Here is a 71,829-nt window from a genome sequence, read left to right as displayed (position 1 = left end):
CAGTGACCTACTTCACTCTGTACCCACAACATTGAGTTATTTTTGGTTTTCTTCCCCCTTTACTTGTGAGTTCTTTGGGAGAAGGGCTTTCTCCAGATGGATCTCTGGCACGATCTCTTCTGTGCCTATGCATTTACTCAGTAAGAATTGCCTAAGTGGATATAACTGCCACGTTGATGGTCTTTTCCCCATGCTTGTCCCCAACCCCTTAGTTAATATTCTAGATTTCCCTCTTTCTAAGATATTTCTCATTGAGCAATCCTCTCATCTGCGCCGAAGCCTTCTAGAGAAAACCCCTTGCTCCCTTGCTGTGACTATAGCCCACTGGCAAAGCTTCATCTGGACAGGATCCTGCTCCTCGATTTTCCAGTGAGAATGATTAGGCAGGATGGGGGGAGGGTAATAGCACAGAGGGGCTGTTAAATATTCATGCAAAACGATCAAGAGGGCTTTTTAAAAATACCTGCGCTGTCGCAATTTAGTCATATTTCTATTTACTTTTATACTGACTCATTCTTTTGCTTATTCCATAGTTTTCAAGAAACTCCATTAAGAAAAAGATTAAACTCATTTTGATTAAAACAGCAGGAGGAGGAGGGGGAGATTTTGAGGATATTTTTATTTTATCATGTTTATTTATTTTTTAAATGTTTATTTTTTCTTGAGAGAGAGAGAGAGAGAGAGAGCATGAGCAGGGAAGGGGCAGAGATAGAGGGACAGAGGAGTCAAAGCACAAGCCAGATGCAGGGCTCCAATGCATGAACTGTGAGAGTGTGACCTGAGCTGAAGTCAGACACTCAACTGACTGAGCCACCCAGGTGCCCCGAGGATATTTAAAAAAAATGTTTATTTATTGATTTATTTTGAGATAGAGGGCGTGAGTGGGGTGGGTGGAGAGGGAGAGAGAGAGAATTTCAAGCAGGCTCTGAGCTGTCAGTGCAGAGCCCCACATGAGGCTCGATCTCATGAACTGCAAAATCATGACCTGAGCTAAAATCAAGAGTCAGATGCTCAACAGGTTGGGCCATCCAGGTGCCCCAAGGAGATATATATATATATATATATATATATATTTTTTTTTTTTTTAGGACTTTGGGAGGGGAGGTCAGAGCAAGCAGAGACCTTGGCGAAGTGGAAGGTACTGGAAGCAATTCTCCCATATGGAAATGTTAGGACAATACGAACTTTAGGATTGAGCAAGGATAGGAAATGGCTGAGGTATATAGCTTTCTCTCCTCTCCTTTAGCACAACTGGTTACTTCTCCAGACTGCATTAAACCTTACCTCACCTTAGAGCAGAGGCACCTTCAGCTATCACCCAGGGCCCTAATGCATGTGTTTTTGGTGTGGACTGTGAATCAGCAGCAGGAATAGTGCCTATAAGCTTGTTAGGCAAAAGAGGTTCTCAGACCCACCCTAAATCTATTGAATCAGCAAAGCCAGGAATGGGAACCAGATTATCTGTATTTTCAACAAGGCTTTCTGGTTATTCTGGTGTATATATTTAAGTTTGAAAAATCCTTCTCTAAAGGTTTCTCAACCTTTGCACTATTGACATTTTGGGCCAGATAATTCTTTGTTATGGAGGGTTGTCCTGTGTGCGGTGGGACTTTTACTACCATCTCTGGCCTCTACTGGGTAGATGCCAGTAAAAAATCCCCAGTTTTAATGACCAAATGCATCTTCAGACATTGCCAAATGACTCCTATGGGGCAAAACTGACTATAGATGAGAACCGAGGTCTAAGATAATGAATACAATTTCATCCCCCTGCTTAGTTAGAATAATTGGTTCATAGTGTGTATGTGACCTAATTTCATCCAATCCAACTGAAGCCTGAGTTTCTGTTTGGTGGTTGAGTGAAGAGGGGCTCTCTCTTTGTCTGGATGGTACGTTGCCTGCAAAGCTCAAGGTTGCAATGGAGTTTTCTTCCCAAAGTTAGGCTGGCCCAGGGTTGAAGTTCACAAATAAAACTGAGCAATGAAAACAGGGCCAAAGACCAGATCAGCTATGCCTGCAGATTGACCTCCCTCTGGGTATGACACCTGTAGGAGAAGACAATGGTCCCGAATGCTGGGTTTACCTTCCAGGACTTCTTTCCTTTCATGGATCATAGTCTTTCCATGCCACACTGTCTTGAGAGTTCTCAGATGTCTTTAAATAGATTATATTTTTCAAAATCTGTCTTATGAGCTGTTCTTATGAGCAGGGTAATTTTCCCCAAACAATATAACTCATCATTGCCAGTGTTATTCTAGAAGTCAATAAAATTGGTTAGGATTGACCTTGAAAGAATAAAGATTTAGTAATCAGGGAGGCAAATGGAAACTGATTGATTCATGACATGAGCACATTTGGGGGAGACATTATTGTTTTCTCAAGCTGCAGAGATCATCGTTGATGATGATTGTGATGGTGATGGCGATGATGATGGTGATGGTGACAGTGACAGTGATGGTGACATTGACGGTGATGGTGATGATGGTGATGGTGGTGATGGTGATGGCGATGGTGATGATGATGATGGTGGTGATGATGGCGATGGTGATGATGATGATGGTGATCATGATGATAATGATGGTGATGTTGATGGTGATGATGATGATGATGGTGATGATGGTGATGATGGTGATGGTGGTGATGATGATGATGGTGATGATGATGGTGATGGTGACAGTGATGGTGATGGTGGTGATGGTGATGGCAATGGTGATGATGATGATGATGGTGATGATGGCGATGGTGATGATGATGATGATGGTGATGATGGCAATGGTGATGATGATGATGGTGATCATGATGATAATGATGGTGATGTTGATGATGATGATGATGATGGTGATGATGGCGATGGTGGTGATGATGATGATGGTGATGATGATGATGGTGATGATGATGGTGACAATGATGGTGATGGTGGTGATGGTGATGGCGATGGTGATGATGGTGATGATGGCGATGATGATGATGGCGATGATGATGATGGTGATGGTGACAGTGATGGTGATGGTGGTGATGGTGATGGTGATGATGATGATGTTGGTGATCATGATGATAATGATGGTGATGTTGATGGTGATGATGATGATGATAGTGATGATGGCGATGGTGGTGATGATGATGATGGTGATGATGATGGTGATCGTGATGATGATGGTGACGATGGTGATGATGATGATAATGGTGATGGTGATGACGATGATGATGATGGTGATGATGGTGACGGTGGTGATGGTGGTGATGGTGATGATCATGATCATGATCAAGATGGTCCTGATAATTTTTATTGTTTCATGTGTGCTTTTTGCCCCCCACATTCCTCATTTAATCCTTACAATAGCCCTATGAGGGCAGTAATGTAATTGTTCTCATTTCACGTGTGGATGCTGTAATTCACGGAATTGTGCAATTTGTTCACGTTACATCCACACAGAGCAAGATGGCCTAATAATTCTCTTATTTCAATTCTTTTTTTTAATGACTCTTGGGGAAAAGATGAACTTACAACATGTTTAATGTAGGATTGGAATAAGGATAGAGATGGTTCTAGAGCTTTAATCACTCTCAATTTGGGAAGGTGGTTTACAAGGAAAAGTATGGAAATGGATAACAGAGACAGGAGTGGTCACTGACATGGGTAGGAGAAGAGGTGATAGTAGGTCTTAAAAATCCTAGTGAAACCCAGGGTGTCTGGGTGGCTCAGTCAGTCAAGCATCCAACTCTTGGTTTCAGCTCAGGCCATGATCTCATGGTTCATGAATTTGAGCCCTACTTTGGACTCTGCACTGGCAGCATGGAGTCTGTTTGGGATTGTCTTTCTCTCTCTCTCTCTGCCCCTCCCCACTCATGCTCTGTCTCTAAAAATAAACAAATAAACATTGAAAAATTCCTGGTGAAACCCAAAGTGCAAAATAAATATGCACAAGGCCCAGAAACATAACAAGTTATGAATAAAATTTTAAATGGGAGAAAAGGGATGCATCTTCCTTCCAGAAGAATTCCAAATTATCTATGTAGATATTTCCTTTCCAGAAGGTGGGGCTTGATTCCCTGCCCTGGAACGTGGGCTGGACTCACTTCCAATGGACAGAGTGTGGACAGGTAAAAGAGTAACTTTACAGTGGAAAAACCCGGCAGATGACCTTAGTCAAGTGATCAACGTGAACATTATCAGTCACAAGTCATGTTGATAGCACATTCCTCTAAGATCACGTGAAGACAAGGGCATGCCGCCTCTGTGGTAGTCTTCCTTCAAACCCACAAACCCAAACTGGTCACGAGAAAAACATCCAATATTCCCAAAGTGAGGGAAATTCTACAAAATCTGACCAGTACTTTTCAAAATCATCAAAGTCGTGAAAACAAGACCAGTCTGAGAAGACTAAGGAGATGTGACATTGAATGCAGTGTGGCTCCCTGGATTGAAACTTTGAACAGAAAATAGAAATTAGTGGGAAACTTGGTGAAATCTGAGTAAATCTGTCCTTTATTAATTGGGAAATTAATTAGGTTAATTTCTTAGTTTAGGCAAATTTACCACAGTTACGTAAGATGCTCATTTTAGAGGAAAACAGGTAAAAGATATATAGGGACACTCCATATGATCTTTACACCTTTTCATTAAATCTGAAGTTATTCTGAAATAAAACATCAAAGAAAGTTCTAGTACAGTCTTAAGAAAGCCCTGAGAAATCCAGAGTTCAGTTCCTAAAGTATATTCACTGATAAGATGTCTTACACAAGTGTAAGTGTAAGTGTCTCATGAAATAGCACTTGCTTGGAGAGGGTATATACTCTGGGTTATAAAAACTAAGAACAACTGAAAAAAAAATTTCCTAAAGCATGACCAGTAAAAAGAAAAATTTAAATTAGAAATAGATGGACAACACATTGAATTAATTGGAACAAAAACCACACAAGTTGAAATTCAGTATTAAACCTGTTATTCAAGTATTTTGTCATTGGAGGGGTGCCCGGGTGGCTCAGTCAGTTGAGTGTCCAACTCTTGATTTTGGTTTATGTCATGCTCTCACAGTCGTGAGATCAAGCCCTGCATCAGGCTTTGTGCTGAGTGTGAAACCTAAGATTATCTCTCTCTGTCCTTGCCCCCCACTAACATGCTCTCTTTCTCTTTCTCTCTAAAATATAAATAAATAGGGGCACCTGGGTGGCTCAACTGGTCAAGCATCTAACTTCAGCTCAGATCACGATCTTGTGGATTGTGAGTTTGAGCCCCGCATAGGGCTCTCGGTGCAGAGCCCACTGCGGATCCTCTGTCGCCCTCTCTCTCTACCCCTCCCCTGCTCTCTCTTGCTCTCAAAAGTGAAAAAACATTAAAAAAAACCCACTAAAACAGGGGCGCCTGGGTGGCTCAGTCGGTTAAGCGTCCGACTTTGGCTCAGGTCGTGATCTCATGGTTTGTGAGTTTGAGCCCCGCATCGGGCTCTGTGCTGATGGCTCGGGGGCCTGGAGCCTGCTTCGGATTGTGTCTCCCTCTCTCTCCGCCCCTCCCCAACTTGTGCTCTGTCTCTCTATGTCTTTCAAAAAAATAAATAAATGTAAAATAAAATAAAATAGCACTAAAACAATAAAAATTAAAAAAAATAAGAATAAATAAATGAATGAAATTTTGTCATTGGAAGTGTTCACGAGCCTACTGAGAAGTATCGGTTGTCCTGGCTGGAGATGGTCAGAGAAGCAGGAACGAAAGCAGGGTCACGAAAAACCAGCTTTATGCAATGGTCACTCTGTCTTCTACTCTACTTGACTAACTGTGCAGGGGGTGAAGAAACAGTCACCGTTAGCTATAGAGTATGAGATATCATGACCTTGGTGGTGGGGATGCAGGAATATAGGATGTTGTGGTGATGAATCCTCCAGACTCCTTAAATGAAGCACTGTGGTTACTGGTTAAGTTTGGGGGTGATGTGGGGGGGGGTGTCTGCAGCCAACAGCCAAGAAAGAATTCTTGAAGACGTCTTTGGAGCAGAAGGGTGATTTTATTAAAGTACAGGGACAGGACCCTTGGGCAGAAAGAGCTGCACTGGGGTTGTAAGAGTGACTGGTTATATACTGGGGGAGGGAGAGGTCAAAGGGAAGCCTCCAGAAGGACTTTCTTCTGCTAAAGAGGACTCATAGGATGCCAGGGGCCTTTCTATTATCAGGCTAAGGTTGTTTTCCCTCTAGGAAGGCATTAACATTACGACAGTAAGGGCTTCCTGGAGAAATGTTATGCTCTGCATTTGCCACAAGTATTTGTCAATGGGCTGCGGGTCAGAAGGAAATTTAACTTCACCTGCCATTTCCTTCTAGCCTTTGTTCCCACATCACTGTGGAGGGGAGGGTGATGTTGGGGCTCTAGGAAACCAAGTCTATAAGTTCCAGGAGATTAGGCTATTGATAAGATTGCCTTTTTCTTGTCATTTACTGAGACATTTGCAAACTGATGGAGTCTCCTGCATGACTGTGATCTCTGTCAGTTAACCATTTGTTTTCTTTCCTCTCCTTTGTTCTTGGGCAGCTGGGAGTGCCCGAGGAATGTCATGTGTATCCCACCTGACGGGGAGGGTGTGCTAGCTCGTGCTTTGCCTTCAGCCTGCCTTATGGTCCGTCATCAGTTCCCATGCCTGTCTTCAGGGGGCTCCAGTTTGGGCTGAACAGTGGCAAGATTCAGGATTCAGATGTGAGGGGAAGGTCTGGTTGTTCTGTGAGCTGGACACCTTGGAATCACTGAAAGCCATAGCAATGTGGATAAAAACTGCAAAATCTTACTTTGTACTTTAGACCCTGAAGCTGCACTTTCCAGAGTGAAATCGGATAACGTGGCGTCCTAGATAGCACAGAGCAGAACACGGCCATTGTGAAGGTAGTTCTATTAGAGACCACTGCTGTAAGATGTGCTTGGCATAACCTAAGACTTCTTAAGATGCATCAGTAGAATGCAACTGAAAGTGCGGAGAAAGACAGATTTCCATTTGAAGTGAGCACTTGGGGGGCCTCACGGTGTACTGTCCTTTGGAGCATGTGAGCCCAGTTCGTGTCAACGGCCACCACTGTCTTGGCACGTGACGGGGCTGAGGAGCTTGCGCCCAGGTTTTCAAAATGTGGGGGCTACACGGACACATTGGTGAGCTCACAGAAAATCACCACCATGCTTTTGGGAGACCTGAAGGCACAGCACCAAGAGGTAAGGGCAGGGATCTGAGCCATGTGGATGAATACGGCCAGGGTCCTTTTCGTGTCCTTTTAACTGCGGTTACCTGAGACAATGTCGGCTTCCTCAGTTCATGTGAATGGAATTGCTATCTAGGGGACTCTCTTTGAAAAAGAAGCAGACTCAGAGAGAAAATGTCCCTGGGCTTTAGAATTAGATTAGGGAGGAAAAGAGCTGTAAGCTATAAACCTCCTGGAAATTAGCCATCGGAAGGAGCTGGCTGTGTGGGCAGCTAGAAGATTAAGTGTTTGCTGATACCTTATAGGTAAAGAAGGCTCAGGAAAGGCTTAGCTAAGTGACCATCTAGGGCAGTCTGCACCCTGGTCCACCTTCCTCTTGTAGCTGGGACGGAAAGGCAGCCCCTCAGGATGGAAAGATGAGATTTTGTTACACAAAACTGTGGGTGGCGACAGACATCAGTAAGAATTGATGTTATTTTATACTTTCTGTCAACGTTTTCTTAAGTTTGCATTGCTGATTCCAAAATCACTGAAGTTGTAAATCAGACTTCTTTGCAGGAAAAACAGGAAGGTCATCAGATGTTGGCAGAGTTTCCAGAGTAGATTTAACATTTCCACAAATGTATTCCCAAATACTATTTTAAATCATTTCTAGGTGATTCCCACTGCTGCCCTCCAACCATTTTCTTACTTAGGAAGATTAATTTGTCTAGAGCCACATCTTATGGCTTCAAGGGAATGTTTCAGTTTGGGCAAGAAGGTTAACAAAAGGGATCTGGGAGTTTGAGGGACAGACAGAAGTGTAGGAGGGGAAATTTCTTCTTAAAAGGGACCTGGCCACAAACAGTAAGTGTTTTTAGTCAAAAACTGTGGTTACACACTAAGGAAATTTTGTCAAGCGAGGAGGAAATAATTATACCATTTTATGTAGCCCCAAAATAAAATTAATGTTAGATATTTTTCCTGCGGAACTTATCTCCTGCATGATTTCAGTTTAGAGGAAATCTCCTTGATCGTTTTGTTACCTGTTGTTGGATTGCTATCAGGAATTTACTTCTGCTATGCTCGGTCCATTGCTGTGACTTGTGGATTTGGTAACCCTCAAATTGCAGACTAGTTTGTGGTTATTTTCACCCATGTAATTGATGAGGTTCTGGAGTGGTGGTGGGGCCCCGAGCTGAGGGCCGACAAAGAATTCCTGAGATGTCCGTGGTGCAAAAAAGGTGATTTTATTAAAGTATGGGGACAGGACCCCTGGGCGGAAAGGGCTGCACTGGGGTTGTGAGGAGTGAGTAGTTACCTACTATGGAGTTGGGGGAAAGAAAGGCCAAAAGGAGGCCTCCAGAAGGACCTTCATCTGCTAAAGAGGACTCTTACGATGCCCGGGGCCTTGCTGTGGTCAAGCTAAGGTTGGTTTCCCTCTAGTGAGGCATTAACATTAAGACCAGAGGGGGTTCCTGGAGAAATGTTATACTCTGTATTTGCCTCAAGTATTTGTCAATGGGCTGCAGGTCCTAAAGAAATTTAATTTCGCCTGCCATTTCCTTCTTGCCTTTGTTCCCCACAACACTATGGAGGGGAGGGTGATGTTGGGGCTCCAGGGAACTGAGTCTGTAAGTTCTTGGAGATTTGGCTATTGATACGATCGCCTTTTTCTTGTAATTTACTAAGATATTTGTGAACTGTTGGAGACTCCTGTCCCCCATGACTGTGACCTCTGTCAGCTAACCATTTTCCCCCCTTTCCTTTGTTCTTGGGCAGCTGGGAGAGCCTGAGGAATGTCACAAATCCCCCCGGGGGGGGGGGGGGGGGCGGCTAGCTTGTGCTTGGCCCTCAGCTTGCCTTATGCTCCCTCATCATAACTGTGAGTTCCAGTGGGATATTGCAATTGCTTTATCTCTAACTTATTTTTGCTTCATTTTACTTCGTAAGTGATCCTAAAATCCCTCAAATTAGTACAGTTACTCATAACACGGGTGGTTGGCATGTCATTCTAATCTCTCAGAAGTAGATTTATTTGTATGAGTCTTTTTATTCACACTAAACTCTACCAGGACAAGGAGGTGATAACTTGCTTTCCTGCTCTTTTTTTATTTTTAATTTTTTTTTAATGTTTACTTTTGAGAGAGAGAGAGAGAGAGAGAGAGAGAGGGAGAGAGAGTGAGCAGGGGAGTGGCAGAGAGAGGGGGAGACACAGAATCTGAAGTGGGCTCCAGAGGGGATGTGTAGAGAGTGAGCAGGGGAGTGGCAGAGAGGGCGAGACACAGAATCTGAAGCGGGCTCCAGGCTCCGAGCTGTCAGCATAGAGCTCGATGCGGGGCTCGAACCCAGGAAGTGTGATTTCTTGACCTGAGCCAAAGTCGGCCGCTTGACCGATTGAGCCACCCAGGCGCCCCGAGACTTAAAAGATCTTCTAAGACACAGATAATAACACTCATTAAATTTAACTTCAAGATATAATTTGAAAGAGGGACAGATTTCTAGACATCTACACCTCTTTGGATGGCGGCACATGGTCAGCAGGTTTTGTGAGGTCCGAAACCGCCCCGTGCAACAAGGCACACGCTGTGAGCCACCCCAGCACCTGCGTCCCGAGCCTCAGTCTCCACATGCCCCAGACTCAACTGTGCACCTCCACACGGTCCGTCACACCTGCGTCGTCTGCCTTCGTGAATGGCACTATCTCCCTCTTCCCGATCACATCCCCGGTTTGGGTAATCCTGTCACCCCCAGGCTATCTCTATTGTCCCCACGCCTCTCCATACTCACTCTTCCTGCCTGTGTTCAGGTCACTGACATCCTCTGCCATCGTGGTGGCCTCAGGCCCTGATACACTCTCCTGTGACTCTCATTGGGGTTTAGGGAATTTTCCTAAATGTCATTCAACCACATCCCTGTCGCATTCGAAATCCTTCCCTTGCTCGAGAAACGAGACAGATCTTCAGTGAGGCACACGTCATAGGGGCTTACCAACCAACGACTGCTGGCTTGGCTCCTTTTGCCCTTTGGTGCCCAAGCTGTTAGTACCCACCTGTCTCATGGAACACATTTCTATACATCTGTGTTGACGCTAACTTTCTAGTATGTGCTACTGTGTGATAAGGCAAATACGCTCTTCATTACTATTTAGCAGAAATATGTAGGCTCTTACACTTAAAAAAATTTTTTTTAATGTTTATTTTATTTTTGAGAGAGACACACACACACACACACAGAATGTGAGTGGGGGAGGGTCAGAGAGAGAGGGAGACACAGAATCTGAAGCAGGCTCCGGGCTCCGAGCTGTCAGCACAGAGCCTGACATGGGGCTTGAACTCACAAGCTGTGAGATCATGACCTGAGCCGAAGTTGGCCGTTTAATCGATTGAGCCACCCAGGCGCCCCTAGGATCTTACATTTTTATTTTTTAAGATAAAATGTATTAAAATTTTTTTAATGTCTATTTATTTTGGTGGGGCGGTGGGGGGCGGGGGAGACGGGGGGGCGGGGGAGACGGATGGGCAGAGAGAGTGAGAGAAAGAGAATCCCAGTGCGGGACTCAAACTCACGAACCGTGAGATCATGACCTGAGCCGAAAGCAAGGGTAGGACACTTACCCGGCTAAGCCACCCAGACGCCCCTACGATAAAATTTAAAATAAACTTGTCAGATCCACCTGACTTTCCGTAGAACGAGGAGGCTGCTACTCAGATTACACCCCACCAATTTCCACTTTGCTGCGTTTGTGATGCAACAGATCTTCGGGGTTCTTGAAAGAACAAAGGAGCTGCTGATGGGGGGGTCTAGTTACCCTTGTCCCCCGACGGGCTTGTGCGGTGCCCCTGCGCCTCCCCGGGTGGACACGTGGCTCCGCTAAGAGAGCAGGTCCTGGGTCACTGTCCTACGACCAAGTGCTTCTCCAGCAGGAAGGTTCAAGAAGGCTGGTGTTAGTAATTCTCTGTCAAGTACGATCAAGTCCTGTGTTTGTTACCATATTTTGCAGACACGTTCTTCCGGGTGTGTTGTGTTTCTTCCGTGTGTGTCTTGGGCTTGGCACGTTGAACCCTTTTCTCTTGCTTTCTTTTTCGAAGGACTTTCAAGTTTCTCTTCGGAAGCTGGGCCTTTCACCATTTTCCAGCATGGGAATGGGTTTATGTGTCTTCTCCTTACATACATTTTTTCAACATTTTAAGTGTCTCGGGACTAGGAGCTAAGAGTTCGTGCTCCCTGCCACTCGACGCAATCTAGTTTCCCATAAATGTCATGATTTCCCCAACTTTTCTGACTCCATTTTGCATTGTGCTCTTGGCCAATAAGATATGATTTGAAATAAGCCTGTTTCTCTCTTTCTTTTCATCTCCCTGTCCCGGTTTTGGTGAGGTAATATGGAACTTGATCCTTTGATTATTACCAACTTTTTTTCTGAAATATTCCATGGAGGTGTTAAGTTTTGCAATTACGTTTTAAGCAATTATTTAAAGTTCAGTATATATTTTTAACACACTTTGACACTGGTATGTCTTGCATGATTTCTTGGGTTTTCCATTCAGGTTGATTTTGGTTTTACTCAGACAACTGGTTTTATGAAAGGAGTATGTGGCATATTTTTTGTGTTCTTGAGTGTTCAAATATGGGTTAATTTTGGCCTTGTCAGAGAATGGTAATTTATGAGTAAAAAAAACTTTTGGGTGACCTTATTACCTCAGAGTTCTGAAGTATTTCCCCGTGGCCTTGCGTGTGACGTATCTGAAGCCAGGACGATTCTTCTATGAAAGTAGCGAGCATTTTGTCTGAAACTTTGCCAGATTTATCTTCACCCTTAGAATTCAGAAATAATACCAGGATGAAAGGGGGGTGTGTGGGGGGGCCTTTTCCAATAACTGGCGACTATTCTCTGGTCCTCTCTACAAGAAAAGTAGAGCTTTTAGGTTGGGTTTGTTTTGTTTCCTCCAAAGGACTTCTATCTCCAACATCTTTGTGCCTGGCACATTTCTTGGCCCCAGCTGGGCTCTGACACAAAGTCAGTTGGCGAATATAGGAAAACCAAACAAAGGAACAGAATTCCAACTGCCTCCAGGCTGCCCCAGCAAGCACCAATGCAGGCAACAAAAATAGAGACCGCACACGGTAGTCAATTCTCCCAGTAACACGCCAGGCCCCTAGCGTTCCTTCCCTGCTCTCGTCAGACTCCTCCCAGGGATCACCAGTGCTCCCAGGCCATGAGCTGAGAGCCCTTCACACCCAGGGTGAGGCTTGCCACAGACCTGTAGACTAATCTGGAGTGTGGGAGGGCTCCAAGGCCACTGTGTGTTCCCTCCAGACCCGCTCACTCCCCAGTGCCAGGGCAAGCCCACCCTCAGACCCCCGTCAACAGCCACCGATGGTCTGATGGCGGAAGCCGAGCACGAGGGACTTCTCTTAGGTTATTGGGCCGCCTGCATTGGCACTGATGCCCCTCTTCATGGTGGTGGTACAGCTGCACCCGAGGTGCCCTGTGTCTTCTGACAGTGGCTTGAGAAGAGCGGAAGGTGGAGACAGAAAGGGAGAGCAAGCAGGGCAGCAAGAGAGGCGAGAGCAGACTGGAGAGGGGAAACCGGGGTTAATAGAAGATGGGGGTCGGGGGTCATGAAGAGGGAGAAGCTGCAGCGGCAGGACAAAGGCCTGAAGGCCACGGCCGCTCAGATCACCTGCCATGCCCTCTCTCCACGGGGGTGGGCGGGGAGGGGGGACACAGAGAGCCCAAGTGTGGACTGGGTTTCTGCAAGGCCAGAAAGGTCTACGTTCTCCAGCGGGACCACAGGCTGCAGCCTGGAGTCCTGTGACGGTGGCTGTGCCCAGGGGTGGGGAACTCGGGGAGAAAAATCTGGAAGCCAGAGAGTGGCAGAGAGGGAGCGGAAATGAGAGCCCCGTGGGCCCACAGTGAGGAGGCGGGAGGGTTTCTCTGACAGGGAAGTGGGCAGAGGGTGAGGGTTGCCTGTGCGGGCGGCAGGGGAAGTCAGATGAAGGCGGGAGGGCCTGGAGGGCAGTGCCATCCGGGTCCTGCTGAGGCATCCTTCTCCTGCCGCGCCGCAATGCCGCTCCCGCTGCTCCTGACTTTCCAGGGACTTCTTCTCCACCATGCAGCAGGCACTGGGGGTAGGAAGGGCCCTGGGAAGACCCCAGGGGCCAGGGGCTGCAGGGTGACCTTCTGGGGGGCCTTGCGGGTGGGGCCTGTGCTCCCGCAAGATGCCCTGGGCGTCCGCGCGCCAGGCTGGCTCTTGACACCTTCTCTTGCCCCACCTCGCTCTCTCCTTCTGGTTTTGGGGAGGGCTGGCTGGCCCGAGAGCGGCTGGGGTAAGGGAGTGCGTGCCATCCGTGCAACGGTCTCCGTCCCTCCCCCCCATCCCCATCCCCATCCCCAGCATCCCAGGCCCCGCGTCCCCCTGGTCCGGCCGCAGAGGAGCCTCTGTCCTTCCACGTACTCCAGGCCTCCTCGTTTGCCAACCACAGCTGGGCACACTCGCAGGGCTCGGGCTGGCTGGGCGACGTGCAGACGCGCGGCTGGGACACGGCCTCGGGCACCATCCGCTTCCTGTGGCCCTGGTCGCGGGGGAACTTCAGCACCCAGGAGCTGAACAACCTCCAGAGCCTGTTCCGGCTCTACTCCCGCGGGTTCACCATTGAGGTTCAGGCCTTTGCACACGAGTTCCAGTTTGAGTGTGAGTTCGGGGTCCCCAGCTGGGATTTGCCTCAAGGCTCCGGCCCCCTCGCAGAGGGGCTCTGACCTCCTCCGACCTTCCGGACTTGTTCCCTATCCCTGCCCCCTCCCCCCGGGGGTGGGGGGGGGGATCATGCTCTCCCTTCTGTGCCCCCCCACCGTACGCGCCTGACGCCTTGCAAGGACACAGCCCGTCCCACCACCGCACACACCTTCGCGTTCTGGTTCCTTGGATGGTTGTCTCCTTGTGATCTTCTGCCCTACAGCCCTCCCATCCCCACCCCCCACCCCCCCACCTCAGAAGACTTTCCCAGCCAGAACTCTGCCCTCTTTTCTCTCTGGCCTGAGAGTCCACCAGGCCCGGGTGTATCTAACCCCTTCCAAGTGAGGCCTCCCAGCCCGGCCCCCAACTTCCAGCACCTTCCCATCAGGCACCTGCACGTTCGTCATTCCTCAAGACCTTCTCACCTTCGCGTTTTCTTCCCACAACTGCCCTCCCTTCCCCGACCCAACTCCGGTGTGCCGTGTGATTCCCCAGCAGATTCCCCTTCCCTTGAATCCCTTTACTTCTAGACGGCTTACGCTTCCTCCCTGGGACGCTTTCCACATAGGCTCTGTCCTCCTTGTCCACCCCCAGACCCCTTCGAGCTCCAGGTGTTAGCTGGCTGTACATGGCACGCCGGGAAGCCCTCGGGAAGCTTCTTCAACGGGGCCTATCAAGGCTCAGACTTCCTGAGTTTCCAAGGAAACTCCTGGCAGCCATCTCCAGGAGCAGGGAGTCGGGCTCAGAAGGTCTGTGCCGTGCTCAACCGCTACCGAGATATTAAGGAGATCGTGCTGAGCCTTCTCAGCCACACCTGCCCCCGGTTTCTGGCAGGAATCCTTGAAGCAGGGAAGTCTGAGCTGGGACGACAAGGTGAGCATCCCCAGGGCTTAGAGCTTCCTATGGGACTTTGCACTCTTTACCGTCCCTTCGAAACGTATGACAAGAGGCTAGAGAGTGGGCTATGTGGGTTTCAGGTAGTTTCCCAGACGAGAGAAGGAAGTGATCAATCCACCTGCTACGACCACTGAGTCGCTCAGCTCGGTCCCAGGTGCCCCCTAAGATCCACGTCTCCTTATCTTCTCTCTGGTGAAGCCCGAGGCCTGGCTGTCCAGTGGCCCCAGTCCCGGTCCTGGCCGTCTGCTCCTTGTGCGCCATGTGTCCGGCTTCCACCCGAAGCCTGTGTGGGTCATGTGGATGCGGGGTGACCAGGAGCAACGGGGTACCCGGCGAGGCGACGTCCTGCCCCACGCTGACGACACGTGGTATCTTCGGGTGACCCTGGACGTGGCGGCCGGGCAGGCGGCCGGCCTGTCTTGCCGAGTCAAGCACAGCAGCCTAGGAGGCCAGGACATAATCATCCACTGGGGTGAGAAGGAGCCAGGGCCCTGCTGGGAAGTGACAGTCGTCCCTGGGTCCTGGGGCCGCTGAGTGAGGTGCTTGGGAGACAGGTGGGGAGGCCACGCACAAGAGAACAGAAGCAGGAGGATGGATCCAAACACGGGCAGAGAAAGGCTGCTGTTAAATTCCAAGCAAAATGGAAGTAGAGAATTTGAGGCCCTAAAGAGACAAAGAAGGACCTGGCGATTTGGGGGAAGAGATGTGGCAGGATGATGGGGGCACAGACATAGGAGGAGCTGAGTTGAGAGCTCCAGAAAATGCAGAGGGAAGTTTCAGGAAGGACCGCGCCCCTGCGGCCCCGTGGAATGAGTGGCATCCACGGTGGCCGCTGCATAGAGAACCCCGAGGCCTGCGACTGACGTCCTTGTTTTACCCCCAACGAGGTGGAGAATGGTCCCCGTTGACGCTGATGTGTCTCGCCGTGCTGGTCACCCTGCTCCTGCTGCTGGTCCTGTGCTCCCGGCTTAAAAAGCTCAGGTGAACCTCTTCTTCTCCTGCTGTCTCGTCCCCTTCTTGTCAACCCATTCTTCTTGCCCCCATCCTCCCCTCTTTCTCTCGGATTTCCCTTCATCGGGATCAATACCCTCTTCCTGTCCTACAGCTCAAATGGGAAAGCCGTGGCGCCCCGTGCACCCAGTCCTGACTCCGCCACAGCGGCCAGCGCCCAGGGACCCGGAACTTCTGGACGCCAGCTCCACGTGCCCCGGGAATCCTGGATCAAGAACAGACTTTTCAAGAAACTGAAAGCAAGCCTAAACCCACTCTGGCGACGTTAGCTTTCCCTCCCACAGAAAAGCCCGTTTCTGCTGCTTCTTATGCATGGTTCATACCTATAAACAAAGCATAATTTTGATTAAAAAAAGGCTTATTGTGGCGGGCATCTTGACCCCTTCAGAAATCTTTATTTTATTTTATGTTTTGCTTTTTCCCGTCTGCCAGCAATATCTCTTTCTGCATTGGCCGTGTCTTCATTGCTTTGGATTCTTCAAACTCTAATCCAGAAGCTTCTTTCTCATGGAAGTTTCCCTAGATTGCCCAATTGAAAGATCTTCCAAGATTGGAAAGATGGACCCAAATACGTTCATCTCTTCCTGCTCTGAAAAGTGATTACTGAGGCTTTTGCTTTTCTGTTTTTTTTGGGGTTTTTTTTTGTTTGTTTTTTTTTTTTTTTTCTCAGTTGCTTGAAAGCAGGATACAGGTGTTTGTACTGGTACCTGTGACCAAAATTCAGGGCCCGCTCCGTGGGCGTTGCAGTCTTGAAATCCTTAGTAAAACTTGGAGAGACTGTATTTTCATTTTGTACTGGCCCCACAAATTATGTAGTTGGTTTAGAGCAAGATGTTTGTCAGTAAATGTTGATTGAAATGAATCCATTGTCAAGTTGAATGATGCTTTCTTAATCTATTCCCCTTTGACATCACTGCATCGCCTGGCCATGTTCTTATTAAAACTCCTTCTGTCTCCCTGTGTCTCTCACCAAAGCTGAGGGAGGCAGGCGAGGGCTCCAGACTTCACAGTGATTGGGGTATCTGTGCGTCTTCAGAGATTTTTCAAGAAAATAATAACACAGGAGATGTCTCCCGTCAGAATGAGGGTGGGGCTGGCCTGCGGTTCCCATTTCTCGGAGACTGTGTTGTGACTACGTGTGTCTTCGTGTTGTATGTACCCAGGGAAGAAATTCCCACTTTGAGTGGTCGGTCAGTAAGAGGACATGGGGACCGAGGACGGGCAGAGCTAAGGTAGAGAAGGAAGAGAGTGATCAGACACTACGTGTTTAGTTTTCTTTATTAGTTTGGCTTATAATTATTGTCATTGTTATTTACAGTTTTCCCCTCACTTTTTAAAATACGGATTTTAAAATTATCTACTTACTTTGAGACCCCTGTGGCCGAGCCCGTTGGGATGCGGGAAGCTGTTCAGGCACTGAGTTCACGCAGATGTCCGGCCGACACCTTCCCGTAGGTAATTGAGCAGATTGTGCAGATTTCTTAGTGGACACGTGTCTCTCTTTATATGGGGGCATTTTCAAGTTAAGAGACAGGGTTCTGTGACCCTGTGCCCAGGCTGTACTCTTACCCATGAACAAGGTCTCAGGGTCAGGCCATCACCTTCTGCATCGCGTGCTCAGACGGCTTATACACCAAGTGTCTGGGGAGGAAGGCAGAATTTTACAGGGCTGTTTGGAGCCCTCTGTGATGAACTTCAAGGTTCCCTCACATGGCAGAAGGCCATAGGTGGTAGCCTCTATTGAAACGAAGAGGCTCATGTAAGGACTTGTCAGTTTCTAGCTCAAGTGCACGGTGCAAATAAATATACAGTAAAACCTTGGATTGCTAGTGACTTGTTCCACAAGGTGAGCAAACATTTCTGATAAAGTTTAACTTGATAAAAGAGTGATGTCTTGCAATATGAATAGTACAGGACGCCACGACGTCACATGATTACAACTGAGCCATTGGTTCTTGAAATTCACTTTGATATACAAGTGCTTTGGATTGCAAGCATGTTTCTGGAACATATTATGCTCTCAAACCAAGGTCTTACTGTATTTCCGATGTTTCCTATCTGGGAGGACTACTCTCCACTACTTTAATTTTGTGGTCACAATAGTTCTTGAACTCCTACGATGCCTTGGGCTAACTTGCCTGGCTGCTCACCCAATCTTCACCCAACTGTGTGTTGTGCCTCCGTGACACATTTCTTCTTTCTGTCCTTCCCTTGAGCCGAGCTTTTTCTCAGCCCAAGGCCGTTATAGTCACTCTTTCCTCCACCCGGGACATTCTTCATTCACCATGATCTCCTATGGATGATTTTGGGACAGCTGTTGGCTCTGAGCTCAAGCATTGCCTTCGTGGAGAGGACTTCTGCGGTCAGTTGTGGTCAAGGTGGCCACTTTATCTCCATCACATTCTAGTTGAACGTTCTTTATTTGTTTTGAATACTGGAGTTGGCTGCAATTCTCTGATTTGCGTTTAGGTCTTAGTGTCCTTTCCATCTAAAATGTGAGCACTGTGACATCATGTGTATTATCTGTCTTGATCACATGTGTGTCACAATGCCTAGATTGTAGCTAGACATATAGTGGGTGACTAAAATTATTTTTGTTGAGTGAACAAATGGTATAAACTTTGGCTTTCCAGGAAACATCTTAGAGACGCCAGTTCCCTATTTCGGCCACAGGTTTTCAGGAACTGACATGTTTCCATCGTGCTGGTGTCGCTGAAGGATGCAGACTGATCATTGATATTTTGCAAATTGATATCGTGGTAAGATATATTACATATTGTGGCAATATGGTCACTGGAAGCTCTCTCTTTCTTTCAGGTTATTGTCTTTATAAGTGTGGCTAGACCCTAAAATGCCGATAGAAAGGAAGGAAGGAGGGAGGAGATATCAGTAAATCTGGTCAGAGTCCTTTATACTGTAGGCAAAGACCCCCGTTAACCACAAAGGTTTGCTCTGGGTTTCTCTGCTGCTGAATTGTAGTGAAGCTGAGGGAATCTCTTAGGGAAGGATGATTGGGGAACACAGCAATTTTCAGGAAACTCTGGGTTCCTGAACATGATACCCTAACATGTCCTCGCTCTACTTGTCACAAGATACTGTAGTTGAGAAGTGAGTGTATATTTGGGGGAGGCACAAGATATACCCCCAAAGAAGACGGATCTGGGCCACCTATACACATGCATCCTCTTCCCCCAAATTGGCATAAGTGGGTTCAAAGAGAGCCCTGAGGGTGTATGACCACGTGGCCAGAAATGCCAGGAATTAGGGAAGTTTTAAGGATTGGTTCAGGAGGTTGTCAGAAAAGCTCTGTGTCATCCCTGTGGTGTAGACCTTTGGGCTGGGTAGTTTAATAGAATTTAAGCTACAGGGTGAGGATCTGGTTAGTATCCAAGACCAAAGTGTGCCACTAAATCACCCCAGACGAGAGTCGTCGCCTAGTGCTGTTAACCATGTCATTCTGGCTGAAACCCTGGAACATAAGCTTATTTCTATAAAGGGCCAGGGTGGTGTTTTCAACAGTTCAGGATAACACTTTCCATCCCATGAGCTATGAAACCAGGAAGGAAATCTGCTTTGCTGTTGGTACAAACCCAGAGCTTACTGTATTCTGTTATGCACACAAATGCAGTAGAAACACTAGGTGATCTTTTGAAAAAAGAAATGAAGGCACTACTCTGGGTTGTTACTGACTTCTCCAGAAGTGGTAGCGATTGTTGGAGCTTCAGTAGGACGGGAGGGATCGGTACTTGCTGGGCCAGGCCTGGCGGAGCTCAGGAGTCACATGCCCTTGGCCAACCATGACTGAAAGGATGCCCATCTTCCATCTTTCACCTAATGCATGGAGAAAGGTCAGCATGTGCACCACTTGATTAGGTGGAGTGAGGTAAAGTGGGACAGAGATCCAGTCTCCAAGAATATCCCCTGCGGGGGAAGAAAGATATTTGTGCACAACCTGCTTTGGAGCCTGCGTTCGGGGGGAGAGGCCATGTTGAAGGCTTCTTCGGGTTACCCACAGGAGGGACCTATAGATTTTGGGGACTTGGACTTTGCCCCTAAGGAATTAAAATTAGTTTATGATCTTTTCTTTGTTGACTCCTCCCCCTCTCTCACTTTCTTCTGTAAATGGGCCCGTCGTTTGTTGGTTCCTAAGATCTAAACTTTCTTCTCTTTGCCTCATCATTGTTCCTGAACAGTGAGGCAGCAAGACCTTCTTTATGACTTCTCTTACATGCCATTCCCCTTTCCATGACCCTGGTCCAAGCGTGAACAAAATGTAATGTAAGTTAACAATCCCGTTGTTGATAATGTGATAATGACCACACACTGACCATAAGCTCAATTCTTACAGCAAATAGGAGAAGTAGCTATTTTATGGTATGGTTAAAACTGATTGAAAAATAATAAACATTTAAATGGATCCTGCTGGAGAGAAGACACTCTCCTACATGCTTTATACATATTAACTCACGCGATCCTCACGACAATTCTCAGGTAGGCACCGTCATTCCCATTTCGCTTTATTTTGTTATCATTTTGTAACGTTTACTTATTTATTTTTGAGCAAGAGAGAGAGAGTGGGGGCTGGGGCTGGGGGACAGAGAGAGAAAGAGGGAGACAGAGGATCCAAAGCAGGCTCTGCACCATCAGTGGAGAGCCTGATGCGGGGCTCACACTCATGAGCCATGATATCATGAGCTGAGCCAAAGCCGGGCATTTAACCATCTGAGCCACCCAGGTGCCCCCATTCTTCCCATTTTATAGGGGAGGAGACAAAGTTCACATAACTAGTAAACATTGTAAGTTCTGCTCCCAAACCCATGCTTAAACACTATACTCCACATTCAACAAATAATTATTGGAAGCCTACTTCATGATAGGTAATGAAATACAGCAGAGACACAGGGTCTCTTACACATAGAACATACATGATAGTGGAGGGCTGGGAGGCAGACAGTAAGCAAATAAAAATGCTTCATGGGAGACAGCAACATCTGGTAGGGTCCCGGACTGATTTGGGGAAGGAAATCAAAGAGGAAAATGGGCTACTTATTGCAAAGATGGTGGACAGAATGGGCCGCTCTGAGAAGGTGGCTATGGGGAGAAGACCTAAAACAGGAACAAGAACCATGCCACGCAGTGTCTGGGAGGAGCGCGTTCATTCCAAGCAAAGGAACGAGACGAAAGCAGGGTTGTACTGGCTGTGTTCTGGAAACTGCCACATGGCTGGCTACGAAGGAATAAATAGGGGAACATGGCAGGAGGTGAGGCCCGTGATTTGGGGTCAGATCATAAAGGGGCCTCACAGGCCACTCCACCGGGACTGAAAGCCGTCAGAGAGTTCAGAATGAAGAGCAGCTATTCGGTAAAGGGAGATGAACTCATAAGCACAGGTGGTGTGTGGCCTCAACATTGGATGACTACAAAATGGCTCCCACTTGCACGCCCACTCACAGCACAGTGACCCTGGTCGGCTTGTCTGCATGGCACTAATTGAAAGTATGCCTCACCCATGCTCACAAACCGTTGCTCAGCATTGCTTACCAAGTGGCACCGAGCCAGTTGCCTTCTCCAGTTCACGCCCCCCCATTGGCTAACTGTCTGTGGCCCACGGGGTTACTTGGAACAGCTTCGGGACTTCCACTGCTGCTGGTACCCAATGCTTCCAACCAGTTGTCCGGTGCCTGTACAGAGGGGTGTTCCACGTGGAGGCAAGGGCGATGACTCCCTCCCAGTTCTTTGTCTCAGCTGATAGTTCCAAATTGGCTAGTTGCATCATTGCAGCGAAGGAAATCGTATAGGTTACGGGGGATTCACATAAACTCAGCGTGAACTCAGTACGTTCGAAGACGTAGAAAGTATTCTTAATCTCTATCACAATAAAACTATTGCCCATGTATTAGTAGTGACATCTTTGCTTACCACTGAGATGCCGTATGTGCCTCAGAACCCATTTTTACATTTAAGGGGAAAAAAAGGAAATTCCCATGGGAGAGGTAGTTACTTCCATTTCCTGTGTCAAGACAAAAGTAGGCTACCAATATTCTTTAAATGAAGAACAACGATTTTCAAAATGTGAAATGAAAGTGGGACTCCTGGGGGGCTCAGTTAGTTAAGCCTCCGACTCTTGGTTTCTGCTCAGGTCACGATACCAGGGGCTTGTGAGTTTGAGCCCCGCATTGGGCCCTGGGTTGACAATGCAGAGTCGGCTTGGGATTCTCCTCTCCCTCTCTCTCCCTGCCCCTCCCCTGCTAGGGCACGCTCTCTCTCTCTCAAAATAAATAAATAAATTTTAAAAATGTGTTTAGTTACAAAGCGAAATATGTTTGAATATTATAGTATATATTTAACCTTTTATTGATTTTAATGAGTGGTAGTGTTAGATACATGCATATCTACTGATTATAGTTTCATTTGTGCGCACGTCTATTTGCGTAAACAGGCAAGACTGAACAAAAGGCATAATAAGCCAGGTTATCACAGAAAAACTATACACTAAATCAAATATAGGAAAGATTGTTTACCAATAATAATCGCCACATAATAACCAGGTGGAAAAAGGGTCCTACGGTTAATCATTGTAGATGGTCACACATAATAACGAGGCACTAAGAAAGTTGGGAAGTGTGTTCCAACAAGATGATTGAGTCAAAATTTTAAAAAGGAGAAGTAACTCTTCAAACCCAGTTTTCATATCCCTGGAGACATATTTTAGATATCTCTGAAATATATTAATTATATTATTTTAAATATGTTTTATTAAATTATAATTTCTGTCATATTAAATACTAGGAACTTCTGTATAATAACTGTCATGAATGTTGTAATGTATAAACTTAACCAATGCTAACAGACTAAGTAAATACCCCACAATGATAGTGTAATAGCTCCTCGCAAGTTAAAGAATGATGATTTCATTAAAAAACATTAAAATCAGTATGGCAGTTACAGACTTGAAACCCCCCTGGTAAAATAATTAGATTTTTATTCTCAGGTATACTCAGCTGAGTCTTCATTTCTTTAATCCTTGTTCTTATTCATATTTCTATTCTTAGTGATTTCCTTCCTCCAGTTTTATTACAGAAGAAAATATAAATAAAAAATCGAAGTGCTACCATTTTATTAAAGGAGAAACACACAAGCACAACTTTATGTAAACTCCTAGGCAATTTTCCTCTTGGATTTGCCTTCCTAGGGTTTCATTAATTTTACTAATTCCAAATATTTTCTGCTCCATAATTAGTTGTGTATTTAATGCTTAAATATAGAAAAATTGTGAGGGTTTAATGTTTGGGGAAAACAGTTTGATGCATTTCTGTTGTCACTAAGAGGGCTTCAAGCCATTCGGACTTGAAGCCGGTGTGCATTTTAGTGAGATTTTCCATCCACACACAAGAACCTCCCTGGACAATAAGAGTACACGTATCAACAGGTTGAAATTCCAACTTAGGCAAGGAAGCAGGTGAGGATCAGATGTGAAGCCTTTCTTCCCGATGCCCTGTGGTCCCCTCTTGTCCCCTGTTGTCCCCTGCAGATCTCTGCTCTGAGAGTGGCCAGAGGGAGCCTCCAGATACCTGTTGGTACTGCAGGTGACTCCGAGGCAGATTCCCTTCCCTGACGAGGACGGGAACCGCGGGGAGGCTTTGACCTGACGAGAGATAGACTCTGAACTGTTTTTCAGAGGATCATCCTGACCGTTTTGTGGCAAACAGACGTGGGAACAGGGGCAAGGGTGGAAGTAGCAATGTGCGTGTTCAAAACACATTTAGGAATCACTCTGGGTTTTTTTGTCCCGAGAAGCTGGAATCCTAGTCACAATTACGATGAACTAAGAGAGGTAGGAATAGGAAAGGAACAGAGTTGGAGTACAGACTGAGAATTTGGTTTGGGATGTTTAATTTGAAATGCCCAGGGGGCGCCTGGGTGGCTCAGTCGGTTGAGCGTCCGACATGGGCTCAGGCCATGATCTCGAGGTCTGTGAGTTCGAGCCCCGTGTCTGGCTCAGGGCTGACAGCTCGGAGCCTGGAGCCTGCTTGGGATTCTGTGTCTCCCTCTCTCTCCGCCCCTCCCCCATTCGCTCTCTCCCCTTATTTAAAAAAAAAATTATTTTTATTTTTTTCTTTAAATTTGAAATGCTTGTGAAAATACTCTGCAGGGAGGTAGCCGTATGATCAGAGGGCTGGAAGCCAGTGCTGGGGCTGCGGGGCAGAAGCAGGTTCTCTGTGCTGTGGGCTGGGCTGGCGGCAGGAGGGAGGGAGTGGCATTTTTTCCTGCTGGATTACGAGAGACGTGGTAGAGATTTCACCGAAACTGAGAGCTGGCTGACTCGTGGGGGGACTCCAAGCTGAAAAATTACAGGCCCCCAGATGGGCAATACTTCAGTTTTGAATGTTGTGGGATTCCAAGTATTTTGGAAATACCAGCAATGCCATTCAAAGCGGGGTGGAAGGAACCGGATGAGAGCAAGAAACATTGTTACTTATCTCTGACAAAAGAAGCATAGAAACTGAAAGCAAATTCGTAGAAAATTTTACAACAATTCAACTGAGTAATTTTACGTGTGTTAATCTAACAGTTAAGACAGGAAAAGTTCTTGTGCGTCCTTTTGATTTCGAGTTTACGTCATTCATTTTCATTGTATTTTACAAAGTCGCCGGCACATAATAAATTTGGGGGGAAATTAGTCTTTTGCCTCAGAGAGATTGAAAAGCACAGTCGTAGAATTGTAAGGGAGCACTTGGCCATAAAATAGACTGGAAACAAAGGTCTTTGCGGGTCATGTTGCACTATTTGGATGTGATCTCATGAGAAATATACTTGAAAAAGCTCTCAGAAACATTTAAAAATTCTGTTTTTACATTTATTCATTTTTGAGAGACAGAGCACAAACAGGGGCGGGGGGCAGAGAGAGAGGGGGAGACACAGAATCCGAAGCAGGCTCCGGGCTATCAGCACAGAGCCGGACCCGGGCCCCAAACCCACAAACTGAGATCATGACCTGAGTCAAAGTCCAAAGCTCAACCAACTGAGCCACCTAGGTGCCCGTTTATCTCAAGCATGTGTTAAAATTCACTAATGTACTAACAAGTAAGTTAGCAAGTGGTTCAAACCCTAAGGAGTGTGAGTTTCAGGGATGTTGTGGCCCCGGAGGAGAGACCAGTCTGGGAACCAGAATATTTACAAAGTCCGGGTGGTTGCAATTTTGTTTCAAATGTTCATGAAAATACTGTGGCCAAGTGGGTTTTTGGTTTTGGTTTCTTACAAGAAAGTCTGCAGGGGGATGATCTGAGGTGCAGGTGTGCACACACTAGGTCAGAAGAAGAAAAACAGAGAAGCCGCTTCAACTGGAAATGGGGTAACAGGCTGGCTAACAGGCAAGCAAACAACGGGGCCGCCCTGAGTCCTGAAAGAACGCAGCTTCTGATTTTCAACATCCCCCCGGGGGTTCCCCCTCGTAAGCTGCAGGCAGATCATGCGGGTGACCCCCTTCACCCATTTCTCACTTTGAGGCTGTTTTATTTTACTTTTTGACCCGGGCAGGAGTGTTTGGTCGGGATGAGCTACAAGGTTTCATTTGAGAAAGATAAGGGGGTCTGCCGTCGGGGATGGAGTCAAGGATGTGTTTTCAGGGGTTCCTGTGTGAGTTGAGGGCTCAGCTAGAGCAAGGAGAGAAGGTAAATCCTGGCCACACTCTCGAACCCAAACCAGAAGTGAAGCCGCACGCTTCTGGGTCAAAAGCCAGTTTGCTTCAGGACGAGGAAGAAACCCCGTCTGTGCGCCTTGGTTCCCTCGTCTCCGGACCTTGGCGGGGGTCATGCCAACGGTTACGGGGCAGGGTTGTGACTGTGAATTAAAGAGGGACAGGGCTAGGACCCGGGGAGTCCACGTGTCGGGAGCCTCCACTAATGTGGGGGATGCGGAATAACATCCTTCCAAGAGCCACGTCTCCCGGGAAGCCCTCGGCAGTGGCGCGGGCACCAGCCCTGCCCAGTCCTGCCGCATCAGCTCGGGAAGGGCACCGCGCAGGCAGGGGACCCGCAGCACAGCGAACCCCTGCCTGCGCTCCACTTTGTCTGGAGACCATTCGGACCCTCTCTCTTTTTAGTTTCTATTTTTTTCTATTTAAGGTTTATTTATTTTAAGAAAGACAGAGAAGGGAGGGGAAGGACAGAGAGAGAAGGAGAGAGAGAATCCCAAGTAGGCTCCGCACGGTCAGAGCAGAACCCAACGCGGGGCCCCGACCCACCAACCGTGAGACCATGACCTGAGCTGGAATCAAGAGTCAGATGCTCAATCGACTGAGCCGCACAGGCACCCCCTGACCCTCTTGTTAAATGTCCCGGGTTACTGAAAAATCCAGCTTAAGTAACCTCAAGAAGGAAGTGGTGAACTTCTGGCTAACAAGGCATGTGTGAATTTGGGCTACAACTTGGGGAAACAAGGGCTGTAACTACAAACACACTTGGAGCTAGGGCACTTCTAAGGTTGTATGGCCTTAAATAGCATTCAAGGACAATTGACCAACGATGCGCCCCTCCCCCCCTTTTTTGGCTTATCATGTCTCTGTATCATCCAGAAGCAAAAAAGGCTTTACATCATTGAAAACACAAAAGAGAAACTCTCTCACCCGACCCCAATAGGGTCAGACAGTTGGTTGATTATTTCAAAAAAGTCTGTCAGGGCAGAAAAGTGGGAAAAAAAAATGATGCTGATATAATTGAAATGCTTTATGTCAGCTCAAAATGCTGAAATATACACTTATTTATAAATATTTTCATTTAGGGTTAAGGCTGTTACTTTCAGTATTGGCCCCTTTAGAGCCTACGTAGCAGAAGTCCACCCGTAATTCATTAGAAAACTTGTCATGAATTTACAGATGAACAGGAACTTAGAGACTTGCAAAATAATCTGAGCAAATAACACTTGTAGATTTTCATGATTTCCTTTTCTTCTATGATGTTCTTGCTCATACTCAATTTTTCCAGAAGACTCCATCTAGGTGTATTAGAAATGAATAACCTTTATTGCGGTCATACTTCACCAGGTTCTACTGCAAATTACATTCCACAAGCAGAATACTTGGAGTAATAAATAGAACCATCACAGACGGTTTTGGGACGGACAGACAGACAATTTCACTTGTAAGGGCTGAAACATACACACACCCCAGAAAGTAACGTAACAGACATAAGCGTTTATTATACTAAGGGAATGAGCCAGGGGACTTTCCACAGGGAAGAGAGTATGTTTGTTACATAAAAACATAAAATCATGTTCCCTGTTTTAATTGTATGATGTAATTTGCACAGTCATACGATTAATGATAAGTGTTTTTCCTTTGGGTGATGAAACACAATTTGAACAAATCAAGAGATTAAAAAAATTTTTTTTAATGTTTATTTATTTTTGAGAGAGAGAGAGAGAGAGAGAGCATGAGTGGGGCAGGGGCAGAGAGAGAGAGGCAGGCTCCAGGGTCAGAGCTGAGAGCACAGAGCCCGACGCGGGGCTGGAACTCATGAATGGCGAGATCATGACCTGAGCCAAAGTCGAATGCTCGACTGACTGAGCCACCCAGGTGCCCCTGGGAGATTTTTATTCTAGTATGAGTTGGGTCACTGGGCAGAAAAGAAAGGTTTAATTAACAGTAATCAGCTCTCCCAATCAGAAGACAAGCTCTGTGTTCACTAGATAATTCACATACACATAGGGAAATTCAGATGAAAAAAAAATCCAAGGCTCATCAGTTTGAAGAGTTTTAAATACCATCGCAAATTACATGGCTTGAAATAATAGATTTAAAATAATAAAATAAAATAATAGATTTAAAATCAGTTCTATTTAGTATTTATAGGTCCAATTATTACAATAGAGTGTTAGGTTCGTGTAAGTTTCACGTTATGACCATTGCAGGGTCGGCCAGCTGCAAGATGTGGGCCATTTCCAACTGCGGCCATCTTTCAATTTGAGTATTATCTGCCCTTAGAAAAAATTATGCTTTTTTCTTTTGGCCAAGTGTGAATTTTTTTTTAATTATTATTTTTTTTAACCAGGTGTTGGACAATGTAGCCTGTAGATTCACTCATGTTTTATTTTTTGTTTTTTTTCTGGAATGGGAGCAAAGAAACAGGGAATAGTGGCCCCGGTCCTTGGAAACACTGCCCACGTCAGGACTGGATTGGTAAAAAGACAGAGAAAGCGTCCCGCCTTTGATTTCTCCTGTAACTTCCCTCGTTAATTTTAGGGTTTTTTGTTAGATCACTTTGGTGGCTCCAGGGCTTTCCCAAAAATCTTCTCGGGGCAGACTTCACCTCCTGATTCCTCAGACTGTAGACCAGAGGATTGAGCAGGGGAGTGACCACAGTGTAGGTCACTGCCACCAACTGATCCTTGTCTGAGGCAGACTTGGATCTGGGCCTCAGGTAAGTGATGGAGGCACAGCCGTAGTGCACGAAGACTACCGCGAGGTGGGAGATGCGTGTGGCAAAGGCCTTCCCTTCCCTTCAGCCGAGGGGATCTTCAGGATGGTGTTAACGATGAAGCCACAGGAGATCAGAATCAGCAGGAAAGGCGCCATGATCACCAGAATGCTTCGGCTGAATGGAGCCGGTTCTTTCACCTGGGTGTCTGCACAGGCCAACTTAATGACGGGCGCCATGTCACAGAAATAGCGGTTGACTCTGTTGGGACCACAGAAAGTCATGTCACAGATGAGTTTGGTGGCCAGCAAAGCAATGAAGAAGCCTGTGACTCCGGACAGGGAAACCAGCCCCAACCCTACCCTCTTGTTCATGATGAGCGTGTGGCTCATAGGGTGGCAAATCGCCACCTAACGATCGTACCCCATTGCAGCAATGAGAAAGCAATTGGTGCAGGCAAAGCCAAGGAAGAAGAAGAGCTGCGTGGCACAGGCCACAGAGGAGATGCCCTTGGTGGCTGAGAGCAGGTGGGCCAGCAGCTGAGGGATGATGCCAAGAGTGTCGCAGGATTTGGAGAAGGAAAGGATGAACAGGAACCCATACATGGGAGGGTGTAGAGTCTTGCTGCAGCGAATGACAGCCATGGTGGTGGCATCGGCCAACAGGATGGTCACATACAGAAGAAAGAGGACAGACAGCAGCAGTTGGAGAGCCCCCAGGCTAGAGAAGCCCACCAGGGTGAACTGGGTAACCACGGTGGTCCTGTTGAAGCCTTGCGTCTGGATGACTTCCTTCTGTGAATGAGTTTGGGAGAGACAAAATGATAACCATCTGTGTAATAAGAACATTCTCCCAGTGCCTTCACTTTCAGTATCATATTTCCCGGCTCAGAATATTGATAGATCTCTCTCTCTCTCTCTCTCGCAACAAAGATATTCCTTTTGACAATTTTTAGAAGAAATTTTTAATCTCCAGTAATGGGAGAATGATTATATTAGAGAAATACACAACGGTTAAAAGAACCAACCACAGAAGCAAGTTTGATATTTCCAAAGGCTATATGAGGTTATGAGAACATTCTCCTACTGTAAGAGAAAAAGCAAGATATGAAGCCATATTTATAAGATTAGAGGTGATTTGGGTTTGCTTTCTATTTTTATGTTTTCCAAATATTTAACGAGAAACATATTTTAACTTGATGATTCTAAATATACTTCACTTTTATGTAGCCAAGAATATTTCCACCTCTTTTTGGCTACTGTCCAAACAGAAATAAGAATAATTTGCTACTTCTGAATGTGGTGCTATTATTTTTCCTAAATAAAAAAATGGCTTTTAGGGGCGTCTGGGTGGCTCAGTCGGTTAAGTGTCCAACTTCGGCTCGGGTCATGATCTTGTGGTCTGTGAGTTCAAGCCCCGCGTCGGGCTCTGTGCTGACAGCTCAGAGCCTGGAGCCTGCTTGGGATTCTGTGTCTCCCTCTCTCTCTGCCCCTCGCCCACTCATGCTCTGTCTCTCTCTCTCTCTGTCAAAAATAAATAAACATTAAAAAAATGGCTTTTGAAATATCTACATATCTAAATTATGCATGTAATTTATAACATCTGCCAGTGCACATGATTATTGGTAGCCGTCGTAATGGATGGCCTGTCCTCTGACAACAGGCAGTCGTCGTAGATGGCCTGCTAGGAAGGGGGCAAGCAAGAAAGCATGTCGGTGACCAAATACAATCAGCAGATGGGTGCAATGATAAAGGCGAACATTATTATTATTATTTTAAGTTCAAGAGCAATTCCTGGTGGAGAAGAGTCTGAAAATCCAACTCATCATTCGATCTCCATCAGAAGGCACCTTGGGGAGTTGGGAATGGGGGTGGGGAGGTGAGGGGAAGGCAGATTTCTCTTGCTGTGATGAGGAAATGCATTTCCACTGTTCCCGTTGAACGCGGCTGTTTATGGCACTTTCGTTATCAGAGGCAGAGCAGTGACCTCACAGGCCCTGGTTTCCTTCAGGCGACGGACCATCTCTCCAGTGCTCTCTCCACATCACACCCTTGGAGATCTTTCTACCGGCGCATAGTTGAGTTAAGACAGCCCCTATTTCACACTGCAGTAACATCCAGAGCCCCAATCATCTCACTTTCAGAACCAGTTCAGAAATTTAGGAGAAACCAGGTTTACGCGTACCCCTCGGCATCTCTCAGCTTGTTGGCCTCTCCAATGGCTGTACATGGAAGGAGTGGCTTCACCTGATGCACTTGTACAAGTTCATTCTTTATCATCTCTGCCGAGGCTCCTTCGCTTAGGTGGTTCCACCCACCTGCCGTCAGGACCCTTCCCCTTCGTGTGGCACTTTGCAGAAAACAAGAGGGTTTCACGTAAGCCTCACCACCCGGTAGACAGCACAAGTGTCTTTGTGTCCTTGTTACAGGCCACGTGAGTGCACGAAGTGCTTTCTCCTGAGCAGAGTAACCTGGAAGGATCCTCATCTTTGCACTTACGGTGTTAAATTGAACTCATCTCCTATGTTTGGCTCGCTCTATAGATTATTAGCTTCTGTTTACAGGCCGGGATGACTTTTTTTATTAATAGCTGAATCCCTAGCATAAAGTGTGTGTCATAGGCTCAACATTTTTTGTCTGAATCGAATAGAAAACAGCTAAATAAGATGCTCGAGTAGTAGGGTCAGTGGCAAAATTTAAATCTTTGAACTTCTAATCGACTTTCTCCTCTCTGTATCTTATGCCACTGCCATTTTATGTCAGAATCTGCCCCCCACTTTTTCCACGGGACTAAAGCAAGCATGATCCCATGCTGCTCACTCAAGCAAAACTCCTTTTGCCATTTCTGACTTTTCTGGAATAATCTGATTGTAATTTTCAAATTTTCTTCAATTATCAAATTTTATATTTTTATAAAATATATTATTTATAATAAATAATATAAATAATATATATATTATTTTTTATAAATAATATATATTATTTTAAAATATATATTTTATATTTTAAATAAAATATATTTATTTTTTAAAATATATTTGTTTTTGAGACAGAGAGAGAGAGAGAGAGAGAGCGCAAGCAGGAGAGGGGCAGAGAGAGAGGGAGACACAGAATCTGGAGCAGGCTCCAGGCTCTGAGCTGTTGACACAGCCCGATGCGGGGCTCGAACTCACAGACCTCGAGATCATGACCTGAGCTGAAGTCGGAAGCTTAACCGACTGAGCCACCCAGGTGCCCCTAACCTATTGTTCTCTGCATTCAAATCCCTATCGTGTCTCACATTCTCCAATAAACCTTCCCTATTAGAATCCACATAGATACTTTTCCTCTTCATAACATTTAGAGATTTTGAAATCATACTTGTATGTTGAATAAGTTGGATATTATCTTGTAGTTCTATCTATCTATCTATGTATCATCTATCGAGTAGTACTATATACTATACATATAGATTATTATATATACCATATATTCTAGACTAAATACTACATATTATATAGTACATTATACTATATTTTATATATAGTATAGAATATATAGAGAATATAGTATAATACTACATATAGCATAGGATGTATATAGAACATAGTACATAATACCACATAGAGTAGAGAATATATATAGTTTATAGTAACACACACACATTCACATACACACCTTCTATACGCTGTTTCTTTGAGGCAGGGGCCATGGCGATGTCTTCTGAATGGTCTGTAGCACCCACCACACTGCAGGGCACATAACAGGCTCTACAAACAAAAGCTTAATAAGTGATGACATGGCTTAATTCTCCTTTTGTTTCTGAGCTTTCTCACAGACTGATTTTATTTCCCCTAGAATGTGCTCTCTGCTCTTCTATTATAACCTATATCATTCCTAAGTTTTCTATTATTCTCCAAGTCACCTTTTTTTTAAAAAAAAATCAAAATCTATGCTGATGCACTTTCCTGCCCTGCCTCTGTCACTTGTCTTGCTTCGTTTCTCGGCATTCCAATTTGATGGGAAATGTGCTATGTGTGCATATGTGTTTCTGTGTGTGTGTGCATGCACACGCCATCAGAGTGGATGCTTCCTTCATTTCAAGAAAAAAAGCAAATCAAGTTTTACTTTGGTGCAGAATCTTTTCCATAATAATAAAAAATTATTGTGCAAATCCATTCAAATTTGAAATCCTTGGTGGAAAATGTTTCCTTCTTCAGACAGTAACTGACACAGAAGATCCACTTACCCACTTATGTTCAAGTGATCAAGAAAGTTGACATAAGACTTTGAGTTTCATGGCTCACAGTCTTGTAGGTTTTTCGAATGTTGAAAAAGGCAGCAGTAGAAGGTCACTTGTAAAAGCCATGATGTCCGTCCTGAAAGAAGAAGCAATTGGGAAAAAAATGCCCTGAAACATTTCATAAAGTGTTAATCTAGACACTTAGATGTCCAAACCTTTTTGAGTCTTAAATAAAGAGGTTGAAAATAGCCCATTCTATATTCATATGTCAATTCAGATTCTATAATTAAGTTGGAGAATATTCACAACCTTCTGGGATTCTAAGGACTAGGGTCCTCTAGGTCTTAAGGGGAGCTAATGGGAGAAAGAAAACAAATGGCTGAACTTACACAAGGGCATCTTATCTGATACAGAAGAGAATAATTCAGATTGCAAAAAACGTTCCCACTCTGTAAAGCACTAAAATGGCAAATAAGTATCCTTTTAGCATGGGAGGAGTTTAGTTACTCTCTGACAAAAAGGTTACAAAACACTGAGATGTCAAGAGAAAGCAAGTTTTCCAACCCCATGAAGACTGATTTGATAAAGTGTAAGAGGTAAAGGCAGGGGTTGGTGATTATGTGGAAAATCTCCATCTCCCTTCTCTACTCAAAGCCTGAATAAAAGTCAGACAACTGGGTTTTTAAATGACCTTCAGGGAATTATTGCAAGGGAAAGACTTTTATTCAGCAACCACTCATGGAGCAACCACTCATATGTGTGGTGTTTTGGAAGGCATAACATTAGGCATCACAGTGATTCAAAGATAAATAGATCACACCGATCATTCTAATTTAGCAGGAAGACTAATACAAACATAACAAGAGGCGTGCTAAAGCATGTGCCAGTGGACATCAGGACGGCTAGAAAGATGACAAGGTCCCAGTGAAGATCCACGAACACAATCAGGGCTGAGATTCATCCCATGACTTTATGAACAAAAACACTGGGAGTAGGAAAGCTAACTGGAAACTACTGCATGTCTCATGCCAGGACGTTCAAGGGAAAACAAGTGAGGAGGAAGGCTGAGCACCCCTATTTCTGGTAGTAGCCAGTCTGGACATTCCAGCAAATCATCCTTCCGAAAACAACTAAAATGCCGGGGGAATATTTAAAACATATATATAAATATGTTGACAAGCTGACAGCATAGCAGGAACTTTTCAGATCAAAATCTGAAACAAAGCAAGCATCTAGAAAGATGAGTGGAATGTTGGAAGTTCCTTCCACACTGAAGACATTGACTTATCTGGAAGGAATGACAAACCCACGACGCTGATTTGAGGGAATCAGAGGAGGAAGATGTTTGCAATTAAAGTCCAGTGCCCACCAAATGTGAGTCAAAAAATAGATCTTCTACTTTAAGCTCTGACTCTGAAGGATGGTGCCTTAGGATAAGCATGAAGCACAACTAAGCCTGCCCCTCAACTCACTGTTCAGAGACACTAATGGCAAAGTTGCCCCCAGGCTGACCAAAGACATGGGACATGGTGGGGGAAAATAAATCCATTTCAGAGAGGTTGTGAGCAGTAGGCCTTCATTCTGATTTGCAGTTCAAGTTTGCATCTCTGCTTGGTCTAAGAAATTTGAGCCCTGAATTTAATTTACAGTGGATCTAAACTGGTTGTCCTTCTAAAGATCTGCCGGACAGAAATACAGATTACCTCTGGAGAAAGGAAACCTGCTTGGCTTCTACATAAGAACAAAATAGAAAGTATAAAAATAAAAACAAGAAGAAAAACATCTCTTCACACGTGGCACGATGGTCTACATAGAAAATCCCAAAGATTAGATCCAAAAACCCCTGAAAGTAACAGATGAGATTAAAGCAAGATGCAGGATAAAGAGTTAATACACAAAAGCCCGTCTTATGAAATTATAAAAATACTGATGAAAGAAATAGAAGATTTCAATCAATGGAAAAAGAGTCCATGTTCATGGATAGGAAGACACAGTATTGTTAAGATGTTAGCTCTCCCCAACTTGATCTATAAATTCAAGGCAATCCCAATCAAAATCATAGCAACTTATTTTAGGTATATCAAGAAACTGACTATAGGGGCGCCTGGGTGGCGCAGTCGGTTAAGCGTCCGACTTCAGCCAGGTCACGATCTCGCGGTCCGTGAGTTCGAGCCCCGCGTCGGGCTCTGGGCTGATGGCTCAGAGCCTGGAGCCTGTTTCCGATTCTGTGTCTCCCTCTCTCTCTCTGCCCCTCCCCCGTTCATGCTCTGTCTCTCTCTGTCCCAAAAATAAATAAAAAACGTTGGAAAAAAAAAAAAATTAAAAAAAAAAAAAAAAAAAGAAACTGACTATAAAGTTTATATGGAAAGGCTAAAGACCCAGGATAGCCAACACAGTATTGCATGTTAAGTACACTTTCTAGTTTCTATATCTGTTGTTTTAACATTTGGGGCCTTGACCAGGGAGAGACTGCCCTCCTAGGGTTAAAGGCTTCCAATTCCTGGAGATAACAGATGACTTCACTTAGAGCATGCCTTTCATGTGCAAAGAGTTTAGGGCCCTTACTCTCAAAATGTCTGCTTTTTCAGGCTTTACATCATTTCCCTTTGCTGGTTATCCCAAGGCCATGTTTCAGACAACTAGGGATGGCCCCACACTCAGGAGCTCCCTGAAATTATCAACTGGCCAGTCTTAAACCTGCTTAGCCTGCTTACCCTGCCTTGCCCTTTCCTTCCCATGAAAACCAAATAAAAAGGTGGGGGGGGGTGGGAAGGGAGCTCTTTCTCATTTCCCCTTGTCCTCTCTGCCTGTGACCCAACTCAGTGTTCCTTGGTGTATTGACCTGAATGGCATGGTGTAACTCCCCACCCCTACCCGCATCATAGGAATTGTAATAAACTATCTTTTCAATGGCAATTACCTCCTGATCTGTTGGTCTATCTGAATAAAAATGAATCTACATTTTAAAACACGTTAAAAGAGAGCAATCAAGTTGGAGGACTGATGCTACCTGACTTCAAGACTTACTATAAAGTAACAGTAATCAAGAAGGCATGGTCTTGGTGAAGGAATAAATAAGTAGAAAAAGAAAGAAGCTATCCTATCATGAAAAGACATTGAAGAACCTTAAATGCGTATTGCTAAGTGAAAAAAGCCAGTCTGCAAAGGCTACATACTGTGTAACTTCCACTACCTGACACTCTGGGTAAAACCAAATTATAGAGACAGTGAAATGATTGGTGGTTGTCCGGGGTTCAGGGAAGGTAGAGAGGGATAAAGAGTTGGAGTCTTAGGGATTTTTAGGGGGCTGAAACTATTCTCTGTGGTATTACAATGGCGGATGTGAGACATTATGCATTTGTGGAAACTTATAGAACCTAATGTGTTGATATTAGTTCAACAAATCCGACAGATGTGGGCTGCCTGGGTGGCTCGGTCAGTCAAGCATCTGATTCTTGATTTCAGCTTGGGTCATGATTTCACGGTTCCATGCTGTCAGTGAAGAGCCTGCCTGGGATTCCCTCTCTCTCTCTCAAAATAAACAAACATTAAAAAAACCCTAAATTTGACAAATGTAGTCCAATATTTCAAGATGTTAGTCATAGGGGATGCTGGGTATATTGGTTGGGGAGGGTACAGACGGGAACTCTGTGTTTTTATGCATTATTTTCTGTAAAGCTAAAGATACAAATTCTCACACATGATATCCGGAGAAATTAACCAGACACACATAATTTCATTGTATAATGACCAAAAAAGGGTGAAAATTATGGTGATAGAAGCCAGGGTAAAGGTTAGGTTTGGGCGATAATGCCTGGGAAGAGTCATAATGGAGCCTTATGAAGTTCTCACGATAATTTATTTATCTGGTGTGTTTAATTAATTAATTAATTAAAACATTTTTTTTAATGTTTATTTTTGAAAGAGAGACAGAGTGAGAGGCGGAGGGGCAGAGAGAGAAGGAGTCACAGAATCCAAAGCAGGCTCCAGGCTCCGAGCTGTCAGCACAGAGCCTGATGCGGGGCTTAAACTCATGGAGTGTAAGATCATGACCTGAGCTGAAGTCGGACACTTAACCGACTGAGCCACCCAGGCGCCCCTGGTGTGTTTAATTTATAAAAACTCCTCAAACTATACAACTTCTGATCTGTGCACTTTATGCTTTAAAACATCTACTTTAGTTAACAAAAGCAAAATAGGAGTTCCTCTTTTGGGAATAATAGATGAGGAAATTTTGACTCAACCCACCCACCAGGAATAACCAGAAAAGCTACAAGAAAATATTGGAGAAAAATTGGTTTGAAGACATCAGGACCCTAAGGAGCAGAATCCAGGAAAAGCAAGAAACCTGGAGAGATTGTTCTAGTACATGGGGAGCATCCACTCGCCAGAGAACCTGGCAGTTTTGGAAGAGACTACCAAAAAGTCAAGAGATTGAGACCCATGGAGTTGGACGACAAAAGACCACAATGGAGTGGTGAGCTGGTGAACTCCCCAAGCGTTTCAGTTGAGACCCACAAGAGGAACATAATAGGAATGAGGCAAAGAAGAAATAAACCACCAGCCTTCTCAGAGCCTGAGTCCAGTTTCAAAGAGCCTCAAATCCTGGCAGACCTGAATGAACCAAGACTTCACCTAATATCTGCCCTCCATTAGTTTCTACTCTGACCAGTAGATCATAGTGGCATTCTGAGTCTCTCGGGATGTGCCTAAGCGTACGGACGGTATCTAAGAACCTCCACAAGGTCTGAATGTTTTCCTTTATCCAGTGCACAGGCACTTTGGTAAGTGGTGGAGATCTCTCTGGGAATTACTGGGTCAAGATTTTCAGGATACAATTGTGGCCATGTTGTGCGTCTTTCCTCAAAATTATCCATCTTCTTTTACAATCAAGGAGTTTCAGGCTTGGGAATTGGTGTCGTACTGAAATTTAGGTAAGAGGCTATGAATTACCATACTGGTAACTTGCACAGCCATCCATCAGACATAGACTACGATCAAACAGTTTATCGATTGGCTGCTCATCTATTTTATTCTCAGAAATCCCATGGTCAACTGGCCGTTTCCACAGATCTTTGCAGTTCATAACACTAATCATCATCACATGCTTCAGTTTATATTGTTCATTGTCCACATTGTATCTCTGACAGTTTTGTGTGACCCCCAGGCTTCCATTCTCCAGAGCACTATTACCCATCACCTCTAGTCTATAATAGCAATCACCACACAACTCTTTAAGGATGTTTATATTCACTACTGCATTCTGTAAATGCAACCAGGTCCCCTGGGTGTTGGTGGTTAGTGTTGTATATGGCAGTTTTCTATAGTGTTTCTATCCTGACACATTCGTTTCCCGGAGCTTTTGGATTCATTATGGTGTGTTACAAAAACTGTGCCCTTTCCAATGTATTAACCAAATGTCAATATTTAGTTCAGGCTTCAATTAGTTATTCTAGCAGACAATGCCTTTTCTGGAGGCATGAGTCCACCTATTAAATTCTGAATCCCAGTTGAGTGCTCCTGTATCGACAAATGTAACAAGATTGAAATTGATGTGTCTTCCCCTTTGGTCTAAGATCTTCATAGTTCTTTTTTTGCATAGGGACATGGCCTCCTCACCCCCACTGATACAAATTGGCAGGACTGATAGGTTTTTGTTTTTTCTGTTTAAGCTACCTCAGAGCTGGCCTTCCACCCGTCTATCCAGATCGCGTTGTGATCTTGATCCTGTTGGGGGCCTGTTAGGTGAAGGGGCAACTAGCCCAGGTGCAACCACAGAGTCTTTTATGCAGAGGACGGTTGATTCCCTTAGATGTGTGGGGGCTGGGGTGGTATCTTCTTCAACAGACAAGGGTGGTTCAGGGGAACTGGAGAATCAAGACCTCGGCCTCACTTAGGTCATCTGAAATGTATTCATCCCACGTCTCATGTCTCATTTAGCATAAGAGCTCTCGTCAGGTTTATGTTTAAAAGCTAAATACACATCCAGACTGCGGACTTCACCCTCCGTGATGGCTGTTGTAAGACTCCAGATGATGTGGCCTCCTTCAAATTTGTTAAGAGGGCCTTCTGATTTTCCACGTCTTTTAACTTGTCTATTCATTACTCGTAACTTTGTCTGTGTTCACTCACTCTCTATCATTGTAAGAATACCAGGAGCTTAAAAATATAGTCACTGTGACTGGCATGCCATCTGAGCCAAAGCACATGACTGCCTGATGCTGTGGTCTTCCTCCACAGTTCAAACTATGCCACACTGATGCTTATCCGAGCATGAACTCATCCCTTTTCACACTAGTAAGGAGGTTATCTGTGTCTTCTTAGATAGATAAGTAACTTCATCCTGGAAACCCATGTTTTTTAGTCATCTCTGTTCCTAGTCATTGCATCAGTCAAGGTCCCAACGGAAAATAAATGGCACATTAAAACTGAGGAAGTTCTAAGCATAGGAGAATTGCATAGACAACGGAGTTACTTGGGATTAGCGGCATCCTAGTTTTGATGTCCTTCATACTTTTATCCAATTACTGTAATTGATAAGTCAGCTTTCTGGGGAAGAAGGCAGGGTCAAAGATCTGGAGTGAATGGGTGTATTTTGAACATCAGCATGATATTAATTCCTGTTCTTGACAAGGGGAAGAATAACAAAAGAAAATATAACGAAAGAAAATTTCAGATCATTATCTTCACCACAGATTTTGCTTTCCACGTAACGGTATTAAACGCCTCGGTGCATAGCCATTGGATCCGCAGTGCTCCCTGTGGGGAAAGTGTACTTAGCTGTCTCATTGACATCAAGCTTGACCATGAGACTTGCTTTAGCTAGGAAACGTAAAAGCTGGCGTGGACCACATTTTAGCAGAAGCTTTAAGAACTACGGCATAGATCTACCTGCCTCTTTCCCTTCCACAACAGGAATGGCTGGCCACAGATAAGGGCAATTTCTTCAGCCTGGATTGCAGAAAAGAGGAAACAGAGCCTGATATAGAAGTGGAACCACCTGGTATCCAAACACACCAGGCTCAAGAAACAAACCTTTGAAGTTGTCAACCACTTAGAATTTAGAAATGTCTATTATTACGGCACAACTTAGCAAAATTTGGCTAATATTACGCAAAAGAAATACTCAAGGCTTACAAAGACCAAGCAAAGAAATATAGTGCTAGTTGTATTAAAACGTGATATTTAGGCTCTATGCCAAAAAACATTACCAATGATAAAGGAGTTTGGTTTATTTTATATATATATATATATATATATACACACATATATGTATATATATATATAATATGGTTTAATTCATTATTAGGAAGCTACCATAATTTGAATATATATACATATTTATAATATTTATGTAACATGTATATAAATATTAATAGACTTAAGGGAAGAAACAGAAAATCCACAGTCATTGTGGGGAGTTTAATACCCCTTTCTTGGTAAGTCATATAAAAAGTAGAGTACAGATTAGTAAGGACACAGAAACACTGAACAATGTTAAAGCTTTTCATTTAGGAAAAAATAGCAAAATCCTTCATCCAACAATTGCAGAATGTATATCTACACACTGGACAATAAAGAAAATTTCAACTCACATCAAAGGATTAAAATCACATAGAGCATGCTTTTATTTATTTATTTATTTATTTATTTATTATTATTTTTTAAGATATAATTTATTATCAAATTGGCTACCATACAGTGTGTAAAGTGTGCTCTTGGTCTTGGGGTTCGATTCCCGTGGTTCAGCCCTTACATTCAACACCCAGTGCTCATCCCAACAAGTGCCCTCCTCAATGCCCATCACCCATTTTCCCCTGTCCCCCATCAACCCTCAGTTTGTTCTCTGTATTTAAGCGTCTCTTATGGTTTGCCTCCCTCCCTCTCTGTTTGTAACTATTTTTTCCCCCTTCCCTTTCCCCATGGTCTTCTGTTAAGTTTCTCAGTATCCACATAGGAGTGAAAACATATGGTATCTGTCTTTCTCTGACTGACTTATGTCACTCAGCATAATAGCTTCCAGTTCCATCCACGTTGCTGCAGGTGGCATGATTTCATTCTTTCTCATTGCCGAGTAGTGTTCCATTGTATATATAAATCAGATCCTCTTTATCCATTCGGCAGTTGATGGACATTTGGGCTCCTTCCATAATTTGGCTTTTGCTGAAAGCGCTGCCCTTCAAATCAGCACTCCTATACCCTTTGGATAAATTCCTAGTAGTGCTACTGCTGAGTCATAGGGTAGTTCTATTTTTAATCTTTTGAGGAACCTCCACACTCTTTTCCAGAGCGGCTGCACCAGTTTGCATTCCCACCAACAGTGCAAGAGGGTTCCCATTACATAGAGCATACTTTTAGCCTACAGTGCCCATATCAATAACAACGCCAAAAACATAAAGCCCACAAAGATCAGGGATGTTTCTTCACTTTGCTTCTGATCCGTATCTGGTCCTAGAAGCATGCATGGCAAATAGCAATCAATAAATATTTCCTGAATAAACAAATAAATACAAAGTATAGCTAGAAAATCCCCCATATGTTGGGAATTTAGGTAGTATACATAACTGCTAGTTAAAGAATTCTCTAGTGAGAAAATATTTTTAAAATATTGCATCTGAGAGCTTGTGAGATTCAGCTACCATAGCACTTAGAAGGGAATCGACAGCCATAAATACCTACAACAGGAAGGAAGAAGGACTGAAAGCTACTTGCACAGCCTTGAAATCACGTATTAGAGAAAAGATCTAAAAATAAACATTAGAGGAAAGAAAGGTTACAGTCAAAGTAGGAATTGAAATAGGTGAAACAGAAGAGAAACTTAATATATAGACAATTAGCAAAGTCAAAAATTGTTCCTCTGAGCAAAACCGATGTGATAAATCTCCAGTAAGCCTGATCAGAAAAAGACAAATTCAATATACATTATTAGAATTGATAAAGGGGATATGACCACAGATGATGTGGGGAATAATATGTTCATAAAAGCACACTGGGGAGAGTGTGATACCTACATCTATAAAAGTTAGATGAAAATCAATGACGTCTCAGTAAAATAAACCTTCACATGATCCATTCTGGAAGATACGAGTGTTTACTTAAACATTAAACAATTGAATCATTTATAAGCCATTCAATAAAGAAATATCCAGGCCCAGAGGGCCTCCACAATTTCAATGACTCACATGAAGACACAATACTCCCCAAGTCATTTTGTGAGGCCAGTGTCATCTTGATATCAAAACTCAATGATAGATCATATAATGCCAAATGGAACTCCTAAGAGAAGTGGAAATTCATACTTTGTGTATATAGATGCACACGCACATACATGCATGCATTCACCAGCACGGGCACACACACATGCATGCACACACACACACAGGAGCACATAATGAATATTAGCACATGTTTTAAAAGATAAAACAAAATGACCTCCACTGAGTTTAGCCTCAAAATGCAAGGGGCTCTTTTTTGACATTAGGAAAATTGTAATAAAATTTCCCACTTTAACCAATTAAAGAAGGACAATAATATAATCATTCAAAAAAAAAAAAACAACAACTTGTATCAAATGAGAAAGAGAAAGCTATCTCTTAATCTGGTAAAGTTTATACACAAAGAAACTAGAGAAAATTTCAAATTTAATAGCGACACGTTGGAAGTTGTTCCTTTGAGATAAATACCAATAGCCCATCCATCTCACTTCTATTCAATGTTTCACAGGAGGCTCCAGAGAGTAGAATAAAAGGATAAAAAAAAAAAAAAAAAAGATTGGGAAAGAAGAATCAAATTGTCTTTACTTGCAAATGATGTTATTATGTGTGTAGGAGTGCAAAAGAATTTACAAGAATTTATTTGATGTAATCACAATATTTAGCAGTTCTGTTAAACTTTAAAACGTTGCATTACAGATCTCGTGCATTTCCAAACATTGCAACAAGGGATTTGAAAAAAAAAAAAAAAAAAAAAAGAAAGAAAGATGCTATGTACAAAATCCTCAAAATAGAAATAAGTTTAAAAAATTCATATGCCAGACTTCTGTAGGGCGCAATTACAAAATCTCATCATGAGCCGTTAGAGAAGGAGCTACATAAAGGAAGGCAGGGCAGACCCGGTGCACGTGAGGACACAGCACCTGAGTCAAGCCTATTTCCTATCAGCGGGTGACAGGTGGGTTCATGCCGTGACGCGTAGGGCAGATGGTTAATATGCGTAGAGTAATTCCCACAGCGTTTATACAGAATGCACTATATTTAGGCATTGTTATAACCTTACATTTATTAATGCAATATAATCCTCACAGTAGTTGATCGTACAAATAGTATCATGTCACAATTTAACGGATGAGGAAGGCGATGAACAGAAAGATGAAGTAATTTGCCTACGGTCACACGGCCGCGAGTGAAGGAGCTGGACTCAGACAGTGAGGCTACGAATCCACGCCCTGACCCAGTGCACCGTTCCCCCTTTGCGCGCGCGAGGAGAAAACCAACGAAAAAGGAAAGTATGAGCTAGTGAGACAGCGCAAGATTGCGAACACGCACAAGAATAGTCAACCTCTAGGCGGAAAAGGCCAGCAGAACAGGACATGAGTGATAGCAACGATATAGACTAAATATCTTCTGCCTTTTACTGGCGAAAGTAGCAGCTGCTACTTTTCACTTCCGGCCTTGACTCTCGCGTGTTGCTGGGGGTGGGGCCAGGTGACACTTCTCTGGAGTCAGTCTGTCTGGCATCAGCTCCCTCAGACCTCGATGACCCTGTTCCTGCACTCAGCAGCCCGGCTGCAGGAACCCCGGCCACTCTGGGGGTGCGGGGCATGCAGAACACCGGCTGTCGTCTGCTGGCTGCCATGGGTCAGGAGATTACGAACAACTTCGGCCTTGTCGTCTCACGTAATCCTCGTGACCGTCCTCGGTGCTCATTCAGTTCCTTACCCACTTGCACGTCTTCCTAAATGGGTTTCACAGAGTGCTAGGTTTTCTTTTTTTTGAATTGCTTGTTCACTCATGTATTTTATTTTTTGAATTGTTTGGCTTTATGTTTATGACCTTTAAATTTTTTCTATATTTATATTGCTATGAATGAGTGATTGCTTTTATAAGTGCTTAAATAGTTTTGCTCATCTGGCCCTTTATTTTATGTCAAAACATCTTTTCAAGTTTATTATTATTTTTTAGACAGACCGAGACAGGGTGAGTGAGAGACAGGGAGATGGAGAGACAGGGAGAGAGAGAGAGAGAGAGAATCCCACGCAGCTAGCACAGAGCCCGATGCCGGGCTTGAACTCACGAAACCCCAAGATCATGACCTCAGCCGAAACCAAGAGTTGGATGCTTAACTGGCTGAGCCACCCAGGTGCCCCTGTCCTTTATTTTAATTAACAGCTAAGCGATATTGTATAAATCATTTATACGTTAAAATAATTTCCTGTTTACTATTTCCGTTTTCATGTTTAGAGAGCTCCTCAAGATTGACTGTATTTACTTAAGTTTTCTTTTAAATTCACCATATTTTAAAATGTTGTGATAGCTGATCAATTTTTGGAATAAAAAAGTGTGAAATAAAATCTTATCGGCATTCTTTTAATATTAAATGATGTGCATAGCTCCATTTCTTTTAAAGATAACCCTTCCTCAATTATTTGGCTGCATAATAATATGACTTTTGGATTTTCCGTTCTGTGCTTTGATCCGTGGGTCCAGCTTGCTTTACTGTCACACTAAATTAATGATTGTCATTTTATGGTGCATTTTACTTTCAGCAGGGCAGTTTGTACCATCATCTGCCATTAGCCTTTCATTAGAGATGCAGGGGTGTTTATCACACTATCGAAAAATAGATACTGGCATCGATTTGAAGTTAAAGATGCAAAAAGGATTACTTGGTATCTCTACAGAATTGAGACACCTTATCCTGGTACAAAGTTACATATTTACACAGGTTTTATTCTGTATCCCTCAGAAAAGAGTCTTTCTTTATATTCTAATAAAATAAAAATTTTATTTTACTAGAGCTCGACTAGAAATTGCTAAATATATTGCGAGACGTTTTGCGAGATCTATAATTTATCGTTCCCATTTTTTGCCAACACCTGTTGACCTTCTCACACAGCTGTTTTGAGCTCCCAGAGGGACACATGTATCCCAGACCTGACCCTTTCCTCTTGGTCTCCAGGATGCATGGTGTTTAAGGATTTGCTCTTCACCCTTCAGAGCCCTGTGGACGCACCCAGTGCAGCCATCGCCTCTCCCCCGCCCCCCAACCCTCTCATATCCCCTCTGCAGAGTTTACTCCTCCTATAAATTCATCCTGAGCGGTTGCTCCCCTGGTAGCTGCCAGCGACGTCTCTCTGTCTCTTGCCCAGCACAGACACAACGTCTGCCCTGTTGTTGTGCTATCACACCCCCTGGGAAAGATTCCTGCATCAAAGTCCTTTCCACCTTGCTAATAAAGATTCATCAGGGGGAATGAGCAACTTTCTTGACGGAGACACCGGAGGGAAAAAGCAAACAGCAAAATCATGTTCCGAAAGGTTTTCCTTTTGGCAAGGTCAAGATTAAGTGGAATAGTTCAAGGAAATAGTGCGGAAAGTCATCTCAGGAAGTGCAGACGTTTTTGGGGGGAAAAGATAGAGGAAGTCATGTCATGGAGCGCCGAGCGAGTTTGAATTAATAAACAGAAGTTGAGCAGGTGCACGAGGAATAGGGATAATGTGCTAGGAGATGGGCATTTCTGGAACCCTGTTTTTGCCGTGAGCTGGTCTCTCTCGTCCTGTGAGACAGATGTTGCCTGTATGTCTGGTCACTGGGCTCAACCCCTCACTCAGACCGGTGCACTTGGGCCATGGCCACATTTTAATCACCAGGAGAGCAGGAGGAGGGACTCACGGCACGGGAGTGTGCAGGACGCTTTTCTGAGCGATTGTCTTCTCAAAGGAAAGATGTCCTGTGGAGACGCGCAGAACAGACCTGGGCCACGCAGAATTCCATCTTTGATTTCACAACGGCTGGTTTTCTGAAAATGTGTGTGCTTGCGATATCTCATTAAAATCATCAAGGGAGGTGAGAAAAGGATCGGGAGTTCAGTGTTGAATTTTTTCTCTGAGTGTAAATACCCAGTCAATCTGATCAATTCTCGATCCTCGTGAATGTTAATATTGTTATAGATCAATGAGTAGGAAAACTGAAATTGCATTTAAAAATAATCTTTCACTGACTTACATGGAACAGAACTCCTTGAGGTGGGAGAATCTTGTTGGCGGGGCTCACGCTAACTCACCCTCCTCAGTGTGGATGCCTCTGTGGTGGGGGTTTAACCGCTGTCTCGCCTCCAGCTGTAATTCACTCTCCTCTAATCTTTCTTTCTAATCTGTAAATGCTTTAGGTTGACATGCTTAAAGTTATGTTTTCTTGAGTTGTGAATTGAATTGTGAACTGAATTGTGATTGGCCTGCTTAGTGCCACTCAGGGTCTTAACAATCAGTCTTGGGGCGCCTGGGTGGCTCAATCAGTTAAGCATTGGACTTTGGCTCAGGTCACGATCTCACAGTTTGTGAGCTCGAGTCCCGCTAGGGTGAGGCCGCTTCTCTCTCCCTCCCTCTCTGCCCCTCGTGGGGTTGTCTCTCTCTCCTCTCTGCTCCTCGTGGGGTTGTCTCTCTCTCCTCTCTGCTCCCTCGCTCACTTGCGCCTTCTCTCTCTCAAAAGTTTAAAAAACAGAAAAATTAAAAAAGAAAATCAGTCTTAATACACGAGGCCAGCCGAGAGGCCACAAATCCAATCGTATTGCTATATATTGTCTTACCGCCAAGGTCACAGAAATTCCCTAATCCCTAATTCTGCCTTGGTTTAGCCTTCCCCATGATGTATTCATGGATGACAATCCTGAATAGGAAAAAAACACCCCATGAATTTATTATTACTGGCTGAATTTATGCGCTCAGCTCGAATAACAGCTTAATCTGAAGGCCTAAGGAGCTTTGTTTCTCACTAAGGCCAACCCCAGATCTGAAGATCTTCCACTTTCCTGCAAGTTACACAGGACCACAGAGAGGAGCTGCAATTAACCAGGAGCGTCTGTGTGTGTGTGCGCGTATACATCCCTGTGTGCATATGTGCATGTGTATGAGTGTGTGCACGTGTGTGCATGCATCTATCTGTGTGTGCATGGGTGTGTGAGTGGACACACGTGCGCATGTGTTTATACCCCACGTGTGCACGTGTATATATGTGTGCACATGAGTGTGCACACAGGCATCTGTGCGTGTGTGCACGTGTGTGTATACATCTGTGTGCACGTGTGTTGTGTGTGTGTGTGTGTGAGTGCACATGTGAGTATATGTGTGAAAGAGGAGGAAGGAGAGCAGGATGTTCAGTTCTAACCCATGAGGTCAGGCCCAAGGTCAAATGAATTCTCTGGTCACATAAAAAAAGAGTAAGGACGAAAAATTATATAGGATTATATAGCGATAATGTGCTAGCAAATTATCCCAGGAAAAGAGTCATTCTGACACACGTGACCTTTCTACCCACTTATCAGGGTTCTGCTATCTGACTCCAAGTTTCAGTGTCCACGAGTCTTGGACAAGACCAGAGGAAAGCAGGGGAGGTTTTCTTATGCCACGCCCCCACCCCCCACCAATACTCAAATCCCCTTCCGTTTTAGGAAGGGGATTCGCCACACAGTGTGATGTGCAGGCCATTTATCCCATCGGTGAGAGGTCGTCTTACGCCACATGGTGTCGTCTGCTGCTGCCGAAGACGAATACAACGCATTTTACCGTCCACTAATTAAAAAGGTCCTTCTTCGCCAGGGGTCACGTGAGAGCACTGAAGGCCAGCCATTAAAGGAGGCAGATGATGGGGGCTCAGCATTGGCCCTACTCACCAGGGGGCAAGACGTTTTAATTCTCCCGACAGCTGGTTTCTTATCTACGAAGTACAGATTCTACCGCGTGACCTCTGGGCTGCCCCAAGTGCACACCGAGTAACAACCTTGAAACAGCAGCGCACCCTGCAGGTTTGAACAATTAATGCACGAAGCTGACTCCTGGGGGTTACCAGTTTATTTCCTTTTCGCGAGTCACTTGATAGGCTGGGCCTTGGCTGCACAACAGACCCAAGGGAGAGAGACCCTGATGGCCAAAGAAATGAACTTCGCTTTAGTCTCTGTGCTTTTCAGGCCCCACCCTCAAGAAATGGAAGAAGTGAAGTTGACTTAACAGCCCTGCGGGCAAGCTCACCATCCCGCAACAAACCGGGAACTGCAAATGAGACTTCCGGGTCCCCTCCCTCCTGCTTCAAGCCCAGGCAGGGATATGTCATGGATGAGCATCTGGTGGAAGGAAAAGGAAAAATGCGGAAACAGATAACTCAGTTAGAAGACCTTTATTGACAGGTGCATCTCAACACCTAAAGCCAGAAGGCAGCTTTCTGCCCAGAGCCGAGAGCCCGGTTTGCTCTCACTCCTGCAGGAAGGAGAGCAAACCAAAATGTCCCAGGCAAGTTCTGGTCTCCATTGCACATGCAGACTCCTGAGCTTCAGGGAGAACAGGAACTGTTTGCTCGTTACACAGGGATTTCTATTTGCCGAAGAGTTAGTGAAAAAGGTTGAAGCTTAGCCTCCTTTTGTTGGCCACGCTGTGACATTTTAGGTGTTCTCTTTAACCCATGCTTCCGACGGTATCTTCAAGAGATATTAACCAAGTTTACTCTTGTGTCAGTGCATAGAAAATTAGAAAAAAGTCAGCTCCCATAATACATCAGAAACACAGAAACAGATCACTTCTTGCAGAATTTTCTTGCTTGAACTTTAGTTGGATGCATCTTAGGCGCTGAACATGGTCCCGCTCATTGGGCAAACATTACCTCATTGAAACATTGTGGTCTGCCGATATTGAAAAACCGAAATTCAGGAAATACCCAGAAAGGGAGAAATATGGAAACAGGAACTTCCGCGTCCCTGAAACAGAGAACCAGGGCTACGCAGTATTTTTCAGGTCGGCTTCTCATCTGGCTGAGACTGAATGACAGTATTTGCCATAGCCTAGAGTTCTGGACACACCCAAGTTTTCCTATAATCGCCATCTATTATTTTTCCCTCAGCTGAAAAAACTTCAGTGAGCAATATTTAATGTGATCACAGCAAGAAGATGTGTTTTTCTGAATTTTATACTTGGAAATGAAGGAAATGATCTCTGCTCTTGAAAACTGTGCTCACTTGCTCAATCATTTCTGCTCTGGGAATTTTTCCTGGTATGCCTTGTGCTTTAATGGCTTGGGAAGAGCAGGAGCTCGGTTAACATCGTGGCAGGGAAATGGTTTTTCCCGCAGCTCTACGAAGAGCTGACTTGAACTCCTTATTTCTCAAGCTGTAAATCAGCGGATTGAACAAGGGAGTCAGGATGGTGTAGGAGACTGATATGAGAGCATCTCGGCTTGAGGAGTAGTTGGACTTGAGCCGTAAGTAGATAAAGGAGGCACAGCCATAATGGATGGTGACAACAATGAGGTGGGACGCACAGGTGGAGAAGGCTTTGTACCTGCCCAATGTGGAAGGAAACTGGAGTATGGCAGAGATGATGTGAATATAGGACACCAAAATCAGTGACAGGGGGATAACCAGGACCAGTGCACAGAGCATGATGATGACAATCTGACTCAGGTAGGTATGATGAGATGCCACCGTGAGGACAGGGGCGATGTCACAGAAGAAATGATGGAGCTGGTTGGAGGCGCGGAAGGGCAGGTGGAATACCACGGAGGTGATAATCTGTGCAATAGTAAAGCCACAGGCACAGGCAGCAGCCACGAGTCCCACACACACCCCGTGTCCCATGAGCACCGTGTAGCGCAGAGGGTTACAGATGGCCACGTAGCGGTCATACCCCATGGCCGCCAGCAGGAAGGAGTGAGAGCAGCCGAGGAAGAGGAAGGTGAACATCTGGATGGCACAGCCCAGGAAGGAGATGGTCTTCTTCTGGGCCAGGAGGTCAACCAGCATCTTGGGTACGATGACGAAGGTGTAGCAGGTCTCAGAGCAGGAGAGGACAGCGAGGAAGAAGTACATGGGGGCATGAAGGGCTCTGTCTAGCACGATGGTGGAAACGATGATGGCATTGGTGCCCAGAGTGAACAGGTAGAGGGGCAGGAAGGCAACAAAGAGCAGCCGCTGCAGCCCGGCCAGAGAAGAAAAGCCGAGGAAGATGAACTCTGTCACCACGGTCCCGTTGCCCTGCTCCATGGAAGGTACATCATTCAGAGACAATCCAAGAGAGGCAGAGATAGTGTCAAGAGAGACCTCTGAAAACAAGTAGAATCACAAGAAATTGGCCACGAAAGAGCAGGTGTTAAGATCCGTGCTCTAAATTCATGATTCCCCCTCCATGCGGTTTAATTTTAAGACAAAAAGGTGCCTAAAATCAGCCACGTGGACAACCAGGTGAGTGTCCAGAGTCATCCTAACAGCATAGGCAAACCATTCTTGACATTTCTCAGACCCAGCTCTCCCTCCGTCTTCTCTTGCAGGTTGTGGCTGTTATGCACATTCGTAACTCCGCGCTCTGTTTATCCCACAGACCTTGCCATTGGCTTGCTTGTCCCCACCCTGTCCCACCCATACTGTCAGTTGCAGAGTGAATCATCTGAACACACTACACGGAGAGGTGAATTTGTCTATGACTCTCAGCATCTTCCCCTTAGCATTCTCTTTACACTCTGACATTTAGCTCCCACCTCCCCACGACCTGCACCTGCATTCTCCCCACCCCCCGTTGGCCACACTCTCTGGTGTGGTCATTGCCTCCACCTTCTTGTACTCTGATTACTTGGACTCTTGCTTCCAAGCCTTCATTCTGTTCTCCAATCTGGAACAAGTTTTCCAGGATGGAATATACCTCTGCATCCTCCAATGCCCACCTCAGAGTCCTTCCTCCTGCAGAGAGAACGGCCATCTTCCTCGGGACTCTTGTCCATTTCCATCACTTCTCTTAATGCCTACAGATACCCCATTGAGCCCATCCTCCCCATCCCACCCCACATCTCTCCGGTCCGTCTTGCCCCTGATGCCCAGTACAACTTCTGAAATATAAATGGTATCATGTTGCTCCCCTCCTCAAAATTTTACTCATGGCTTTGTACTCCAACCCCTTGTTTTGGAAACCAAAATGTTTTTGTGATCATCTATGGTTCTGTATGTGATGCCTCACTATCGTACAGACGTGTTGCGTCTTCTCTGCCTCTATTCCTTGCTGATATTAACTTGTTATCCATTTTTTAAATTTAGAAATGTTTTACCATTACTCTGAAGCCCCAGCCAAATCACGAACTTTCTTGATCTCTCCCCATAAAGGAGATGTTTCTGTCTCAGAATTCATATAAGACATTAATTGCCAATCTGATTTGTTGTTTACTTACTTTTGAAATATTGTATTGCATTTTTCTCATCTCTCTTTTCCATTGGATTTTGTACCCTTGAGGGGATGATGTAAATTGTATGTATTTTCACCTGAATTCTCCTCAGTATCTAGAACTGTATTAGGTACCTAACAGCTTCTCAATAATTCCTAGTCATACAAATTAAAAAGTTCACTTGACATGTTGTTACTTACCTCATGATGTCAGAAAGCCTTCCTTCCTAGAACTTGCAGAGTAAGAATCCTCACCATTCTTTCACCCTGGGCATGAGGATTGTACAAGACCAATAATGCCTAAGGATTTCTGTGCTACAGGAGCTAAGTTTTATCTTTCAAGCCAAAAAGAGAAATCTCAGTTTACAATAGGAATATAGTACTGAAGAGAGCATCATTCGAATTCTATGTATTCCCAATCCCTTGGACATTTGTTACTCTCTAGAGCATACTGGAATGTAAATAAATGGGAGGGGAATTATAAGGTAGACTTGTGTTTATCCCACTTAAAGAAGCATATCATTCAAAATTATTATCTTAGCTAATACTAATAGGATAAAGATTAATGGCAGTGTACCCTACCTTACCCAAGAACTCCCAAATCAAGAATTTCAGGTGCTATACAACAAGTGTTAAGCAATGTGATTATGACCAGATGCTGTGTGTCAGGGACACACATATGAATGAGATCCAGTCCAAGACCTCATGGTTCAGGGTGAGACGTTTGCAGAAGAGATTATTATAAAATGATGTAGTGATTGAAATGACAGATACGCCCCTGTGACTGAAAGCACCGAGGGGACAAATCTTTTGTACATCCTTGGAAAAGAATATTTTTTTGTGCTTATTTCTGGGTTTCTTTATATCTGTAACAGAAATGTTGAACTACAGCATTCTTGGAGAAGTATGAGTTTCTATCATTTTTGTCCAGATGTACAAATAGTTCGAGGAAGCACAGTTTTCCGACCTGCCCTGAAGTTTCCTGTTTCCATAGTAACCCTTCCCCCCCCCCCATCAGACCTTCTCTTCCTCTACCGTATTCCCCTGGTTCTTTGTTCGATGCCTGACACAAGGGTTCTTATTGATTAGAAGGTTTATTTATTACTAATATACTCTTATCTAATTGCAGGATTCTCAGGGCTACTAATGAATTTCCATGGGTATGATCTCTTATAAGCACATGTAAAGTTGAGTAATGTAGGAATAAAGTGTGTTTGGAACTTAAACAGCTGTGGACTTTAATCCTGACTCTGGCATATTCTAGTGGCAAGATCTTAAATTCTCCAAGTCTCATTTTCTCACATGTACGGTGAGAAAAGCGATTCCTGCCTCCCAGGGCTGCAGTGAACATTCATTGAAATTATGTGTATGAAAGGGTCTAATTTAGTAGATAGGAATGCTCAACAAATACTTCCCTTTCATTACTTTAAGGTTGTTTGATGGGGGTTGGGACCAGAAATATTTTCATCAGTGAGATCATGAGCATTTAACTCATGGCAAGTTGGTGACATTGCTTTTTCTATACTTTCCAAGGGAGGGACGATTAAAGAGGGATTATCATTCCCCTGAGGTTCCCCAAGCCTGACTGAAGGTAATTTGGTTTTCTATGCAGTCCTGCCCTGTGCTGGAGGAAGCCAGGGCTAGACCTTGAAGGATGATGCCAGCCCTTTGGCGTCTGGGTGCTCTGTAGCCAGAGTCATCCATGCGGGTTATTTACGCCTAGTAGAAAGCAAAGGAGGTTTCCTAAATTTTCTATTTTGTTGGGGGGCAGTATGAGACCAGCTTAGAAGATAAATTGTAGTTAATCTTTGTCACATATGAATATAAACTCAGGAATTTCTCCTTATGGATGTTTTATGATTATCAATAATGCACATCTTATACGTGTTTTTAGATAACTGTGTATCTAGGTATTAAAGTCAACAATTTATTGAGCTCCTAAAGACTGGAATACATTGTTCCATAATTCTCATGTTTTATGATGTCATGATTTCTATTATGTCCTAAGCACTGCAGATGTAAATATGAATGTGGGGCGCACCTGGGTGGCTCAGTCAGTTAAGCGTCCGACTTCGGCTCAGGTCATGATCTCACGGTTCAAGAGTTTGAACCCAGCGCCGGGCTCTGTGCTGACAGTTCAGAGCCTGGAGCCTGTTTCTGACTCTGTCTCCATCTCTCTCTGCCCCTCTCCTGCTCACTCTCTCTCAAAAATAAATAAACATTAAAAAAATATTTTTTAATGTAAACATGAATGAAGTCATTGTTCCTTTCTCTGGGAAGAGAGAATCACACAGCAGGCATATTACAAGACAGATCATCATAAACATTATGAAAGACGTACAAGCAAAATGTCCTGAAAATAGTGAGGAAAAAACAATTTCTGGAAGGCTTTGAAGAACAAACTGTATTTGAATATCACCTGTAAGCATTTTGATAAAAATATGGGCATTACTGGCATTACTCATGTAAACACTGTGACTGAGCTGAATGTTTCCCTTAATGTTGACTGGCCCTTTAGAATTTTTGAACAAACGTGTGCCGTTCTGTTGTATAAACAGATGCAGACTTCCTGTTTCCAAAGGAAATGCATATGTGTATACAGGTCTGTGAAGCAAGAGACACTGCCTTTCTTCTGTTTCTGTACCATAAATTTCACCATGGGGTCACAAATGAACCCCACCCAAAGTCTACTTCAGTTAGTTCCTTGGCGGACCGTCATCCCAATCATTAGTCAACAGTATTCCTTCTCACATTTCCAGGCAGAAAAAAATAGAACATAATTTGGGTAATAGTTTATCAACTAAAATTCAGAGCCATCTTTTAGCGATATAATATGAACTAACATTTACATGTTCCCCATCTTCTAGAGTGCAAATAGTGTTTTATATATAATATAAATATACGCAGTCTTATTTGGTATTCATAAGGAACCCATGAGTAGATATTACTTTTAACATCTCCATTATAAATGATAAGCAAAGAGTTTGAGGAAACCTCTCAAGTTCACACAGCCAGTAGAACTAACACTAGGCTATAGATCTGCTGATTGGGTATTAGGGGTATTGCACATGTGTGCTTGTGTGTGTGTGTATGTGTGTGCACCCGCACATGGGCTGGTGAGAACAGGAGAGCACTATTGTGTCACCCTCCTTCCATATGAAGGTACTTAAAGACAGGATTTCTGTTACCCTTTTGCTGTGGGCTCCAGTCCTGACCCCACCATATATTAGCTTTGAGACTTTGATGTGTCTGAATCAATTTACTCATCTTTGTATGGGGTTCACTCTGACAATCAGCCAACTTACCTTTCAAGGTTTCTCCAAACTGAGCGAGAAAATACTGTTGCAGTGGCTAAGTATTATGCAGATATTTATTCTGTAATTATCATTTAGCATCAAAATGGGGCAGATGGTTTTGAGACCATGACTTTGATAACTGCCTGGCCCACTCCGCCGGCATCAGAAAAGATTTAATAGCTAAAGATGGTTTCCCTTCACGGGAGAGGGAAAGATATGCTGCATTAACCCTGTCTCTTACCCAGGAGCATCTGCAGAAAGTCAGAGTCATAAATGTCATAGTCCCTGGGGATCTTGAAGCTCCCTACCAGCCGTCTCATCTGAGAGATGAAGGAATCGAGCTTCAGAGAATGCCGCGAAGTCCCCAAGACCAGAAGGCACCCGAGTGGCTGTGTTAGCAGCAGAAGAGAGGTCTTTTGCCTTTCAGAATGTGATTCTCACAGTGTTATGAAGCCTCCTCAACATGCTTATTATGTAGGTACTAACTTGCTCTTTGTGTATCTGTGTGTATAGGAGTTAGTTCCGTGTTCTGTTCCTGACCCACCTGGTCTCCAGGAGCTTGTGCTGTGGTCCGTGTTTCTGACTGGCTCTGACTTTGTAACATTTATGAAGAGGGTAGATCTCCTGTTAAGTGTTCCTGCTGTAAAGAACAGAGATTGTGTGATTAAAATATTGTTGAATAAATAAAAAAAAAGTTGAAAAAATAAAATATTGTTGAGTGCCCTACTGAATTAAATCAGCACCGAGACAGTGTCTGTGTAAATCTAGGAACACCAGTGAGTCAGTCGATTTAGAATATCTATAAAATGTACATGCATAGCTTTACAGAAATTCATTTTAAGGCCTGAATCATCCTGGTTAACATTATCTGGAGTTCACATCCTTCCTTGTGACAGTGTCTGTTTCTATTGGCACTGCACCAGCGTGGGCCATCGCCCTTCTCTGTGTCTTACCTGAGATGTAAAACCATGGGTCCCACTTACTCTCACTTCCTGTCCATTGTCCGGTTTCTCAGCGTGATGGGTGTTCTGTCCAAGAGGATGTCTGTTATTCGTTGATGGGCTCCCGTCTGCCTTCCCTCTTCCTCAGAGGAAGAGAGGCACAGAGCCTGCCAGCGACAGAACCCAAGTGAAGTGGAGAAAGAGGAAAGGTCAAAATGGGGCCGAGGCTACTGATCTCTACTCAGGGGCAGGGATGGGAAGATGGTCTGGCGACTTAGACCCCGACCAAATGTAACCAGTTTCCTCCCGCCATTTGTGCCACTTGACCAAAGTCCACACCCACATCGAACGGTGGCCACTGAAGAGTTGGCTCTTTCATTGTATTTATTGGCAGCGGGTTGCTCTTCACTGGGTCTCCTGACGCCAGAGTCGTTGTCATGGCGACGTTGCACTGGGTTCAATTAACGGATGAGTTGATTGTGGAAAATAGAGGCAAGTCACTAAATGCCAAATTGCTCGAAATTGGGGCCAGGCATTAGGGCTTGGGGAACAGGAGGCTCCCGGCCACTCACAGATGCAGCATGCAGCATTTTAGAAAATTTGACTAATTTTAAGTTGGTTTCTTCATTTTGCACATTACTGAAAGGGCAAAGGGGAAATTTATGCAGAGAATCCATGATGACAGGTACATTATAAAACATGTTTGTTTTGCCTAAAATGTGCTTTTGTACTTAAAATTAGGGAAGTCTTTCCCTGTCAGGCTGAGAGGGTGGATTGAGCAATGTTGCTTTTTATAGTGAAGGCCCTGGTGGGAGTGAGCTGAGAGATGCGTTTCGCCCCTCCAACCACGTTCCTATTTCCTGCCTCTCTCCTCCATAACCCAGAAACTGATATAGCGCACTGTTGTACGTAGGGGATATTGAAGCAATATGTGCTGAGTGTTGGGTGAACCGATGGTCACAGAAAGTGCTACCCCAATGACACAACGACTTCTCCGTTTACACAAACATACCTAGAAGTATTTTCTGATCTCCCAAATCTCTGGTTTCCCGCAGCCTTGTGGCCATGCTGGGAATGAGGGTGAGTTCAGCCTCACTTTCCAACCACATGTGGATGGATGTTGGAAACCCCAAACAATGACACGGCACAGAGCAGGACCCATCAAGTATCCACTAGACGAGGAAATAAGGATACGGAGGACAACAGGGAGGGCAAGAAATAGCTGGGAACAAGAAATAATGCCCAGGAAGAAGTAGGAAGTAAGAAAAGTGGAATTCAGTATCTCTGAATTTGAATGCTGAACTTTTTTGGTTATCGATGCCTACTGTACATTTCCATGACTTTGAAGAAACTACTTTATCAACGTATTATTGACATGTGAAAAGCTGTATATATTTAATGTGGACGCCTCAATGACTTTGGGGATAAGTACCCATCCGTGAAACCATCACCACCACCAAGGCGGTAGACCTTCAGCTCCCGAATTTCCTCCCGTCACTATTATTATCGTCGTCGTCGTCGTCATCATCATTTCGTGGTAAAAACAGCTAACATAAGGTCTAGCCTCTGAGCCAGCTTTAAGTATCAATATAGTATTGTGAGTTGTAACACTGTGTGGCATGGTAGACGTCCAGAACTCATCTTGCATAACTGAACTTTTGTACCCTTTGGGCAACATCTCCGCTTTTCCTCCTCCCCCTTGCCCCTGGCTAGCATCCGTTCGTTCTCTACTCTCTTCTATGAGTTTGACTACTTTAGGCTCCCTTATAAGGAAATTATACGGCATTCGTCCTTCCGTGACTGGTGGATTTCACTTACCATAATGTCCTCTAGGCCCATCTGGGTCGTTGCAAATGACAGGATTTCCTTCCTTTTTAAGGCTGAATAATATTCCATTGTACATATATGCTATATTTGCTTTATCCATTCCTCCTTCCATGTGGACCTTTAGTTTTCATATCTTGATTCTTATGAATAGTGCTGCAATGCATATGGGAGGGCAGTATCTCTTTGATATCCCGAGTTTGATTCCTTTGGATAAATACTCAGAAGCAGGATTGCTGGACCATAGGATTGCTCTGTTTTCAATTTTTTGAGGAACCTCTATTCTGCTTTTTGCAATGGCTATACCAAGTAACATCTTGCCAACAGTGTACCAGAGTTCCTTTTTCCCCACATCCTTGCCAATACTTATCTTTTGTCTTTTTGGTAAAATTCATTCTTTTAGATATTTAGTTTAGGTGTGAGGTGATATCTCATCATGCTTTTAATTTGCATTTCCCTGATGATTAGTAATGTTGAGCAATTTTTCATACACCTATTGAATTTTTTGTGTATCTTCAAAATGGGAAAAGGATAGTCTCTTCAAAAAATGGTGTTAGGAGGGGCCCCTGGGTGGCTCAGTCGGTTAAGCATCTAACTCTTGACTTTGGCTCAGGTCATGATTTCACGGTTCATGGGTTTGAGCCCCATGTTGGGCTCCACACTGATGGTGCCTAGCCTGCTTGGGATTCTCTCTCCTTTCTCTGCCCCCTCCTCCAAATAAATAAATAAACTTTAAAAAATGGTGTTGAGGGGCGCCTGGGTGGCTCAGTCGGTTGAGCGTCCAACTTCGGCTCAGGTCACGATCTCGCGGTCTGTGAGTTCGAGCCCCGCGTCAGGCTCTGGGCTGATGGCTCAGAGCCTGGAGCCTGCTTCCGATTCTGTGTCTCCCTCTCTCTCTGCCCCTCCCCTGTTCATGCTCTGTCTCTCTCTGTCTCAAAAATAAATAAACGTTAAAAAAAATGGTGTTGAGAAAAACTGGCTATCTATATATGAAAGAATGAAATTGAACGCATATATAACACCACACACATTGACCAACTCAAAATGGATTCAAAACGTAAACATAAAACCTGAAACTTTAAACTTCTCAAAGAAAACGGGGAGAATATTATCTTGGTATTGATCTTGGCAATAATTTTTTGGGTATGACACCAAAAGCACAAGCAGCAAAAACAAAAATCAGATATATCAAACTAAAAAGCTTCTGCACAGCAAAGAAACAATCCACAGCACCAAAGGGCGATTTACAGACTAGGAGAAAATTTTTGCAAACAATGTATCTGATAAGCGATTAATCAAAATGCCTAAAGAACTCCTACAACTCAAAAGCAAAACACCAAAAGCCAAATAACTTCATTAAAAAATGGGTCAAGGACCTGAATAGACATTTCTCCAGACAAGATATTTTAATGGCCACTGTTACTACCTTTAGTTTTTCAAATTTTGGCCTCACTTTCATTCATTCGCTTCATTTTAAAGTTCCTGTGGGGAACTATGAGCTGGAGGTGTCGGGAGACTTGAGTTTAGGCTAAAAATGAAGCCACGTCTGAAGAAGCAGAGCTCTGAGACACATCTTGAAGACAGTTTGAGGACGACCTTCTGGAACTCTGCGCCAGCCTGTGCCCGAAAGCATTGCGACACCGGGCTTTTCAACTTACCTGAGCCAATAGGTTTATTTTTCATTAATATTAGTTTGAGTTGGATTACTTTTTATTTATAACCCAAAGATCTTAAATTATAAGACCTTGTCACATTCCCAGATGGAGTTGAGATGACTTAAGTATGTGCTATTCAGGCAGGCATAGCTATATTAACATATAAGAAATTAGGGCAAGAGTAAAATAATAACACATTAATAAAGTGAATTGGCGAGAGGGAGTCATTAAGGACTCATTTGAAAGGAGGGCACAGAAATGTATACACTGAGGCCACATATATGTATTAAGTTCGGTTTCAGAATTAAGCACCAAAGTTTACACTGGGTCACTCAAGAGACGATGAAAATAACTAAGCATCATGTTATTCACAAGACATGAAACACATGAGCCCTGTGGTTTCCAACATGGAGGTACTGATCATATTAACAAAGCCATAATTAATTACTGAACATCTAAGCAGAATGGAAGAAGGTCTTTAAAACGATGCGACCATATCACACCTAAAACCTCAGAGTTGGAGCCTAAATGAAAAGCGGAACTGTATTTTCTTCGCCTCAGCCCACCTGGGTCACGAGTCTGGACTAAGACTGTCCAGACCCTCGCCCTGTGCAGTTCACACTCAACTACCTATTCAGGGCCTGGGAGTGAGGGACGACAAAAGGGAACACCCCTGCCCGCTTCCTGTCTCTCTTGACCCTGCCATACCTCTCACCCCGCTTCACCCCTTTCGCTCATCCCGTTCACCCTCTCCCACCCACAAGATCATAAATATATTTTTAAATATTCTAGAAAATGTACCTCTTAACCTTAAACACTTACTTCTAATACGCATGTGGAATTGACTTTGTGTACGATACGCGACACAGTTAGATTCTCTTTTTCTGTGGCTATCCACCGCTCCTGCACTATTTTTGCAAAGATCATCTTTCATTCCAGATATGAGAGGATGCACTTGAACTTTTGCCATATCACCCTTGCCATCATGGGATGAATATATAGATATTGGCTTATTTCTGAGTGATCTTTTCTCTTCCATTGTTCAAGGCATGCGTTTTTGCACCAGCGTTAGACTATCTTTATCACTGCAACATTATTATATAGGTTTGTTCGTTGGAAATGTAAGTCTTCTAGACCAGTGCTTTTTAACGATTGCTTCGACTTTTTGTTCTTTTGCATTACTGTATTTCATATTCCTAGACATAGGGGTTTTCTTTTCTGCTGATTCAGAGAAATACAATTATTATTTTTTTGTATGATTGACTTGGTAGCAGGTAACCTTGTAAATAGGTTCATTTATTCTCATTTTCATCTGTATATTCTTATGTAATTTCTATGTTCCTAAGAATATTTTTGACGTACACTTTAATTTCTTCATTTCAAACTACTGTTATTTTGTTTCCCTTACACTAGGAAAGACCTCTAGTACAGTATTGAATAGAAGTAGAGAGAGTGGACATTGTTGTTTTATTTGTGAAATCAAAGGCACATTTCCTCCTCTTTCATCATTAAAAATGAAATTTGCTATCAATTTTTAAACATACTCTATCAGATCAAGAAAGTCTGTTTTTAGTTTTATATATTTTTATTTATAATTGCGTGTTAAATGTTATTGAATTTTTCTGCATCTATCCAATTATATCATAAATATGCAAATCACACTTTAAAATAAATTATATACAGAATTGCCTTGACAAACACAAAACATTACATATATACAATTTATATCCTGTATCTACTCCTATCTGTTCTGTATACCTATCTAATCTAATCAATAAATCTACCATTCTGTTGGTCCTTTTTTGGTATGAATGTCGTCATTTTGAAATGTAAAGTATGTTAAGTCAAGCAACCTTTGGATAAACCCCATTTGTTCATATAATTGGGTTCAATATGGCTGCCTTAATTTAATCTGCAAAGTCCTTCCCAATAGGATTCCGTTTCTGCCTTATTTTTGTCACCTCGGTCTGTTACCTTGGAGGTCTATTTCTGGCACACGGAACACATAAATGTACTCATCTAAGCTATACAATCCTTCTCTGAGTCTGTGCACCTGCCCAAAACACTCACTGCCACTCTTCACTTCCTTAGTTTTTACTTATTGTTCAGGCCTCAATTTCAATAGTAGTTACTCCAAGATTGAGTTAGATCTTATTATTATTTGTATTTTTATTTCTCCGAGATTGAGTTAGATCTTCACACATATGCAGGCACTGCATCCCAAGTAATTATCGCACCGTGCTGTAATTCTCTTTTTTTGTCTACAATGTTTCTCACCTCTCTGTCTTGATTACCCTCACTGTGCCTATTGAGTGGCAGATGCCAAATAACTCATTGTTTGATAAATGAATTAAAGTAGAAAACACATTCTGGGTCGAGCGTATATAATGAATCTTTATTCAGTATCTCATTAAATCAATAGTAAAGGTACTACTGAAGATCCAGAAAAAAATCCATTCAGTGATGCGATTATTTATATTTACAGGTAAATTAGAAGACCTCAACGACCTGCCTCTTACTATCATTTATTAATTGAATAAACATTTTTGAAAGCCTAGTGTGTGCTCAAGTGAAAGGCTGAGAAGTGAAAATTTGTGAAATTATTAAAATTCACTTGTTTTATTGAAACTCGCCTTCAACCAAAACCACAGTAAATTCAGTGGAATATGTATGAGGTTCCGAAACAGGTGACTGAAAGTTGGTCACTTCCTATAATGGGACATGAAGGAAAGAAGGGTGCAGCTCACTCTTTGCCCACAACACTTTACTGCTTTGCACACAGTAGCAGGTGCATCAACAGAGCTTTCATTTCATTTAAAAAAATTTTTTTAAATGTTTCTTCATTTTTGAGAGACAAAGACAGAGACAGAGCGCGAGTGGGGAAGGGGCAGAGAGAGAGAGAGAGAGAGAGAGAGAGAGGGAGACACAGAACCCAAAGCAGGCTCCAGGCTCTGAGCTGTCAGCACAGAGCCCGACGCGGGGCTTGAACTCACGAGTCGTGAGACCTTGACCTGACCTGAGCCAAAGTGGACACTCAACCGACTGAGCCACCCAGGTGCCCCAACAGAGCTTTTGAGTGTTCAACTTAAATTCCCACTGTATCTGACATTTAGTACAATCATAGTTTATGGAAGTAAGAAAGGAAAAGGAAGGAGAGGTGAAAGGGAAGGAAAAATGTGAATACCCATGCCTTCTATCAGACAAGCATGGGATTGCTTTGCATTTTTAATTTATTGAGTTCTTAAAATGCCCCACTGAAGAGGTGCTAGGAGTCTCATGTTACCCAGGGGATAACCGACCATAAGAGAGGTTAAACCTGCCTCAGGGCATTTAGCTGGAAAATTATCCAAATCAAGATTCAAATCCAGGATTTGGTGAGTCCAAAGGCTGTGTTTTCTACTCTACCATTGGTCTTTTAGAACTTGAATTCCTTTCTCATTTATCTATAAGTGAATTCATTTCTTTTTACCTATAAATTTTTCTTTGTAAACCCCAAAATATATAGAAAAGCATCCAGAAACTTAAAAGACCTTTGCCATTGGTTTCTTCAGTGTGAGGAGAATATCACAAGGCTGGGCATTCTCAGAAGGATAATGTATCATTTGTCGTGAAAGCCAAGAAAACCGACATTTCCAGTGCACAAAAATTGCATGACTTGAGTGCTTAAGAGTTTCCATATTCACATAACTTTCTGGGGACCGATTGGCATAACCTCCACAGTGGATAGAGGCTAACCATGAAGAAGGACTTTCCAATAAAGAATCAAGGTACCCTGAAGTCCTCATTTCTTCCTTTATTTTGTCTTTCGGTTTATCTGTTCCTGTTTTGTTTTGTTTGACCAAGGAGAGTGACGGATCTGTTTATGAAGTTAAATTTCTGTCCAGGACACTTTCACGGATATAACTTTCCTGATTTACCAACTCATACAGTTTTGGGAAATGAGTACCTGCTGAGAACTCTACTCAGAGACATCTTTACTTCTTTATTTCTCAGTGTGTACACAAGAGGATTGAGCAGTGGGGTGATCACAGTGTAGGTCACTGCCACGAGCCGGTCCTTATCTGAGGAGTACAGGGACGTGGGCCTCAGGTAGATAAAGGAGGCGCAGCCGTAGTGGACGACGACCACCGTGAGGTGGGAGGCGCAGGTGGCAAAGGTCTTCTTCCGGCCCTCAGCCGAGGCCATCTTGAGGATGGTGGAGACGATCGGGACGTAGGAGACGAAGATCAGCACAGAGGGAACCAGCAATACCAGAATACTGAGGAAGAAGATGACCATCTCCTTTCGGTTGGTGTCCGTGCAGCCTAGTTTTATGACCGGGGACATGTCACAGAAAAAGTGGTTGATCTGATGGGAGGCACAGAAAGGCATGCTAAACACCAAGGCATTGACCACCGCAGAGATGAGGAAGCCACAGAAGCCGGAGGCGAGGACCAGCTGAACGCAGGTGGCTCGGCCGACAACGAGTGCGTAGTTGAGAGGGTTGCAGATGGCACCGTAGCGATCATAGCCCATGACAGCGATTAGAAAACAGTTGGTACAGGCAAAGCCCACGGAGAAGTAGAGGTGAGCAGCACATCCGGAGAAAGAAATAGTCTGGCTTGCGGAAAGCAGGTTGGTCAGCATTTTTGGTACAATGACCAAGGTGTAGCAGGTTTCAGAGCAGGAGAGGACAAAGAGAAAGAAGTACATTGGGGTGTGCAGAGTCCTGTCCAGGCGAATGACGATCATGATGGTGGCATTGGCCATCAGAGTGGTCAGGTAAACCAGGAGGAAGATGAAGAAGAGAAGGATCTGCAGATTCCCCTGATTTGAGAAGCCTACGAGGATGAACTCGGTGGTCATGCTCTGGTTCTGTCTCTTCATTGGTCAGTGGGAATCTGATCCAGACGTCCTGAAATTGCAAACAAAGAATCCAACAAAAGAGACATGCCCCCAAAGAGACGATGCGTTTCTGCACAAAGCTGAAAACACTAGTTTGGAAAAACGAGTAACAAACCCTAATCACACTGATCACGGGGTCGGGGAAAGCAGGAGGTGTGAGGAGAAGTGACCTAAGATGTCCCACTTCAAGGACATCTGATGGTTCACACACAGTGTGTTAAATCAAGAGGTGATGATTGAGAGCTCATCTCACCTAATCCTGTCATTTTATGGAAGAAGAAATCGAGGCTGGAAAAGATTAAGCCATTTACTTAACCCACATGAGAGCAATAGCCTTCGAAAAAATCACTTACCTGAAGAATCATGTTATGAGAACCTGATTCAGAAAAAAACCAAAAACCAATGAAAACAGTTCTGTCCAGTCCCTCAGATGTTTAGCTCAAATACTGTTTGCTTACATGCGATATTTCTTATTTATTTAGAAGTGTGGAGATTTATTGATGATAAATAATCAACTGTGAAACCTTTGGGATGGGCTTAGAATGATCCCACATACTGGTGTTTTCCTTGTCATGAGTGCATGGGAATTTGGGATTAAAAGCCTAAGTATACAGCTCATACTCTGCACAGAGGGTGATGAAGCCTCCATTCCTCCAGCACTGCCTTGGTCTCTATTGCCTCCAGAATGTTCTAAGAACAACTCTCACCATTATTTGGGGATAGACCTGTCGTTCGATCTAAGAGCACATAGTACTGAAACGTGAGACAACCAGACAGACGATCTTTATGTCAGAGAAAGCTCAGGGGGCACCTGGGGGAGGGCTCAGTCAGTTGAGCGTCTGTCTGCCTCTTGATTTCGGCTCAGATCGTGGTCCCAGGGTCGTGAGATCGAGCCCTGAGTTGGGCTCTGTGTTGAGCGTGGAGCCTCCTTAAGATTTCTCTCTCTCTCTCTCTCTCTCTCTCTCCCACTGCCCCTCTCCTCCACTTGCGCACTCTCTCTCTCTAAAAATATAAAATAAATTAAAAAAAAAAAAAGCTCGGGAACCTCCTTGGTCAATTTGCACGCAATTCTGTGAATGTTTTGTGGAAATCTGGGAAGCATGTCCTGTCACTACAGTCAAGGTCCAGTTATAAGAAGCCCACGGCCACAGTGCAGGATGCTCTCTCGCTAGGCGCCTTAATTGTCGAGAACCTCCGGATTCATAGATGAACCAGATATTCCTCCTTGACTCAGCCACCTGTGGGTCTGGATGTGTCCTCTGCAGACACTTGCAAGGGGCTTAATCAGTTTTCATCAAGGATAGCCCTTTAGTTACTTCAGCAGAGCCATCATAATCCTCTTCCGGGTCTTATTATTCTCTTGACTAACACTCCTAGTTCTCTCAATTATTTCTCCTGACGTCGTTTCTGGAATTCTCTGTCTGGATCGTCATCTCAGGTGCTTTGGTCCTGAGCATTAGATCACACTTCTGGCCTCAACTGTAAGACAAGCTGGCTGGTCCACGGCCATCACACATCACTAACTTCTGTCCCTCCGTCTTTACAAATAACATCACATTTCCTTTCCCACCGTCCTTTATCCCCTGCAGTTAATACTTAGCCTGGCCGCTCATCCCCTGCTTCATATTTATCTCCTGAAAGGCTTCTCTGAGTGGCTATGAAGGCTTTGATTACCGTGCACGTCTACTTCTCTGTCAGTTGTTCTGGGACCATTGGTTGGAACAGAAGCAAAGAGACGCAGGAGCTAGGCCGTGAGGCTGAGACCATGGCTCTGACACCGACCGGCTTTGTGACTCCGTGGAAATCACGTCTTCGTGCCTCGGGCTTCCATCTGAAATGGCAGTGATAAGGGCAGAAACCGTTACGTGAGCACCAAATGGTCACAATCAATTCCCTGACTCATAGTGAATATTGAGGAAGTGTCCGCTCTAATCCACCTGCCTTACGTGACATGTCAGGAAGCTGAAGCCCGTAGAGGCACCATGTAAAGATCTAGGTGGTTTCGCAGCAGAAATGAGACTGTGTGTCACACATCGTGAACTCCCCCATCCAGGGCTCTGTCCTGTCATTAACCTGGGTCCTGTGTTTGCCATCTCCTCTGTGCTGTGTGCTTACGTACCGGTGGCTGAGGAGACAGATCAGCGTGTTCTTGACTCTGTGCGGCCCCTTAAGGCAGCCTGCCCCCCACCCCCTCCCGCCTCTTGTTCTCCCACCTTTACGGTGCCACCGATGCTTTCCATCAGCTAAAGTGTAGATCTGTCCTGTCATCCAGGATGTTTCCTCCTACATCTTGGTTTCAGTCTGTTTTAGAAAGTTTGCTGGTTTACATTCATAATGCTTCCCTCCCTCTGCTCTCTCCATGTTCAGGCGGCAGGACCTGTTCCCTGGCCCGTTTTGTCTTCGTCCCTGTATCTCCCCCCTGAATCCCGATGCTCTGACCCGCTTCACCTGTGCATGGTGTCCACCAGCTATGCTGCCTCTGAGTCTTTCTTTGGTGCCCAGGACGTTTGTAGCGTGACTGACGGACGATGCCGCTCAGAGGAAAGGCTGGTGCTGCAGCCCGAATGCAAGAGAAACACTTACATTGAGAGGCAGGGTTCCTGCCCAATCCCGGGTTCCCTTCTAGACCCTGGCAAAGTATAAACGGAGAGACGAATAGGTAAACTGTAAACACATCCCGCAGAATTTTTCCCCCCAGAATCGATTGCGGGCAGTCCGGGGCTATAAGCCTTTAAAAAGGAAAGACAGCTTTGTGAGCTGGATGGGCGGGAGCCAAGCGGACAGCCTTGACTTCACCAGCTCTGTGTGCCCGATGGCAGACACCCCAGTGAAATCCCTGGGTCTTAGAAAGGTAGAGCAGGTACTCTAGGGGGTGAGGCCTTGGGGGGGGAGGTAGTTTGGGGAACGTGGGCATTAAAACCTTGAGAAAAAAAATCAAATACATTCTGTGCTTGACTTGATCTGTGTTAAGGATGGAGAGCTCTGAATCTTGTGATTCCCGCCCCCCCCCCCATAGGTCATTCGTTTTGGCTCAAGGTTCCACTTGCTGAATGAAGTAATGAACTGTAACTCTCTTAATCACTGGCCTTGTAGAGTCTAGATAGAGATGAACTGCTTTAAGGGGTTACATAAAGGCCAAACTTGACAAATCTCATATGGTTTCTTCCTCCTTCAAGGATGCTAGTTGAACAAACCAGATAATTGTTCCTGTGTCTCTGCTGCTTCAGAGCATCTCAGCTACGCCTGCAGCCCAAAGGCGCGGAAATTCTAACCTTTGCAACACTCCTCTGCTAGATCAATCTTTTCAAATACATGAGTGGATGCGGACATCCTTTTACCCATCCATCAGTTCGTTGCTTTAATCCTTACGCATTGAGTGCTGATGTCGTTCCAGGCACTCCGGTGATTGTTTCGACTGTTCCGGTGGGGAGGGCTTCACAAAGTAGGGAATGGCGGAGTCCACGATGGTGGTGGTTTACAGGCCACCTATCGCGGGATTGTACCGAGGATCCTCTGCATGAGGACTCGTTGGGGTCGGTGCTGGGACCCTTTTGAAATTGGCTCCAGGGATCTCTATCACTCTTAGTAAGTTTAGAGCTATAGCTCTGTGTCTGAAAAGAGGTTGGTGTTTAGAAGGGCAGATGTAGAAGTGAGGCAAAGAGAGCTAAGCCTGAGGTGCTCTCAGGACACTGCACTGGATCCTTACTCATGCTTGGGGTCTCCAACTCCTCACGTTCCTCTTCCGCGTCTCTCCCTGACAACACATCTCTTTCTGAAGGACTCAGGATTTTTGTGCTATTTAAGGAGGGAAGAAATCATGGATTTCTCTCTCGTGTTTTAGTTTTTAATTCTGAGAAATATGAGGTTCTCATTGATAGATGTGGGCTATGGGTTAATACAAATGAGAGGGGTGCCTGGGTGGCTCAGTCGATTGAGCGTCTGACTTCAGCTCAGGTCATGATTTTGTGGTTCATGGGTTCGAGCCCCACAACAGGCTCACTGCTGTCAACACAGAGACGGCTCCAGATTCTCTGTCCCCCTCTCCCTGCTTGCACTCTCTCTCAAAATTAAATAAACATGAAAAAAGAAAGAAAGAAGTCGGGCTAATACAAATAAGAGTCTTGTTGGTGTTAATCTGAATTTTGAGGAGGAGAACACACATACTTAAAAGGAAGAATTGTTTTGGGGGGCCTGGGTGGCTCAGTCGGTTGAGCGTCCAACTTTGGCTCAGGTCATGATCTCACGGTTCGTGAGTTCGAGCCCCGCGTCAGGCTCTGTGTGGACAGCTCGAAGCCTGGAGCCTGCTGCGGATTCTGCGTCTCCCTCTCTCTCTCTGCCCCTCCCCAGCTTGCACTCTGTCTCTCCCTCTCTCAAAAATAAACATTAAACAAAAATTTAAAAAAAGGTAAGAATTGTTTAAATTCATAGGTCATCTTAGAGAGAGAGGGGTGAAGGACTGTACCAGCAAGGCTTTCTTTCCACTAGTTTCCATACTGCAGCTCCGATACTATGAGCAGCTTTCTGCGCATCTACTAGGCAAGCATCGGTATCCATTCATCAGTGCATTTAGCTCAATAATGAGCTCATCCGTTCAGACCATATTATGTGCATTTACCGAAGGAACCCAAGGAGAGCGCGGTGGTCCTGCTGAGCTGACGAGTGTAAATTGAAGCAAAGTAAAAAAAGCTTGAGGAGGTCAAGCATCTGTCCTCTGAAGGGAGGATACCAGAGAGATGAGCCAGTTTAGGGCAAGTGTAGTCACCCCCTGTCACCCTACAGGGTTATTGCAGTAGGGCCGACCCTCTTCCCCATGCTGTGCTTTTCATCCTTGCGACTTACTTATTTCATAACTGGAAGCTTGAATCTCTTAATCTGTTTCACTTATTTCACCCCTCCCTCACCCCTTCCCCTCTGGCAGCCTCCAGTTTGTTCTCTGTATGTATGAGTCTGTTTCCATTTCTTTTTGTTTGTTTGTTTGTGTTGTGTTGTTTTTAGATTCCAGATAATAATTAAAAAATTAAAAATATCATACATGATGAACACAATTTAGAAACAGAGGACCCAGATACCAAGAAAAGCTACTGAGCAACACTGACCAAGTGATATTGGCATAAGACTGAACACTTGAATCAATGGAACAGACGCAAACTGTGGAAATGGCACCATGCACATATGCCCAACTGATTTTCGGCAAAGATGCTAAGGTTTTTCAATGAAGAAAAGATAGTCTTTTCAATGCACTGTGATGGAAATATTGGATGTACATATTAAAAAATACAAACCTTGACCTTTACCAAAAGTCATACACAATTTAACCTACAAATATCAAAGCTATGCAAATTTGGGGGGAAAAAACTTAGAAATTCTGCAACTTTGAGTAGACAAATAATTAGATCGACAGAAGATAGGAAACATGAATCACGAAAGGAAAAAAAGTGATGAATTGAACTATACCTACATCAAAAATGTGCTATTCCAAAATTAGATAATGTTGATGGTTGCAAAACTCTGATTATATGGACAACTACTGAGCTGTGTACTTTAAAGCTGTAAATAAAATGGTTTGCAAATTATAGTTCTTTTTTATATTATTTAAAAATTTTTTTATTGCTTTTTAATTTAGTTTTTGAGAGAGAGACAGAGAGGAAACTGGGGGGGTGGGGGCAGAGACGGAGAGGGAGACACAGAATCCAAAGCAGGCTCCAGTCTCTGAGCTAGTAGCACAGAGCCCGATGCGGGGCTCGAACTCACGAACTGTGAGATCATGACCTGAGCTGAAGTCAGAGGCTTAACCGATTGAGCCACCCAGGCGCCCCTACAAATTACATTTCATTAAAACTAGTATAACAAAGGCATAATCAATGAAATTAAAAGGTAAACCACAGGAGCGCCTGGGTGGCTCAGTCGGTTAGGCGGCCGACTTCCGCTCAGGTCATGATCTCACGGTCCGTGAGTTTGAGCCCCGTGTCAGGCTCTGTGCTGACAGCTCAGAGCCTGGAGCCTGTTTCGGATTCTGTGTCTCCCTCTCTCTGACCCTCCCCGTTCATGCTCTGTCTCTCTCTGTCTCAAAAATAAATAAACATTAAAAAAAAATTTTTAAAAAGGTAGACCACATAGTAAGAGAACATATTTGCAAAATTTATATCTAATAATAGACTCTAATCCAGAATACAAACGTATCTCTTACAGAAAAAAAAATAGAAAGGCAGACCAATTAATGAAAATTCAGTCAAAGCTTTGAACATGTACTTGGTTCACAAGAAATTACAAATAGCCAGAAGCACATGAAAAACTGCCCAGCACACTTAATCTTCAAGTACATGCATAATCAAGGTACCGTGAAATGTCACTACCCTTGTGGGCTGTTGAAAAGATGAACAGTAGAAGAAGCAGACAGGATGTGAGGGTGCTGGAGCCCTCCTGCGTTGCTGGTAGAAATTAGTCACCATATAGCCTTTCTGGAAAACAGTTTGACACTTTATAAATGGTTAGATTTACCTCTACCAGCTGGCACAGACATCCCCCTCGTAGATACTTACCAAAGATAAATGAACATAAATGTCTGCATAATGAATTGGAGACTCATTTCATGAGAGTTTTACTCTGATTAGCCTCAAACTGGAAATAAGCCAAATGTCCTCCAACAGTTCAAGAAATGAATAAATTGTGGCGTATTTGTAAATGGAATGCTGTTAAGCAATAAACAGAAAACGGATAAATGCAACAAAATAAGTGAGTCTCAAAAACCTTACGCTCAGTGAAAGATAGAAGACACAAAAATGAACATACTATTTGATTTCATTTTTATGAAATTATGGAAAAGATCAAACCATATCAATAAAAACAAGTTTAGTGTTTTTGTACAGGCGTGGGTTGAGTGGAATTGACCATAAACAGATGGGAAGGAACTTTTGGGGGTTGTAGAAATGTTTTATATCTTGATGGGGTGGTTATTGCTTGGGTATATGCATTTTTCAAAACTCACCAAACTGTACATTTAAATTGGAAACATTTTATGGCATATAAAGGAATCTCTGTAAGGTTAGTTTTCAATGGCAGAAAATATTTTAATAAAAATTAAAAAAACTAGTTGGAACCCTTTTAATTCAAAGTCGAAATGTAATTTGTGAACCACGTAGTCTTACAAATCCATAAAGACCAAAAGCAAAAGAAAAATAAGAAAGTGTTATAAGTAGAAAAATTCCAAAAGTTGAAGGAATACCTGATAAATTTTTGTAAAATGTTTTACCCCTACTAAGATGTAATCAAAGGAATGTAAAAAGAGGCAAATAACATTTTTATCTTTCATCTTGACTAGAACTGAAAGGTTAAAAAAAGCATTTTATATATATATATATGTATGTCATGGAGAAATTGACTTGTCCACAGATAATTAGTGAAAATATACATTTATAGCATTATTATAAAGCTCCCACATCTATTGCAAAGATTGATGTCAGATCATACATAGCTGTTTTCTGAGAGCAAATCCACTTGAGGTATTTAAAGTAATGAAAGATTTGATAGAGGACTTAGAGATATATATCTGTTGAAGGCCAAGAGAGGGAATGTCAGGAGGGTTGTTCTTGACTTTCAGCATTTAAAAGGATTATAGGGAGGCCCCACCTATGGTTTTGGCTGATGCAGCCCTAGAGAGTGATTCTCAGGAAATCCAAATGCCAAGGGCAAAAGCCCGTACCTACCATCTGCTGGCATAACATGTTCCCAGAAAACACTGCCTTTCCTTCTCTTCCATTATCTATGCAGCTCTAAATATGTCTCAAATTCTCCTGGCAAGTGAAGGGACTCAAGGCAGTCTCCCCCTTCCCTTCACTCCCCCAGAATGTACCATTTTGGCATGTGAGTTATTTTGAGCTGGAGGCACTTGAGACCTTGTGGGCTCAAAAGAAACTTTTGTCCTTCCTCAACCACACAGAAGAATCTAAACTGGTGGTGATTCCCCCAAATAAAGGTTATTAACAGATAAATTTGATCTGAGTGACCCATCTACCTAGTAGGGCAAACATGTAATTATCAAACATCTGCTCTTTTTATTTCCTTCTGAAGTGCATTCCTTTTTTCTGAAATCCCAGACCCCTACCCCTTCTCCTTAGTTGGGAATGACATTATAGACCTCATTTTGCCTAACTGTCTTTGGAATTTCCATGTCTTTGGGGATTCTCCGTATGTACACCTATTAATTTTAATTGATTTTCTGCCGTTAATCTATCTCATGTCAATTCTTTAGTCCAGTTAGAAGGACCTTTGAGGGTATAGGAATTCTTGCTCCTTGACACAAAGAATCTGGACAGACTCCAGGAATTTGAGGATTTCTGTCCTTCTAGAAGAGTACAGTAAAGAGAGCCTTAGAATTATAAGTATGATATGA

At 44.0% G+C, this 71,829-nt stretch overlaps 4 protein-coding genes across 4 annotated transcripts; 1 reads left to right on the top strand and 3 right to left on the bottom strand.

Moving 5' to 3' along the window:
- Window positions 1-13,127: 13,127 nt before the first annotated feature.
- LOC125925645 (T-cell surface glycoprotein CD1e, membrane-associated-like) lies at window positions 13,128-16,563 on the top strand. The gene is made up of 6 exons (XM_049634747.1): window positions 13,128-13,287; window positions 13,554-13,850; window positions 14,487-14,765; window positions 14,956-15,261; window positions 15,677-15,770; window positions 15,895-16,563. Exons 1-6 carry the CDS (start codon window positions 13,152-13,154, stop codon window positions 16,067-16,069), a joined length of 1,287 nt encoding a protein of 428 aa, XP_049490704.1. The 5' UTR covers window positions 13,128-13,151; the 3' UTR covers window positions 16,070-16,563.
- An 11,398-nt stretch (window positions 16,564-27,961) lies between these two features.
- On the bottom strand, window positions 27,962-37,631 carry LOC125925835 (olfactory receptor 10T2-like). Its single transcript, XM_049635077.1, is given in 5 exon segments — window positions 27,962-28,288; window positions 28,291-29,044; window positions 30,392-30,562; window positions 32,499-32,570; window positions 37,393-37,631. Coding segments are annotated over 5 exon segments (1,563 nt in total).
- An 11,099-nt stretch (window positions 37,632-48,730) lies between these two features.
- Window positions 48,731-50,182, bottom strand: LOC125925634 (olfactory receptor 10K2). Its single transcript, XM_049634733.1, has one exon. The coding sequence runs from the start codon at window positions 49,673-49,675 to the stop codon at window positions 48,731-48,733; it is 945 nt and encodes a 314-aa protein (XP_049490690.1). The 5' UTR covers window positions 49,676-50,182.
- A 12,295-nt stretch (window positions 50,183-62,477) lies between these two features.
- LOC125925998 (olfactory receptor 10T2-like) lies at window positions 62,478-63,468 on the bottom strand. Its single transcript, XM_049635302.1, has one exon. It carries the CDS (start codon window positions 63,420-63,422, stop codon window positions 62,478-62,480), a length of 945 nt encoding a protein of 314 aa, XP_049491259.1. The 5' UTR covers window positions 63,423-63,468.
- Between the last annotated feature and the right edge of the window lie 8,361 nt (window positions 63,469-71,829).

The sequence above is a fragment of the Panthera uncia genome, chromosome F1, assembly GCF_023721935.1.
Source record: "Panthera uncia isolate 11264 chromosome F1, Puncia_PCG_1.0, whole genome shotgun sequence".
NCBI lineage: Eukaryota > Metazoa > Chordata > Mammalia > Carnivora > Felidae > Panthera > Panthera uncia.
The sequence above is the reverse complement of the archived record's forward strand: the minus strand, read 5'-3'. Positions and strand labels throughout refer to the sequence as shown.

Excerpts from the sequence above, each read along its gene's own strand:
- LOC125925645 (XM_049634747.1), top strand. The coding sequence starts at position 13,152 with ATGAAGGCGGGAGGGCCTGGAGGGCAGTGCCATCCGGGTCCTGCTGAG. Across the intron at positions 14,766-14,955 it reads GTCTGAGCTGGGACGACAAG|ATCCACGTCTCCTTATCTTC; the intron begins GTGAGCATCCCC and ends GTGCCCCCTAAG. Across the intron at positions 15,262-15,676 it reads GGACATAATCATCCACTGGG|GTGGAGAATGGTCCCCGTTG; the intron begins GTGAGAAGGAGC and ends ACCCCCAACGAG.
- LOC125925634 (XM_049634733.1), bottom strand. The coding sequence starts at position 49,675 with ATGGAGCAGGGCAACGGGACCGTGGTGACAGAGTTCATCTTCCTCGGC.
- LOC125925998 (XM_049635302.1), bottom strand. The coding sequence starts at position 63,422 with ATGAAGAGACAGAACCAGAGCATGACCACCGAGTTCATCCTCGTAGGC.